The following is a 64,627-nucleotide window of genomic DNA, read 5'->3' as shown; positions in this document are numbered from 1 at the left end:
ATAATTTATCAAGATGTTCTTCAACATAAACCTTTTAATTCATATAATTTATCAAGATGTTCTTCAACATAAACCTTTTAATTCATATTATTTATCAAGATGTTCTTCAACATAAACCTTTTAATTCATATAATTTATCAAGATGTTCTTCAACCTTTTAATTCATATTATTTATCAAGATGTTCTTCAACATAAACCTTTTAATTCATATAATTTATCAAGATGTTCTTCAACATAAACCTTTTAATTCATATTATTTATCAAGATGTTCTTCAACATAAACCTTTTAATTCATATTATTTATCAAGATGTTCTTCAACATAAACCTTTTAATTAATATTATTTATCAAGATGTTCTTCAACATAAACCTTTTAATTCATATTATTTATCAAGATTTTCTTCAACATAAACCTTTTAATTCATATAATTTATCAAGATGTTCTTCAACATAAACCTTTTAATTCATATAATTTATCAAGATGTTCTTCAACATAAACCTTTTAATTCATATAATTTATCAAGATGTTCTTCAACATAAACCTTTTAATTCATATTATTTATCAAGATGTTCTTCAACATAAACCTTTTAATTCATATTATTTATCAAGATGTTCTTCAACATAAACCTTTTAATTCATATAATTTATCAAGATGTTCTTCAACATAAACCTTTTATTTAATATAATTTATCAAGATGTTCTTCAACATAAACCTTTTAATTCATATTATTTATCAAGATGTTCTTCAACATAAACCTTTTAATTCATATAATTTATCAAGATGTTCTTCAACATAAACCTTTTAATTAATATAATTTATCAAGATGTTCTTCAACCTTTTAATTAATATTATTTATCAAGATGTTCTTCAACATAAACCTTTTAATTCATATTATTTATCAAGATGTTCTTCAACATAAACCTTTTAATTCATATTATTTATCAAGATGTTCTTCAACCTTTTAATTAATATTATTTATCAAGATGTTCTTCAACATAAACCTTTTAATTAATATTATTTATCAAGATGTTCTTCAACATAAACCTTTTAATTCATATAATTTATCAAGATGTTCTTCAACATAAACCTTTTAATTCATATAATTTATCAAGATGTTCTTCAACATAAACCTTTTAATTCATATTATTTATCAAGATGTTCTTCAACATAAACCTTTTAATTCATATTATTTATCAAGATGTTCTTCAACATAAACCTTTTAATTAATATAATTTATCAAGATGTTCTTCAACCTTTTAATTAATATTATTTATCAAGATGTTCTTCAACATAAACCTTTTAATTCATATAATTTATCAAGATGTTCTTCAACATAAACCTTTTAATTCATATAATTTATCAAGATGTTCTTCAACATAAACCTTTTAATTCATATAATTTATCAAGATGTTCTTCAACATAAACCTTTTAATTCATATAATTTATCAAGATGTTCTTCAACATAAACCTTTTATTTAATATAATTTATCAAGATGTTCTTCAACATAAACCTTTTATTTAATATAATTTATCAAGATGTTCTTCAACATAAACCTTTTAATTCATATTATTTATCAAGATGTTCTTCAACATAAACCTTTTAATTCATATTATTTATCAAGATGTTCTTCAACATAAACCTTTTAATTCATATTATTTATCAAGATGTTCTTCAACATAAACCTTTTAATTCATATTATTTATCAAGATGTTCTTCAACATAAACCTTTTAATTCATATAATTTATCAAGATGTTCTTCAACATAAACCTTTTAATTAATATAATTTATCAAGATGTTCTTCAACATAAACCTTTTAATTAATATAATTTATCAAGATGTTCTTCAACATCAACCTTTTAATTCATATAATTTATCAAGATGTTCTTCAACATAAACCTTTTAATTAATATAATTTATCAAGATGTTCTTCAACCTTTCAATTCATATAATTTATCAAGATGTTCTTCAACATAAACCTTTTAATTCATATTATTTATCAAGATGTTCTTCAACATAAACCTTTTAATTCATATAATTTATCAAGATGTTCTTCAACATAAACCTTTAAATTCATATAATTTATCAAGATGTTCTTCAACATAAACCTTTTAATTCATATTATTTATCAAGATGTTCTTCAACATAAACCTTTTAATTCATATAATTTATCAAGATGTTCTTCAACATAAACCTTTTAATTCATATTATTTATCAAGATGTTCTTCAACATAAACCTTTTAATTCATATAATTTATCAAGATGTTCTTCAACATAAACCTTTTAATTCATATTATTTATCAAGATGTTCTTCAACATAAACCTTTTAATTCATATAATTTATCAAGATGTTCTTCAACATAAACCTTTTAATTAATATTATTTATCAAGATGTTCTTCAACATAAACCTTTTAATTCATATTATTTATCAAGATGTTCTTCAATATAAACCTTTTAATTCATATAATTTATCAAGATGTTCTTCAACATAAACCTTTTAATTCATATTATTTATCAAGATGTTCTTCAACATAAACCTTTTAATTCATATTATTTATCAAGATGTTCTTCAACATAAACCTTTTAATTCATATAATTTATCAAGATGTTCTTCAACATAAACCTTTTAATTCATATAATTTATCAAGATGTTCTTCAACATAAACCTTTTAATTCATATAATTTATCAAGATGTTCTTCAACATAAACCTTTTAATTCATATTATTTATCAAGATGTTCTTCAACATAAACCTTTTAATTCATATAATTTATCAAGATGTTCTTCAACATCAACCTTTTAATTCATATTATTTATCAAGATGTTCTTCAACATAAACCTTTTATTTAATATAATTTATCAAGATGTTCTTCAACATAAACCTTTTAATTAATATTATTTATCAAGATGTTCTTCAACATAAACCTTTTAATTCATATTATTTATCAAGATGTTCTTCAACATAAACCTTTTAATTCATATTATTTATCAAGATGTTCTTCAACATAAACCTTTTAATTAATATAATTTATCAAGATGTTCTTCAACATAAACCTTTTAATTCATATAATTTATCAAGATGTTCTTCAACATAAACCTTTAAATTCATATAATTTATCAAGATGTTCTTCAACATAAACCTTTAAATTCATATTATTTATCAAGATGTTCTTCAACATAAACCTTTTAATTCATATAATTTATCAAGATGTTCTTCAACATAAACCTTTTAATTCATATAATTTATCAAGATGTTCTTCAACATAAACCTTTAAATTCATATAATTTATCAAGATGTTCTTCAACATAAACCTTTTAATTCATATTATTTATCAAGATGTTCTTCAACATAAACCTTTTAATTCATATAATTTATCAAGATGTTCTTCAACATAAACCTTTAAATTCATATTATTTATCAAGATGTTCTTCAACATAAACCTTTTAATTCATATTATTTATCAAGATGTTCTTCAACATAAACCTTTTAATTCATATAATTTATCAAGATGTTCTTCAACATAAACCTTTAAATTCATATAATTTATCAAGATGTTCTTCAACATAAACCTTTAAATTCATATTATTTATCAAGATGTTCTTCAACATAAACCTTTTAATTCATATAATTTATCAAGATGTTCTTCAACATAAACCTTTTAATTCATATAATTTATCAAGATGTTCTTCAACATAAACCTTTTAATTCATATAATTTATCAAGATGTTCTTCAACATAAACCTTTAAATTCATATAATTTATCAAGATGTTCTTCAACATAAACCTTTTAATTCATATTATTTATCAAGATGTTCTTCAACATAAACCTTTTAATTCATATTATTTATCAAGATGTTCTTCAACATAAACCTTTTAATTCATATTATTTATCAAGATGTTCTTCAACATAAACCTTTTAATTCATATAATTTATCAAGATGTTCTTCAACATAAACCTTTAAATTCATATTATTTATCAAGATGTTCTTCAACATAAACCTTTTAATTCATATTATTTATCAAGATGTTCTTCAACATAAAAAAGCAACATTTGGTTCGAAGCCTCGACGTTTGTTTTGAAAGTCCGGGCGGAAGTGGATCCCAGTGACGTCACCCTGGTCCCGAGGCACCGTCCCGGTTCAGCCATATTCAGACGATCACCGGCAGGTTCTCCTGCTCAGGTCCGGGTCCACCTGTGCCGTCGAGCGGAACCGTCGACGGTGAGTCCAGTCCGTAGGAGCCGGAAACAGAACCGGATCTGGAACACGTTGACATGGACGCGCTGACCCACATTCCGGTCCAGAACCAGCGGGATTAGCGTCGAGCTGGACCAGCAGGCCTGAAGGCGGAGAGTCGTGTTCGCACCTGCAGCTCCAGGACCGGCTGAGCCAGCAGGACCGGAAGCGGATCTCGTGTTGGACTCGGGTTGTGGGTTCGGATCCCGGGGCAGGATGTCCGCCCAGGTTCGGCTGAAGCGCCTGGACGAGCTTCTGTTGCAGCAGAAGAACCGCGTGAGCGTCGAGACCCTCCTGGACCTCCTGATCTGCGTCCACAGCGACTTGAACAACTCGTCCCTGAAGAGGGAGAAGAACGTCTCGGACTTCCTGAACTGGGGTAAGATCTTCGTCACGTGACTCACTGGTCCGACACCCCGGAAGTAAAACAAGAGTCGGAGCCTTGTTTATGTTGGTCACGTGACCAGGAGCGTCAGACACGTGCCTGTGGAACCTTCAGGAGGTTCTCGGTCCAGACTCAACATCTGACTCTTGTGTCCACAGTCGGTCCGTTTACGTCGGTCCTGAAGAACCTGCGTCTGCACAGAGATGACTTTGAGATGTTGAAGGTCATCGGACGAGGAGCTTTTGGAGAGGTGAGCAAACATCTGAGCTGCTGAGCTTCATCTTCATCATCTTCATCATTGTCAACTTCATCTTCTTCATCATCTTCATCATCTTCATCATCATCATCGTCATCATCATATTCATCATCATCTTCATCATCATTATCGTCATCATCATATTCATCATCATCTTCATCATCATCATTATCAACTTCATCTTCATCGTCTTCATCTTCATCTTCATCATCTTCATCATCTTCATCTTCATCTTCATCGTCTTCATCTTCATCATCATCATCTTCATCTTCATCATCATCTTCATCATCATTATCGTCATCATCATATTCTTCATCATCTTCATCATCATTATCGTCATCATCATATTCATCATCATCTTCATCATCATCATTATCAACTTCATCTTCTTCATCATCTTCATCATCTTCATCATCATCTTCTTCATCATCTTCATCATCATCATCATCATCTTCATCTTCTTCTTCATCATTATCAACTTCATCTTCTTCATCATCTTCATCATCTTCATCATCATCTTCTTCATCATCATTATCATCATCATCTTCTTCATCTTCATCTTCTTCATCATCATTATCACCTTCATCATCTTCATCATCATTATCATCTTCATCATCTTCATCTTCTTCATCTTCATCTTCTTCACCTTCACCTTCATCATCATCATCATCATCTTTATCATCATCATCATCATCTTCATCTTCTTCATCATCATTATCATCTTCATCATCTTCATCTTCTTCATCTTCATCATCTTCATCTTCATCATCTTCATCATCATCATTATCATCTTCATCATCTTTATCATCATCATCATCATCTTCATCTTCTTCATCATCTTCATCACCTTTATCATCCTCATCTTCTTCTTCTTCTTCTTCTTCTTCTTCTTCTTCTTCATCTTCTTCATCTTTATCATCATCATCTTCATCACCTTCACTATTATCACTACTGCCACCTACAGGTTGCTGTGGTGAAAATGAAACAGACGGAACAAGTTTATGCCATGAAGATCCTCAACAAATGGGAGATGTTGAAGCGAGCAGAGGTGACGCCACACTCGTCTTTCTCACTCTGTGTCTGTTATCGTCTCACTCTGTGTCTTATCGTCTCACTCTGTGTCTGTTATCGTCTCACTCTGTGTCTGTTATCGTCTCACTCTGTGTCTGTTATCGTCTCACTCTGTGTCTGTTATCGTCTCACTCTGTGTCTGTTATCGTCTCACTCTGTGTCTGTTATCGTCTCACTCTGTGTCTGTTATCGTCTCACTCTGTGTCTGTTATCGTCTCACTCTGTGTCTGTTGTCGTCTCACTCTGTGTCTGTTGTCGTCTCACTCTGTGTCTGTTATCGTCTCACTCTGTGTCTGTTATCGTCTCACTCTCTGTCTGTTATCGTCTCACTCTGTGTCTGTTATCGTCTCACTCTGTGTCTGTTATCGTCTCACTCTGTGTCTGTTATCGTCTCACTCTGTGTCTGTTATTGTCTCACTCTGTGTCTGTTGTCGTCTCACTCTGTGTCTGTTGTCGTCTCACTCTGTCTGTTATCGTCTCACTCTGTGTCTTATCGTCTCACTCTGTGTCTTATCGTCTCACTCTGTGTCTTATCGTCTCACTCTGTGTCTGTTATCGTCTCACTCTGTGTCTGTTATCGTCTCACTCTGTGTCTGTTATCGTCTCACTCTGTGTCTTATCGTCTCACTCTGTGTCTTATCGTCTCACTCTGTGTCTGTTATCGTCTCACTCTGTGTCTGTTATCGTCTCACTCTGTGTCTGTTATCGTCTCACTCTGTGTCTGTTATCGTCTCACTCTGTGTCTGTTATCGTCTCACTCTGTGTCTTATCGTCTCACTCTGTGTCTGTTATTGTCTCACTCTGTGTCTGTTATCGTCTCACTCTGTCTGTTATCGTCTCACTCTGTGTCTTATCGTCTCACTTTGTCTGTTATTGTCTCACTCTGTGTCTTATCGTCTCACTCTGTGTCTTATCGTCTCACTCTGTGTCTGTTATTGTCTCACTCTGTGTCTGTTATCGTCTCACTCTGTCTGTTATCGTCTCACTCTCTAGGTGTCACTGTGAATCTCACCCTTATTTGTTCAGGCTTTTCCCTGATCTTCTGATGTCTTTTAAGTATATATTTTATTGAGTATTATTTTGATTGTTAATTTGAGACCCTGGTCTAGAAAAGCTCTATAAATGCAAAAGACTTGTGTGTGTCAGTGCTTGTGTTTGTCAGTGCTTGTGTGTGTGTCGATGCTTGTGTGTGTGTCGGTGCTTGTGTGTGTCAGTGCTTGTGTGTGTCAGTGCTTGTGTGCGTCAGTGCTTGTGTGTGTCAGTGCTTGTGTGTGTGTCAGTGCTTGTGTGTGTGTCAGTGCTTGTGTGTGTCAGTGCTTGTGTGTGTGTCAGTGCTTGTGTGTGTCAGTGCTTGTGTGTGTGTCGGTGCTTGTGTGCGTCAGTGCTTGTGTGTTTTAGTGCTTGTGTGTGCGTCAGTGCTTGTGTGTGCGTCAGTGCTTGTGTGTGTCAGTGCTTGTGTGTGCGTCAGTGCTTGTGTGTGTGTCAGTGCTTGTGTGCGTCAGTGCTTGTGTGTGTGTCGGTGCTTGTGTGTGTGTCGGTGCTTGTGTGCGTCAGTGCTTGTGTGTGCGTCGGTGCTAGTGTGTGTGCGTCGGTGCTTGTGTGTGTGCGTCGGTGCTTGTGTGTGCGTCGGTGCTTGTGTGTGTGCGTCGGTGCTTGTGTGTGTGCGGCGGTGCTTGTGTGTGTGCGTCGGTGCTTGTGTGTGTGCATCGGTGCTTGTGTGTGTGTGTCGGTGCTTGTGTGTGCGTCGGTGCTTGTGTGTGCGTCAGTGCTTGTGTGTGTGTGTTAGTGCTTGTGTGTGCGTCGGTGCCTGTGTGTGTGCGTCGGTGCTTGTGTGTGTGCGTCGGTGCTTGTGTGTGTGCGTCGGTGCTTGTGTGTGCGCGTCGGTGCTTGAGTGTGTGCGTCGGTGCTTGTGTGTGTGCGTCGGTGCTTGTGTGTGTGCGTCGGTGCTTGTGTGTGTGCGTCGGTGCTTGTGTGTGTGCGTCGGTGCTTGTGTGTGTGCGTCGGTGCTTGTGTGTGTGCGTCGGTGCTTGAGTGTGTAACGTGAGCGGTCAGGATCCTAAGGTTGTGTTGCTGCAGACGGCGTGCTTCCGTGAGGAACGTGACGTGCTGGTGAACGGAGACTCTCAGTGGATGACGACGTTACACTACGCCTTCCAGGACGACAACTACCTGGTGAGCGACGCTGACACACACCTGACACACACCTGTACAGAGACCAAGGGTCACACCAGTGTTGTGCTGCAGTACCTGGTGATGGACTACTACGTTGGGGGAGACCTGTTGACGCTGCTCAGTAGATTTGAAGACCGACTCCCGGAAGAAATGTCCAAATTCTACGTGGCTGAGATGGTTCTGGCGATCCACTCGGTCCACCAGCATCACTACGTCCACAGGTACCGTTCTAGGAGCTCCTGCTCAGCTCCAGTTTCATGGTCTCCTGCTTTTCCAGAGACATCAAGCCTGACAACGTCCTGCTGGATCTCAACGGTCACGTCCGACTCGCTGATTTTGGGTCCTGTCTGCGCCTGATGGAGGACGGCACGGTACCGTCCGTCACTCAAACATGGTCCACGTTGACCATTGACGTCTCATCTGGTTCTCCACAGGTCCAGTCTTCAGTCGCTGTTGGGACGCCAGACTACATCTCCCCAGAGATCCTTCAGGCGATGGAGGATGGATTTGGACACTACGGTCCAGAGTGCGACTGGTGGTCTCTGGGGGTCTGTGTCTACGAGATGTTGTTTGGAGAGACGCCGTTTTATGCCGAGTCCTTGGTGGAGACGTACGGGAAGATCATGAACCACGAGGTCCGTCTTCTTTCTTCTCCTCATCTCTGTGGCATCTCAGGTGCTCTTCTGTCTCCAGGAGCGACTTCAGTTCCCGTCTCACGTCAGCGACGTCTCTGAAGAAGCCAAAGACCTGATCCAGCGGCTGCTCTGCTCCCGGGATCAGAGGCTGGGATTGAACGGCATTCAGGACTTCAAGAAGCATTCCTTCTTCAGAGGCATCGACTGGGACAACATCCGGTCCACGCAGGCTCCCTACATCCCCGACGTGTCCTCGCCCACCGACACGTCCAACTTTGACGTTGATGAGGACATGTTGAAAAACCCGGTGAGATCACTTTGATAGACTGTGAGGATGAGACGGATGTGTTTCCATGAGAAGAGCTTTGAGGCGACAGCAGGAGGTTCAAGATTTCAAATGTCTATGTGGTGTGTGGTGTGTGTGGTGTGTGTGGTGTGTGTGGTGTGTGTGGTGTGTGTGGTGTGTGTGGTGTGTGAGCGTGTGTGAGCGTGTGTGAGCGTGTGTGGTGTGTGTGTGCGTGTGTGTGCGTGTGTGAGCGTGTGTGAGCGTGTGTGAGCGTGTGTGGTGTGTGTGTGTGAGCGTGTGTGAGCGTGTGTGTGCGTGTGTGTGCGTGCGTGTGCGTGCGTGTGCGTGTGTGCGCGTGTGTGAGCGTGTGTGAGCGTGTGTGAGCGTGTGTGAGCGTGTGTGAGCGTGTGTGAGCGTGTGTGAGCGTGTGTGAGCGTGTGTGTGCGTGTGTGTGCGTGTGTGTGCGTGCGTGTGCGTGCGTGTGCGTGCGTGTGCGTGCGTGAGCGTGTGTGAGCGTGTGTGAGCGTGTGTGAGCGTGTGTGAGCGTGTGTGTGCGTGTGTGTGCGTGCGTGTGCGTGTGTGCGCGTGCGTGCGCGTGTGTGAGCGTGTGTGCGCGTGTGTGCGCGTGTGTGCGCGTGTGTGCGCGTGTGTGCGCGTGTGTGCGCGTGTGTGCGCGTGTGTGTGCGTGTGTGTGCGTGTGCGTGTGTGCGTGTGCGTGCGCGTAAGATCAAGTACTCGGGACTGTATTGTCTGGTGACTATTATGCCAAAATGTATACAGAATTAAAAACATAAAGATGTAAGAAATGATCTTCATGATTAGAATTACAATATCAAACTAAAAAATATAGATTGAAAAAAATAAAAACAAATTAAATATTTCACTTTAGGAATTATTTGATTAAATTATTAACATGATTCATAATTAAAATATTGAAGGTTCATTTTCACTCTTTTTTAAAACATTTTTTTCATTCAGTTCTTCAAAGTCTGATGTTAACATGGATTTGAAGGGAGAAGAAGCAGAACATCATGAAGTGTTTCATGGACAGACTTGACTAGTGTCTCCACCTGCAGGAAGTGGGTCCGCCGGGTCACTCTGGGTTTACTGGGCAGAACTTCCCGTTCGTGGGCTTCACCTACACCACGGACAGCTGCTTCTCGGACCGGGCCTCCTTAAGATTGGGAACCGGGTCGGACCAGGAAGGACCATGGCAGGAGGTGGAAGATTTGAAGAAGAGGATCGGTCAACTGGAGGAGGAGAACCTGCAACTGAAGCAGCGGCTGGAAGGTAGAAGCTGGTCTGCAGGTGTGAACGCAGGTGTGAACGCAGGTGTGACGCGAGAGACTCTTGTCTTCAGGGTCTGATGGAGGCTCCCGTGGACACGAGACGAAGCAGCTGGACGAAGAGATCAAGAGGCTGCAGAAGAAGCTGGAAGAAGCCGTTTCACCTGACGGTTCAGTCTCTAAAGTCCAGAGTCTAGAGAGACACGTGAAGACCCTCAGACAGGACAAGGACAATGTCCACAAGGTGAGACTTGAAGGCTCGAGGAGGTCCTCCGTCTCACCATCTGTTGTCACTCCTGGACAGCAACTGTCGGAGACTCTGCAGCTGCTGAACTCTCAGGCTCAGGAGCTGAAGGAGGTCCAGGCTCAGAGACGATCTGCTCTGAGGGAAGCGTCTGAGGGTTCCGAGCGGATGTTGGAGCTTCGCTCGTCCAAGACTCGTCTGTCCCGTCAGTTGCGCGACAAGGAGGAGGAAGTCGACGCCCTGCTGCAGAAGATGGAGGGCTTGAGACAGGAGGTCCGCAGGACAGACAGGACCTCCAAAGAGGTGAGATGATGCTGCATGAAGGGAGACGTGAAGGTTTCAAGTTCAACTCTGTCTCAGGTGGAGGCTCAGCTGCAGGGGGTGAAGACGGAATCCTCCAAGGACAGGAAGCTGCGTGAGCACAGTGATGCCTATGCCCGGCGTCTTGAGGCGGAGCTCGAGAGCCTGAAGGTCGGAGGTCGTGCTCCTCTTGGTTTGTCATCTGACGCTGATCTTGTGACTGTCCTTGAGCAGCCCGGCATGCCAGGGGGCGGAGCAGAGTCCCAGCAGGAGTTGTCTCTGCTGAAGGCAGAGCTTGATAAGAAGGCGGTTTTCTACGAGGAAGAGCTTCTCAGGAGAGACTCGGTCAACAGAGCTGAGATCCAGTCCCTGAAGAAAGACCTGCAGGAGTTGGACACGACTCACCTGTCCAGCACTCGAGAGCTGCTGCTGCTGCGAGAAAAGATCGACCAAGACAAGAGGCTCAGGTGAGTTGTGACCCGTCACCTCCGTCATGACCTGTCACATGACCCTCACCTCCATCATGACCTGTCACATGACCCTCAGCTCCATCATGACCTGTCACATGACCCTCAGCTCCGTCATGACCTGTCACATGACCCTCAGCTCCGTCATGACCTGTCACATGACCCTCAGCTCCGTCATGACCTGTCACATGACCCTCAGCTCCATCATGACCTGTCACATGACCCTCACCTCCATCATGACCTGTCACATGACCCTCAGCTCCGTCATGACCTGTCACATGACCCTCAGCTCCATCATGACCTGTCACATGACCCTCACCTCCGTCATGACCTGTCACATGACCCTCACCTCCGTCATGACCTGTCACATGACCCTCACCTCCATCATGACCTGTCACATGACCCTCAGCTCCATCATGACCTGTCACATGACCCTCAGCTCCGTCATGACCTGTCACATGACCCTCAGCTCCGTCATGACCTGTCACATGACCCTCAGCTCCGTCATGACCTGTCACATGACCCTCAGCTCCATCATGACCTGTCACATGACCCTCACCTCCATCATGACCTGTCACATGACCCTCAGCTCCGTCATGACCTGTCACATGACCCTCAGCTCCATCATGACCTGTCACATGACCCTCACCTCCGTCATGACCTGTCACATGACCCTCACCTCCGTCATGACCTGTCACATGACCCTCACCTCCATCATGACCTGTCACATGACCCTCAGCTCCATCATGACCTGTCACATGACCCTCAGCTCCGTCATGACCTGTCACATGACCCTCACCTCCGTCATGACCTGTCACATGACCCTCACCTCCATCATGACCTGTCACATGACCCTCAGCTCCATCATGACCTGTCACATGACCCTCAGCTCCGTCATGACCTGTCACATGACCCTCACCTCCGTCATGACCTGTCACATGACCCTCACCTCCGTCATGACCTGTCACATGACCCTCACCGCCGTCATGACCTGTCACATGACCCTCACCTCCGTCATGACCTGTCACATGACCCTCACCTCCGTCATGACCTGTCACATGACCCTCAGCTCCGTCATGACCTGTCACATGACCCTCACCTCCGTCATGACCTGTCACATGACCCTCACCTCCGTCATGACCTGTCACATGACCCTCACCTCCATCATGACCTGTCACATGACCCTCAGCTCCATCATGACCTGTCACATGACCCTCAGCTCCATCATGACCTGTCACATGACCCTCACCTCCATCATGACCTGTCACATGACCCTCACCTCCATCATGACCTGTCACATGACCCTCACCTCCGTCATGACCTGTCACATGACCCTCACCTCCATCATGACCTGTCACATGACCCTCACCTCCGTCATGACCTGTCACATGACCCTCACCTCCGTCATGACCTGTCACATGACCCTCACCTCCGTCATGACCTGTCACATGACCCTCACCTCCGTCATGACCTGTCACATGACCCTCAGCTCCATCATGACCTGTCACATGACCCTCACCTCCGTCATGACCTGTCACATGACCCTCACCTCCATCATGACCTGTCACATGACCCTCAGCTCCATCATGACCTGTCACATGACCCTCACCGCCATCATGACCTGTCACATGACCCTCAGCTCCGTCATGACCTGTCACATGACCCTCACCTCCGTCATGACCTGTCACATGACCCTCACCTCCGTCATGACCTGTCACATGACCCGTCACCTCCATCATGACCTGTCACATGACCCTCACCTCCATCATGACCTGTCACATGACCCTCACCTCCATCATGACCTGTCACATGACCCTCACCGCCATCATGACCTGTCACATGACCCTCACCTCCATCATGACCTGTCACATGACCCTCACCGCCATCATGACCTGTCACATGACCCTCACCGCCATCATGACCTGTCACATGACCCTCACCTCCGTCATGACCTGTCACATGACCCTCAGCTCCGTCATGACCTGTCACATGACCCTCACCTCCGTCATGACCTGTCACATGACCCTCACCTCCATCATGACCTGTCACATGACCCTCACCTCCGTCATGACCTGTCACATTACCCTCACCGCCATCATGACCTGTCACATGACCCTCACCTCCATCATGACCTGTCACATGACCCTCACCTCCATCATGACCTGTCACATGACCCTCACCTCCATCATGACCTGTCACATGACCCTCACCTCCATCATGACCTGTCACATGACCCTCACCTCCATCATGACCTGTCACATGACCCTCACCTCCATCATGACCTGTCACATTACCCTCACCGCCATCATGACCTGTCACATGACCCTCACCTCCATCATGACCTGTCACATGACCCTCACCTCCATCATGACCTGTCACATTACCCTCACCGCCATCATGACCTGTCACATGACCCTCACCTCCGTCATGACCTGTCACATGACCCTCACCGCCGTCATGACCTGTCACATGACCCTCACCTCCATCATGACCTGTCACATGACCCTCAGCTCCGTCATGACCTGTCACATGACCCTCAGCTCCATCATGACCTGTCACATGACCCTCACCTCCGTCATGACCTGTCACATGACCCTCACCGCCATCATGACCTGTCACATGACCCTCACCTCCATCATGACCTGTCACATGACCCTCACCTCCGTCATGACCTGTCACATGACCCTCACCTCCATCATGACCTGTCACATGACCCTCAGCTCCATCATGACCTGTCACATGACCCTCAGCTCCATCATGACCTGTCACATGACCCTCACCTCCGTCATGACCTGTCACATGACCCTCACCTCCATCATGACCTGTCACATGACCCTCACCGCCATCATGACCTGTCACATGACCCTCTGTGTGTCTCTGTGCGTCTCTGTGCGTCTCTGTGTGTCTCCTTCTGTCCTGCTCAACGATGTTGTCCTGCAGGGCTGAGATGGAGGACGGTGTTGGAGATCTGAAGAAGAAACAGGATCGAGAGAAGAAGCTGCTCACAGAAGAAAACTTGAAACTAACATCTAAAGTGGAGAAGGTGAGACTGGCTCGGTGCCGGTTCCTGCTTGAGTTCTGATGGTCCAGTTCCTCCCCAGCTGTCTTCTTTTGTGGACAAGCTGACGTCTCAGAACTGTGAGCTGCAGGAAGAACTTCGGGATCTGTCGTCCAAGAAGGAAGGTGTCGCTCACTGGGAAGCTCAGATCTCTGAGATCATCCAGTGGTGAGTCATCGCACAAGCACACACGCACAAGCATACACGCACAAGCACACACGCACAAGCACACACGCACAAGCACACACGCACAAGCACACACGCACGCACACACGCACACACACACGCACAAGCATACACGCACAAGCACACACGCACAAGCACACACGCACAAGCACACACGCACGCACACACGCACACACACACGCACAAGCATACACGCACAAGCACACACGCACAAGCACACACGCACAAGCACACACGCACAAGCACACACGCACAAGCACACACGCACAAGCACACACGCACAAGCACACACGCACGCACACACGCACACACACACGCACAAGCACACACGCACAAGCACACACGCACAAGCACACACGCACAAGCACACACGCACAAGCACACACGCACAAGCATACACGCACAAGCATACACGCACAAGCACACACGCACAAGCACACACGCACAAGCACACACGCACAAGCACGCACACACGCACAAGCACACACGCACGCACGCACGCACGCACACACACACGCACAAGCATACACGCACAAGCACACACGCACAAGCACACACGCACAAGCACACACGCACAAGCACACACGCACAAGCACACACGCACAAGCACACACGCACAAGCATACACGCACAAGCACACACGCACAAGCATACACGCACAAGCACACACGCACAAGCATACACGCACAAGCATACACGCACAAGCACACAAGCACACACGCACAAGCACACACGCACAAGCACGCACGCACAAGCACGCACGCACAAGCACACACGCACAAGCACACACGCACAAGCACGCACGCACAAGCACGCACGCACAAGCACGCACACGCACAAGCACGCACAAGCATACACGCACGCACACACGCACAAGCACACACGCACAAGCACGCACGCACGCACACACGCACAAGCACACACGCACAAGCACACACGCACAAGCACGCACGCACAAGCACACACGCACAAGCACACACGCACACACGCACAAGCACACACGCACAAGCACGCACGCACAAGCACACACGCACAAGCACGCACGCACGCACACACGCACAAGCACACACGCACAAGCACACACACACGCACGCGCACTGACGTGACATGATGCCGTCTTCAGGGTCAGTGATGAGAAGGACGCCCGTGGATACCTTCAGTCTCTCACAAGCAAGATGACGGAGGAACTGGAGACCCTCAGGATGTCCAACCAGACCAGACCTGCGGTAGCTCGCTTGCACATGCAACATCCTCACTTACTGCAGGTGCACTGACCCTTGTCTGGCGTCTGGCAGGATCCTTTGTGGAAAGTCAGACGGAGTCAGAAGTTGGACATGTCGGCACGTCTGGAGCTCCAGTCGGCGCTGGACACGGAGATCAGAGCCAAACAACTGATCCTGGAGGAAGTTCGCAAACTCAAGTCTTCCAACGTGTCCCTGGAGAGGTGAGAACAATATAGAGTTCTATCTAGTGTTGAAACAGGAGCTCAGTCTGGTCCTCGTGCAGCAAACTGAGGGACAGCGAGGACAGGAGGAGACAGATGGGCGAGCAGCTGGACACACTGAAGAAGGACATGGAGGAAGACAAAGGTCACAGAAGCTGCAGTAAAACTTAGGCGAGCATCTGATGGTCTTGTTTTGACTCTCAGCAGGTCTCAAGTTCCACGACCTGGAAGACTCCATCTTTGAGTATTTCAACACCTCCCCCCTTGACCCTGACCTGTCCTTCAAGGTGTGTGTGCGCTTTTGTGTGTGTTTTTTGTGTTGCTATATTTGTTTATTTTTCAGACCAGCTACGATTTAGACTCTCAGAAGGAAGAGACGTCGTCTCCTTCAGAGCCTGAGGTCAGATTTATGACTTTATTAGCTTCAGATGGTCCTCAGTGACCTGGTTCACCTGGTTCACCTTCTGTTTACACAGGAAGTCAATCCCATCAGCCCCTCTCCTGCTGTCCAGTCATCCGTCCCAGTACAGGTGAGTCGTCTTCACCTGCTGCAGTACAGGTGAGCTGTCTTTACCTGCTGCAGTACAGGTGAGCTGTCTTTACCTGCTGCAGTACAGGTGAGCTGTCTTCACCTGCTGCAGTACAGGTGAGCTGTCATTACCTGCTGCAGTACAGGTGAGCTGTCTTCACCTGCTGCAGTACAGGTGAGCTGTCTTTACCTGCTGCAGTACAGGTGAGCTGTCTTTACCTGCTGCAGTACAGGTGAGCTGTCTTTACCTTCTGCAGTATAGGTGAGCTGTCCTTACCTGCTGCAGTACAGGTGAGCTGTCTTTACCTGCTGCAGTACAGGTGAGCTGTCTTTACCTGCTGCAGTACAGGTGAGCTGTCTTCACCTGCTGCAGTTCAGGTGAGCTGTCTTTACCTGCTGCAGTACAGGTGAGCTGTCTTCACCTGCTGCAGTACAGGTGAGCTGTCTTCACCTGCTGCAGTACAGGTGAGCTGTCTTTACCTGCTGCAGTACAGGTGAGCTGTCTTCACCTGCTGCAGTACAGGTGAGCTGTCTTCACCTGCTGCAGTACAGGTGAGCTGTCTTCACCTGCTGCAGTACAGGTGAGCTGTCTTCACCTGCTGCAGTACAGGTGAGCTGTCTTCACCTGCTGCAGTAGGGGTGAGCTGTCTTCACCTGCTGCAGTACGGGTGAGCTGTCTTCACCTGCTGCAGTACAGGTGAGCTGTCTTCACCTGCTGCAGTACAGGTGAGCTGTCTTTACCTGCTGCAGTACAGGTGAGCTGTCTTTACCTGCTGCAGTACAGGTGAGCTGTCTTTACCTGCTGCAGTACAGGTGAGCTGTCTTTACCTGCTGCAGTACAGGTGAGCTGTCTTTACCTGCTGCAGTACAGGTGAGCTGTCTTTACCTTCTGCAGTACAGGTGAGCTGTCTTTACCTGCTGCAGTACAGGTGAGCTGTCTTTACCTGCTGCAGTACAGGTGAGCTGTCTTCACCTGCTGCAGTACAGGTGAGCTGTCTTTACCTGCTGCAGTACAGGTGAGCTGTCTTTACCTGCTGCAGTACAGGTGAGCTGTCTTTACCTGCTGCAGTACAGGTGAGCTGTCTTTACCTTCTGCAGTACAGGTGAGCTGTCTTTACCTGCTGCAGTACAGGTGAGCTGTCTTTACCTGCTGCAGTACAGGTGAGCTGTCTTTACCTGCTGCAGTACAGGTGAGCTGTCTTTACCTTCTGCAGTACAGGTGAGCTGTCTTTACCTGCTGCAGTACAGGTGAGCTGTCTTTACCTGCTGCAGTACAGGTGAGCTGTCTTCACCTGCTGCAGTACAGGTGAGCTGTCTTTACCTGCTGCAGTACAGGTGAGCTGTCTTTACCTGCTACAGTACAGGTGAGCTGTCTTTACCTGCTGCAGTACAGGTGAGCTGTCTTCACCTGCTGCAGTACAGGTGAGCTGTCTTTACCTGCTGCAGTACAGGTGAGCTGTCTTCACCTGCTGCAGTACAGGTGAGCTGTCTTCACCTGCTGCAGTACAGGTGAGCTGTCTTCACCTGCTGCAGTACAGGTGAGAACTACTTAATCTGTTTCTCTTTTCCAGAATCATCAGCTGAACATGAAAAACTTTAAAAGTCCAGTTCAGTGTTTCTTCTGCAGTTCTGTGATGACTGGACTGACCCGACAAGGACTCTGCTGTGAGGGTTCGTACATGCACACACACACACATACTGTACACACACACTGTACACACATACTGTACACACACACACACACACACACACACACACTCATCAGCGTCTCTCTCTGCAGTCTGTCCGTTTGTGTGTCATGTGGGCTGTCAAGACGCCCCGCAGGTCTGTCCCATTCCAGCAGACCAGGCCAAGAGACCACTGGGTGTTGACGTCCAGAGAGGAAGAGGGACGGCCTACAAAGGCTACGTCAGGGTAAGGCCGCAGAGGAAGTGGAAACGACTGATGTAACCTTGTTCTGACCCATTATGCGGCTCCTGCAGGTCCCAAAGCCAAGCGGGGTAAAGAAGGGCTGGCAGCGGGCGTACGCCCTGGTTTCGGACTGTCGACTCTTCCTTTATGACGTCCAAGAGGGGAAGTCCATACAACCTGGGTCAGGTGCCAGTCTGGTTCTGGATCTCAGGTAGTCCCGGTACTAACACAGATGTGGATCTGTGGTCGGGTCTTAAATGACTTCTCTGTTGCAGGGACGAGGGGTTTTCAGTCAGCTCAGTTCTGGCTTCAGACGTGATTCATGCCACAAGGAAAGATGTTCCTTGTATCTTCAGGGTGAGTCCACACGGGTCCGCACGGATCCCCTAGACGGGTCTTCTTGCTACACGTTTATGTTGTTTTTCTGTGGTCAGGTGACAACATCAGCGTCCTGCTCTCCGCTCTGCTCCACGTCTCTGCTGGTTCTGGCAGAGAGTGAGATGGAGAAGAGGAAATGGGTTCGGATTTTAGAAGGTCTGCAAAACATAGTGACTCAGAACTCTCTGAAGGTCCAGACCGTGCATGTTCCACATGAAGCCTATGACTCTTCATTGCCAATCATTAAGACCACGCAGTGTGCTGCTGTACTGGGTTAGTACTGCAGCTCTCTCGGTTCTTCTCTCTGATCTGGACGGTCCAGCTTTAAGTGGTTCTGTTGCAGATCGGGAGAGGATCGCTCTGGGAACTGACGATGGGCTGTTTGTGGTGGAGGTGACCAGAGACGGTGAGACTTCTTGCATTGTCAGGTCCTGGTTCTGGTTCTGAAACGGGTGTCTTTGCAGTGATCGTGCGAGCCTCCGACGTGAAGAAAGTTCATCAAATAGTTTTGATCCCAAAAGAGAATATGGTCGTCTTACTCTGCGGCTCCCGAAACCGTCAAGTGCACCTTCAGTCCTGGGCTGGTCTTGACGGTGGAGAGTCCAGCTTTGACCTAAAGCTGACAGAGACCAAGGGCTGCCAGGTTCTGACCACAGGATTGCTCTGGCCTGGAGGCCCGGCGTGTCTCCTGGCAGCCATCAAGCGTCAGGTGAGTCCAGGCAGCAGGTTTCTGTTGATCCTGGTTTCCGAGTCTAACGAGTTTAGTCTCTTCTGCAGGTTCTGTGCCTGGAGGTCTCTCATGTAAGGCCCCACCACAAGAAGCTGTGGGAGGTCCAGGCTCCTGGCCAGGTCCAGTGGATGGGGATGATTCGGGAGCGACTCTGCATCGGCTATCCTTCCGGGTTTGCACTTTTAGCACTTCAGGGCGAGTCCTCGCCCGTCAGCCTGGTGAGCCCTGCTGACCAGTCACTGGCCTTTCTGGCCCAGCCACCTCTGGACGCCCTGCATGCCTGTGAGGTCGGGACCAGCGAAGTCCTTCTGTGCTTCAGCCTGCTCGGCGTCTACGTGGACGGACAGGGTCGGCGCTCTCGCGCTCTGGAGATGATGTGGCCAGCACCGCCACTGGCATGTTGTAAGTCCTTGTAGTGCAGGTAGGATGTTGTGGACCTGTTCTGATTGTGTTGTGGTCTACAGGCTCCAACTCCTCCCACCTCACGGTATACACAGACTACGGGGTGGATGTGTTTGATATTTACACCTGCGACTGGGTCCAGACCCTTTCCATCCACAAGGTACCTGACCTTGAGTGACCTTCTGACCGCTACTGACGTGTTGTTTTGTTTTTAGATCCGACCCTTGAATGTTGAAGGAACTTTAAATCTTCTCAGTTCAGAATCTCCTCGTCTTCTCTTCTTCAAGAACTCCTCCTCAGGTGACCTCCTTGATTCCACCTTGTTTGTTTTCGTCCAAGTTACACCTGGTTCTGTCTCTCCATAGAGGGCGCTCTCACTATTCCAGAAACCTTTGAGCAAAGCAAGAAGTTGATGGTTCGAACTCGCAGCAAAAGGAAGTTCCTCTTTAAAGTTCCAGAAGAAGAACGTCTCCTTCAGCGAAGGTGAGGCTCAACTCGGCTGACGTAGGCGACTCGGATCTGATGCTGAGATGTTTTCAGGGAGATGCTGAGGGATCCAGAGTTGAGGTCCAAGATGATCTCAAATCCAACCAACTTCAACCACGTGGCTCACATGGGTCCAGGAGATGGGATGCAGGTCCTCATGGATCTTCCTCTGGTTAGTCGCACAAGAACATCTGTGGAACACACGTGTCACTTCTACAAGACTTCAGCTTGTCTTCTGCTCCCCAGGATGACTCTGTCAAAGACAGACCACGCCCACTTTCCAGCATCTCCAGACAGAACAGAAGCAAGTCGTACATCAGTCGCAACGCATCGGGTAACGAACGCACACGCACACACACACGTGATAGACTTTTGTGTATATGCGCTAATTGTGTTGTGTTCTGGACAGATTGTGGAGGATCTTCTTCTTCTCGAGTCTCTGACCAGGAGCCGGATTTGGATCGAGAGGTTAGAATTAAGTTCACTGAAGCTTCTATGTGTAGAAGACACACAACAGTTCAAGTGACGACACGAGGACACACAACAGTTCAAGTGACGACATGAGGACACACAACAGTTCATGAGGACACACAACAGTTCATGAGGACACACAACAATTCAAGTGACGACATGAGGACACACAACAGTTCATGAGGACACACAACAGTTCATGAGGACACACAACAATTCAAGTGACGACATGAGGACACACAACAGTTCATGAGGACACACAACAGTTCAAGTGACAACATGAGGACACACAACAGTTCATGAGGACACACAACAGTTCAAGTGACGACATGAGGAAACACAACAGTTCAAGTGACGACATGAGGACACACAACAGTTCATGAGGACACACAACAGTTCAAGTGACGACATGAGGACACACAACAGTTCATGAGGACACACAACAGTTCAAGTGACGACATGAGGACACACAACAGTTCATGAGGACACACAACAGTTCAAGTGACGACATAAGGACAGACAACAGTTCAAGTGACGACATGAGGACACACAACAGTTCAAGTGACGACATGAGGACACACAACAGTTCAAGTGACGACATGAGGACACACAACAGTTCATGAGGACACACAACATCATCAGACCTAAATAACACTTCATTAATGCTCTAATCCAGGGAAAGTAGTCGAGCTACGATCGGCAGATGAACGTGTGATGTGTTTTTCAGCCGGACTCGAACTCCAACCCGAGCAGCCCCCCCAGTCCCAGCTCCACCCACTGGAGTCAGCTGACCCTGCAGAGTGACCCCTGAGGACCCTGAAGAGTGACCCCGGATGACTCTGATTTTATTCCAGGGATTTTATGTGTGAAGCTCCTCCCTGTTTTTTTTACGCTGCCTTGCTCGTGAGACTCTGGATCAGGGACCAGCTTGCTAGCGCCCCTGCTGGCCGGTGTCAGTATCACAGCCCAAATGTATTGGTTAAAAATAGGTGATGGTGACCTTTGACCCCCCCACAGACTCTTATAAAGTTGAGTGTAAATCAAAGTGAGCAACACGTGACGACTTCATCATTTTTATCTTCATCACAATCTTCTTTATCTTTATCTTCATCTTCATCATCTTCTTCTTTATCTTCATCACCATCTTGATCATCTAGTTCTTCCATCGAAGTTGCTTCAACAAAAAAGAAATAAACGTGTTTGTCATCACTTCCTGTGAATGTGTCATGAACCTCACAGCGACATGTTAATGTGTTTTATTTGGTGTGTTTGTGTAACAGTAGCGTCGTCTCGACGACATTAAGGGGTTTAACACGAGGACGAGGTCTTCATCTGAGCCTTCAGAGGACGAGGTCTTCATCTGAGCCTTCAGAGGACGAGGTCTTCATCTGAACCTTCAGAGGACGAGGTCTTCATCTGAACCTTCAGAGGACGAGGTCTTCATCTGAGCCTTCAGAGGACGAGGTCTTCATCTGAGCCTTCAGAGGACGAGGTCTTCATCTGAACCTTCAGAGGACGAGGTCTTCATCTGAACCTTCAGAGGACGAGGTCTTCATCTGAACCTTCAGAGGACGAGGTCTTCATCTGAACCTTCAGAGGACGAGGTCTTCATCTGAGCCTTCAGAGGACGAGGTCTTCATCTGAGCCTTCAGAGGACGAGGTCTTCATCTGAACCTTCAGAGGACGAGGTCTTCATCTGAACCTTCAGAGGACGAGGTCTTCATCTGAGCCTTCAGAGGACGAGGTCTTCATCTGAGCCTTCAGAGGACGAGGTCTTCATCTGAGCCTTCAGAGGACGAGGTCTTCATCTGAACCTTCAGAGGACGAGGTCTTCATCTGAGCCTTCAGAGGACGAGGTCTTCATCTGAGCCTTCAGAGGACGAGGTCTTCATCTGAGCCTTCAGAGGACGAGGTCTTCATCTGAACCTTCAGAGGACGAGGTCTTCATCTGAACCTTCAGAGGACGAGGTCTTCATCTGAACCTTCAGAGGACGAGGTCTTCATCTGAGCCTTCAGAGGACGAGGTCTTCATCTGAACCTTCAGAGGACGAGGTCTTCATCTGAGCCTTCAGAGGACGAGGTCTTCATCTGAACCTTCAGAGGACGAGGTCTTCATCTGAACCTTCAGAGGACGAGGTCTTCATCTGAGCCTTCAGAGGACGAGGTCTTCATCTGAACCTTCAGAGGACGAGGTCTTCATCTGAACCTTCAGAGGACGAGGTCTTCATCTGAGCCTCTCTGCTTCTTGAATGTGACTCTCGGCTGAAGTTCTAACCAGAGCTTCTAACACCAGCCTCTCCCTGTTTGTACCCAGTATGTCATGCTAGTGTGTTTTGAAGTGTGGTGTTTCAGGGAGGTGAAGCAGGTGAGATGAGGTCAGGTGAAGCAGGTGAAGTCAGGTGATGAAGGTGAAGCAGGTGAAGTCAGGTGATGAAGGTGAGGGCAGGTGAGGTCAGGTGATGAAGGTGAGGGCAGGTGAGGTCAGGTGATGAAGGTGAGGTCAGGTGATGAAGGTGAGGGCAGGTGAGGTCAGGTGATGAAGGTGAGGGCAGGTGAGGTCAGGTGACGAAGGTGAAGTCAGGTGACGAAGGTGAAGTCAGGTGATGAAGGTGAGGGCAGGTGAGACAGGTGAGATGAGGTCAGGTGAAGCAGGTGAAGTCAGGTGAGGTCAGGTGAAGCAGGTGAGGTCAGGTGAAGCAGGTGAAGCAGGTGAAGTCAGGTGATGAAGGTGAGGGCAGGTGAGGTCAGGTGAAGCAGGTGAGGTCAGGTGAGGTCAGGTGACGAAGGTGAAGCAGGTGAGGTCAGGTGACGAAGGTGAAGCAGGTGAGGTCAGGTGACGAAGGTGAAGCAGGTGAAGTCAGGTGACGAAGGTGAAGCAGGTGAGGTCAGGTGAAGCAGGTGAAGTCAGGTGACGAAGGTGAAGCAGGTGAGGTCAGGTGATGAAGGTGAGGGCAGGTGAGGTCAGGTGACGAAGGTGAAGCAGGTGAGACACGGTTTGACAACAAAGTAACAGGTTTGTTTGAAGGACGTTTTAATCTCAATCGTATGAAATATTTCATTGTATTTTTCTTAATCTTCTCTCTTTAACTATATTTTGGCCTTAAATTAAATATTCTTTGTTTTTCTCGCTTATCTTGAATTTCTCGAACTCCTGTGTCGTTCTCAGTATTATCTTGATCTTTTTTGAGTATTGTTTTGATTGTTTAAGCGCTTTGTGACCCTGGTCTGGAAAAGCGCTATATAAATAAATATTACTTACTTATGTTGAGATATTAAATAACCAGTGGTCGATGAATAAGGGGGTCTGATCAACCCTGGCGAGGGGGTCTGTTGCGAGACCCGAAACACCCTATGAACCCAGGATACAACACTGATCATGTGTCTAAGTCGCACCAAGAGTGTTTGATATAACAAGTGCGTCACCAACCATGAACCTCACGTCAAAACAGGGGCACCACAGGGCACCGTTCGGTCCCCCTTCCTCTTCATACTTTACACACAGCTCTGCACCACAGTATTAGTATTGTAGTATTAGTATTGTAGTACTAGTATTGTATTATTAGTATCGTATTAGTATTGTAGTACTAGTATCGTAGTATTAGTATTGTAGTATTAGTATTGTAGTACTAGTATCGTAGTATTAGTATTGTAGTACTAGCATTGTAGCATTAGTATTGTAGTACTAGTATCGTAGTATTAGTATTGTAGTACTAGTATCGTATTATTTTTGTAGTACTAGCATCGTAGTACTAGTATTGTATTATTAGTATCGTAGTATTAGCATTGTAGTACTAGTATCGTAGTATTAGTATTGTAGTATTAGTATTGTAGTATTAGTATTGTAGTACTAGTATTGTATTATTAGTATTGTAGTATTAGTATTGTAGTACTAGTATCGTAGTATTAGTATTGTAGTATTAGTATTGTAGTACTAGTATCGTAGTATTAGTATTGTAGTACTAGCATTGTAGCATTAGTATTGTAGTACTAGTATCGTAGTATTAGTATTGTAGTACTAGTATCGTATTATTTTTGTAGTACTAGTATTGTAGTATTGTAGCACTAGTATTGTAGTATTAGTATTGTAGCACTAGCATTGTAGTATTAGTATTGTAGTACTAGTATTGTATTATTAGTATTGTAGTATTAGTATTGTAGTACTAGTATCGTAGTATTAGTATTGTAGTATTAGTATTGTAGTACTAGTATCGTAGTATTAGTATTGTAGTACTAGCATTGTAGCATTAGTATTGTAGTATTAGTATTGTAGCACTAGCATTGTAGTATTAGTATTGTAGTACTAGTATCGTATTATTTTTGTAGTACTAGTATCGTAGTACTAGTATTGTATTATTAGTATTGTGATGATACTGTTGTGTGTGAAGGAAGTTCTGATGGTAACATGTCAATGATCAGTCAGCCAATGGATGGTAACCATGGCAACAGTTGGGTCAACATGTGGCGACATCGATGACGTCATCAGTGATGTCATACATCAGGGTCAAAGTGTGTCGACTCACTGGGTTGTTGAGAAGCTCGTCGATCCTCCGTTCCTCCTCCGACCCGATCTCCACTTTGCCTCGATACCCCAGCAGCTGCTGCCGGTCCTTGAGGTCCTTCAGGGTCTGCAGAGGAGGTTCTGGTTCAAAGGGCCTGGATCTTGAAGGTCAACGGTTCAAATCTCACCGCGATGACGATCTCGTGACATCGATGCTTTTGGGCCAAACTGACCCGAAGATCCGAGTCTTCCACGAGCGCCACGTACTGCTGCAGCATCTGCAACCATCCAGGGTCACGTGATCCGGGGGTCACGGGGATCCAGGGTCACGCGCTCACCTGTGCAGGTGCGCCGTTCTTGTGCAGGACGTCGACGACGCGCTGGAAGCTGATGGGACATCTCCTGCGGGTGAAGCCGAACAAGCGTCGCCCGGACAACATGGCGTCCACCTCGCTCCACATCTTCTGGCGAGAGCGAGCGGCGAGCGCCGTCACCAGGTGCTGCTTCTCCGACAGACGGAAGGAGCGCCGCAGGTGGGCGGGGCTACAGAAGCTGCCCTGGAGAGCAAGAGCCAGAGATGAACCTGCAACCATCTCAACGTTCCTTCAGCAATGTTCTTCAGAGGATGGAGGTCAAGTGTTCTTCAGAGGATAGAGGTCAAGAGGTCAGGTGTTCTTCAGAGGATGGAGGTCAAGAGGTCAGGTGTTCTTCAGAGGATGGAGGTCAAGAGGTCAAGTGTTCTTCAGAGGATGGAGGTCAAGAGGTCAGGTGTTCTTCAGAGGATGGAGGTCAAGAGGTCAGGTGTTCTTCAGAGGATGGAGGTCAAGAGGTCAAGTGTTCTTCAGAGGATGGAGGTCAAGAGGTCAAGTGTTCTTCAGAGGATGGAGGTCAAGAGGTCAGGTGTTCTTCAGAGGATGGAGGTCAAGAGGCCAAGTGTTCTTCAGAGGATGGAGGTCAAGAGGCCAAGTGTTCTTCAGAGGATGGAGGTCAAGAGGTCAGGTGTTCTTCAGAGGATGGAGGTCAAGAGGTCAAGTGTTCTTCAGAGGATGGAGGTCAAGAGGTCAGGTGTTCTTCAGAGGATGGAGGTCAAGAGGTCAGGTGTTCTTCAGAGGATAGAGGTCAAGAGGTCAAGTGTTCTTCAGAGGATGGAGGTCAAGAGGTCAGGTGTTCTTCAGAGGATGGAGGTCAAGAAGTCAGGTGTTCTTCAGAGGATAGAGGTCAAGTGTTCTTCAGAGGATGGAGGTCAAGAGGTCAGGTGTTCTTCAGAGGATGGAGGTCAAGAGGTCAAGGGTTCTTCAGAGGATGGAGGTCAAGAGGTCAAGGGTTCTTCAGAGGATGGAGGTCAAGAGGTCAGGTGTTCTTCAGAGGATAGAGGTCAAGAGGTCAGGTGTTCTTCAGAGGATAGAGGTCAAGAGGTCAAGTGTTCTTCAGAGGATGGAGGTCAAGAGGTCAAGTGTTCTTCAGAGGATAGAGGTCAAGTGTTCTTCAGAGGATAGAGGTCAAGAGGTCAAGTGTTCTTCAGAGGATAGAGGTCAAGTGTTCTTCAGAGGATGGAGGTCAAGAGGTCAGGTGTTCTTCAGAGGATAGAGGTCAAGTGTTCTTCAGAGGATGGAGGTCAAGAGGTCAGGTGTTCTTCAGAGGATGGAGGTCAAGAGGTCAAGTGTTCTTCACAGGATGGAGGTCAAGAGGTCAAGTGTTCTTCAGAGGATGGAGGTCAAGAGGTCAGGTGTTCTTCAGAGGATGGAGGTCAAGAGGTCAGGTGTTCTTCAGAGGATGGAGGTCAAGAGGTCAGGTGTTCTTCAGAGGATGGGGGTCAAGAGGTCAGGTGTTCTTCAGAGGATGGAGGTCAAGAGGTCAGGTGTTCTTCAGAGGATGGAGGTCAAGAGGTCAGGTGTTCTTCAGAGGATGGAGGTCAAGAGGCCAGGTGTTCTTCAGAGGATGGAGGTCAAGAGGTCAAGTGTTCTTCAGAGGATGGAGGTCAAGAGGTCAGGTGTTCTTCAGAGGATGGAGGTCAAGAGGTCAAGTGTTCTTCAGAGGATGGAGGTCAAGAGGTCAAGTGTTCTTCAGAGGATGGAGGTCAAGAGGTCAGGTGTTCTTCAGAGGATGGAGGTCAAGTGTTCTTCAGAGGATAGAGGTCAAGTGTTCTTCAGAGGATGGAGGTCAAGAGGTCAGGTGTTCTTCAGAGGATGGAGGTCAAGAGGTCAGGTGTTCTTCAGAGGATAGAGGTGAAGAGGTCAGGTGTTCTTCAGAGGATGGAGGTCAAGAGGTCAGGTGTTCTTCAGAGGATGGAGGTCAAGAGGTCAAGTGTTCTTCAGAGGATGGAGGTCAAGAGGTCAGGTGTTCTTCAGAGGATGGAGGTCAAGAGGTCAGGTGTTCTTCAGAGGATGGAGGTCAAGAGGTCAGGTGTTCTTCAGAGGATGGAGGTCAAGAGGTCAGGTGTTCTTCAGAGGATGGAGGTCAAGAGGTCAGGTGTTCTTCAGAGGATGGAGGTCAAGAGGTCAGGTGTTCTTCAGAGGATGGAGGTCAAGAGGTCAGGTGTTCTTCAGAGGATGGAGGTCAAGAGGTCAGGTGTTCTTCAGAGGATGGAGGTCAAGAGGTCAGGTGTTCTTCAGAGGATGGAGGTCAAGAGGTCAGGTGTTCTTCAGAGGATAGAGGTCAAGTGTTCTTCAGAGGATGGAGGTCAAGAGGTCAGGTGTTCTTCAGAGGATGGAGGTCAAGAGGTCAGGTGTTCTTCAGAGGATGGAGGTCAAGAGGTCAGGTGTTCTTCAGAGGATGGAGGTCAAGAGGTCAGGTGTTCTTCAGAGGATAGAGGTCAAGAGGTCAAGTGTTCTTCAGAGGATGGAGGTCAAGAGGTCAAGTGTTCTTCAGAGGATAGAGGTCAAGTGTTCTTCAGAGGATAGAGGTCAAGAGGTCAAGTGTTCTTCAGAGGATAGAGGTCAAGTGTTCTTCAGAGGATGGAGGTCAAGAGGTCAGGTGTTCTTCAGAGGATAGAGGTCAAGTGTTCTTCAGAGGATGGAGGTCAAGAGGTCAGGTGTTCTTCAGAGGATGGAGGTCAAGAGGTCAAGTGTTCTTCACAGGATGGAGGTCAAGAGGTCAAGTGTTCTTCAGAGGATGGAGGTCAAGAGGTCAGGTGTTCTTCAGAGGATGGAGGTCAAGAGGTCAAGTGTTCTTCAGAGGATGGAGGTCAAGAGGTCAAGTGTTCTTCAGAGGATGGAGGTCAAGAGGTCAGGTGTTCTTCAGAGGATGGAGGTCAAGAGGTCAGGTGTTCTTCAGAGGATGGAGGTCAAGAGGTCAGGTGTTCTTCAGAGGATGGAGGTCAAGAGGTCAGGTGTTCTTCAGAGGATAGAGGTCAAGTGTTCTTCAGAGGATGGAGGTCAAGAGGTCAGGTGTTCTTCAGAGGATGGAGGTCAAGAGGTCAGGTGTTCTTCAGAGGATGGAGGTCAAGAGGTCAGGTGTTCTTCAGAGGATGGAGGTCAAGAGGTCAGGTGTTCTTCAGAGGATAGAGGTCAAGAGGTCAAGTGTTCTTCAGAGGATGGAGGTCAAGAGGTCAAGTGTTCTTCAGAGGATAGAGGTCAAGTGTTCTTCAGAGGATAGAGGTCAAGAGGTCAAGTGTTCTTCAGAGGATAGAGGTCAAGTGTTCTTCAGAGGATGGAGGTCAAGAGGTCAGGTGTTCTTCAGAGGATAGAGGTCAAGTGTTCTTCAGAGGATGGAGGTCAAGAGGTCAGGTGTTCTTCAGAGGATGGAGGTCAAGAGGTCAGGTGTTCTTCAGAGGATGGAGGTCAAGAGGTCAAGTGTTCTTCAGAGGATGGAGGTCAAGAGGTCAAGTGTTCTTCAGAGGATGGAGGTCAAGAGGTCAGGTGTTCTTCAGAGGATGGAGGTCAAGAGGCCAAGTGTTCTTCAGAGGATGGAGGTCAAGAGGCCAAGTGTTCTTCAGAGGATGGAGGTCAAGAGGTCAGGTGTTCTTCAGAGGATGGAGGTCAAGAGGTCAAGTGTTCTTCAGAGGATGGAGGTCAAGAGGTCAGGTGTTCTTCAGAGGATGGAGGTCAAGAGGTCAGGTGTTCTTCAGAGGATAGAGGTCAAGAGGTCAAGTGTTCTTCAGAGGATGGAGGTCAAGAGGTCAGGTGTTCTTCAGAGGATGGAGGTCAAGAAGTCAGGTGTTCTTCAGAGGATAGAGGTCAAGTGTTCTTCAGAGGATGGAGGTCAAGAGGTCAGGTGTTCTTCAGAGGATGGAGGTCAAGAGGTCAAGGGTTCTTCAGAGGATGGAGGTCAAGAGGTCAAGGGTTCTTCAGAGGATGGAGGTCAAGAGGTCAGGTGTTCTTCAGAGGATAGAGGTGAAGAACACTTGACCTCCATCCTCTGAAGAACATTTGACCTCTTGACCTCCAGGGTTAGAACGTTGTTGAGAAGAATATCAAGATTATTTCTGCGATCATTTCCTTTTTTTTATGCATTTTTTTAATTGAATACAATGAATGATTAACTTTACATTAAAATGTATTTTTCTTTGATTCTCAAGATAAAGTTATTAAGTAACTTTTATGATAAAGTCAAACCTTAACATAAATAAGTTTGATTTGTTTGTAAACAAACATATTCACAGCAAATATTCGAAAATAGTGTAAAAACTGCTAAAAGTGTAAATATTTATATTTATGAGTCAATAACAAATCAATAATATATCTTTGTTCTTCTTACTGAAGATTCTTGTGTTTAAGTTCATGTAGTACACAATATTATACTTATACAATAATATATTTACACATAATATATTTATACAATAATATATTTACACAATAATATATTTACACAATAATATATTTACACAATAATATATTTACACAATAATATATTTATACAATAATATATTTATACAATAATATATTTACACAATAATATATTTATACAATAATATATTTACACAATAATATATTTATACAATAATATATTTACACAATATTATATTTACACAATAATATATTTACACAATAATATATTTACACAATAATATATTTACACAATAATATATTTACACAATAATATATTTACACAATAATATATTTATACAATAATATATTTACACAATAATATATTTACACAATAATATATTTACACAATAATATATTTACACAATAATATATTTATACAATAATATATTTATACAATAATATATTTACACAATAATATATTTATACAATAATATATTTATACAATAATATATTTACACACCAATATATTTATACAATAATATATTTATACAATAATATATTTACACAATAATATATTTACACAATAATATATTTACACAATATTATATTTACACAATAATATATTTATACAATAATATATTTACACAATAATATATTTATACACTAATATATTTATACAATTATATATTTACACAATAATATATTTACACAATAATATATTTACACAATAATATATTTATACAATTATATATTTACACAATAATATATTTATACAATAATATATTTATACAATAATATATTTACACAATAATATATTTACACAATAATATATTTATACAATAATATATTTATACAATAATATATTTATACACTAATATATTTATACAATTATATATTTACACAATAATATATTTACACAATAATATATTTACACAATAATATATTTATACAATTATATATTTACACAATAATATATTTATACAATAATATATTTATACAATAATATATTTATACAATAATATATTTATACAATAATATATTTACACAATAATATATTTACACAATAATATATTTATACAATAATATATTTATACAATAATATATTTATACAATAATATATTTACACAATAATATATTTACACAATAATATATTTATACAATAATATATTTACACAATAATATATTTACACAATAATATATTTATACAATAATATATTTACACAATAATATATTTACACAATAATATATTTATACAATAATATATTTACACAATAATATATTTACACAATAATATATTTATACAATAATATATTTACACAATAATATATTTACACAATAATATATTTATACAATAATATATTTACACAATAATATATTTATACAATAATATATTTACACAATAATATATTTACACAATAATATATTTACACAATAATATATTTATACAATAATATATTTACACAATAATATATTTACACAATAATATATTTATACAATAATATATTTACACAATAATATATTTATACAATAATATATTTATACAATAATATATATTATACAATAATATATTTACACAATATTATATTTACACAATAATATATTTATACAATAATATATTTACACAATAATATATTTATACAATAATATATTTACACAATAATATATATTATACAATAATATATTTATACAATAATATATTTACACAATAATATATATTATACAATAATATATTTATACAATAATATATTTACACAATATTATATTTATACAATAATATATGTATACACTAATATATTTACACAATAATATATTTACACAATAATATATTTATACAATAATATATTTACACAATAATATATTTACACAATAATATATTTATACAATAATATATTTACACAATATTATATTTACACAATATTATATTTACACAATAATATATTTATACAATAATATATTTACACAATAATATATTTACACAATTATATATTTATACAATAATATATATTATACAATAATATATTTACACAATAATATATTTACACAATAATATATTTACACAATAATATATTTATACAATAATATATTTACACAATAATATATTTATACAATAATATATTTACACAATAATATATTTACACAATAATATATTTACACAATAATATATTTTCACAATAATATATTTACACAATAATATATTTATACAATAATATATTTACACAATAATATATTTACACAATTATATAATTACACAATTATATATTTACACAATTATATAATTACACAATTATATATTTACACACTAATATATTTACACAATTATATATTTACACACTAATATATTTATACAATTATATATTTACACAATAATATATTTACACACTAAGATATTTAGACAATAATATATTTACACAATAATGTATTTATACACTAATATATTTATACAATTATATATTTACACAATAATATATTTACACAATAATATATCTACACAATAATATATTTATACAAAAATATATTTAAACCTAGTGTGTGGAGGTCAAGGGTCACCGAGGTTAATAAACCTATTTTGAGTTCAATGAATAACAGACAACAGTAACACACCTCAGGTTGTGTGTAGTAGACAACAGTAACACACCTCAGGTTGTGTGTAGTAGACAACAGTAACACACCTCAGGTTATGTGTAGTAGACAACAGTAACACACCTCAGGTTATGTGTAGTAGACAACAGTAACACACCTCAGGTTGTGTGTAGTAGACAACAGTAACACACCTCAGGTTATGTGTAGTAGACAACAGTAACACACCTCAGGTTATGTGTAGTAGACAACAGTAACACACCTCAGGTTGTGTGTAGTAGACAACAGTAACACACCTCAGGTTGTGTGTAGTAGACAACAGTAACACACCTCAGGTTGTGTGTAGTAGACAACAGTAACACACCTCAGGTTGTGTGTAGTAGACAACAGTAACACACCTCAGGTTGTGTGTAGTAGACAACAGTAACACACCTCAGGTTGTGTGTAGTAGACAACAGTAACACACCTCAGGTTGTGTGTAGTAGACAACAGTAACACACCTCAGGTTGTGTGTAGTAGACAACAGTAACACACAACAGGTTGTGTGTAGTAGACAACAGTAACACACCTCAGGTTGTGTGTAGTAGACAACAGTAACACACCTCAGGTTGTGTGTAGTAGACAACAGTAACACACCTCAGGTTGTGTGTAGTAGACAACAGTAACACACCTCAGGTTGTGTGTAGTAGACAACAGTAACACACCTCAGGTTGTGTGTAGTAGACAACAGTAACACACCTCAGGTTGTGTGTAGTGGTAGAAGCAACAGTAACACACCTCAGGTTGTGTGTAGTAGACAACAGTAACATACCTCAGGTTGTGTGTAGTAGACAACAGTAACATACCTCAGGTTGTGTGTAGTAGACAACAGTAACACACCTCAGGTTGTGTGTAGTAGACAACAATAACACACCTCAGGTTGTGTGTAGTAGACAACAGTAACACACCTCAGGTTGTGTGTAGTAAACAACAGTAACACACCTCAGGTTGTGTGTAGTAAACAACAGTAACACACCTCAGGTTGTGTGTAGTAAAAAACAGTAACACACCTCAGGTTGTGTGTAGTAGACAACAGTAACACACCTCAGGTTGTGTGTAGTAGACAACAGTAACACACCTCAGGTTGTGTGTAGTGGTAGAAGCAACAGTAACACACCTCAGGTTGTGTGTAGTGGTAGAAGCAACAGTAACACACCTCAGGTTGTGTGTAGTAGACAACAGTAACACACTTCCGGGTGTGTGTAGTAGACAACAGTAACACACCTCAGGTTGTGTGTAGTAGACAACAGTAACACACCTCCGGGTGTGTGTAGTAGACAACAGTAACACACCTCAGGTTGTGTGTAGTAGACAACAGTAACACACCTCAGGTTGTGTTTAGTAGACAACAGTAACACACCTCAGGTTGTGTGTAGTGGTAGAAGCAACAGTAACACACCTCAGGTTGTGTGTAGTAGACAACAGTAACACACCTCAGGTTGTGTGTAGTAGACAACAGTAACACACCTCAGGTTGTGTGTAGTAGACAACAGTAACACACCTCAGGTTGTGTGTAGTAGACAACAGTAACACACCTCAGGTTGTGTGTAGTAGACAACAGTAACACACCTCAGGTTGTGTTTAGTAGACAACAGTAACACACCTCAGGTTGTGTGTAGTAGACAACAGTAACATACCTCAGGTTGTGTGTAGTAGACAACAGTAACACACCTCAGGTTGTGTGTAGTAGACAACAATAACACACCTCAGGTTGTGTGTAGTAGACAACAGTAACACACCTCAGGTTGTGTGTAGTAAACAACAGTAACACACCTCAGGTTGTGTGTAGTAAACAACAGTAACACACCTCAGGTTGTGTGTAGTAAAAAACAGTAACACACCTCAGGTTGTGTGTAGTAGACAACAGTAACACACCTCAGGTTGTGTGTAGTGGTAGAAGCAACAGTAACACACCTCAGGTTGTGTGTAGTGGTAGAAGCAACAGTAACACACCTCAGGTTGTGTGTAGTAGACAACAGTTACACACCTCAGGTTGTGTGTAGTGGTAGAAGCAACAGTAACACACCTCAGGTTGTGTGTAGTAGACAACAGTAACACACCTCAGGTTGTGTGTAGTGGTAGAAGCAACAGTAACACACCTCAGGTTGTGTGTAGTAGACAACAGTAACACACCTCAGGTTGTGTGTAGTGGTAGAAGCAACAGTAACACACCTCAGGTTGTGTGTAGTAGACAACAGTAACACACCTCAGGTTGTGTGTAGTAGACAACAGTAACACACCTCAGGTTGTGTGTAGTAGACAACAGTAACACACCTCAGGTTGTGTGTAGTGGTAGAAGCAACAGTAACACACCTCAGGTTGTGTGTAGTAGACAACAGTAACACACCTCAGGTTGTGTGTAGTGGTAGAAGCAACAGTAACACACCTCAGGTTGTGTGTAGTAGACAACAGTAACACACCTCAGGTTGTGTGTAGTGGTAGAAGCAACAGTAACACACCTCAGGTTGTGTGTAGTAGACAACAGTAACACACCTCAGGTTGTGTGTAGTAGACAACAGTAACACACCTCAGGTTGTGTGTAGTGGTAGAAGCAACAGTAACACACCTCAGGTTGTGTGTAGTAGACAACAGTAACACACCTCAGGTTGTGTGTAGTGGTAGAAGCAACAGTAACACACCTCAGGTTGTGTGTAGTAGACAACAGTAACACACCTCAGGTTGTGTGTAGTGGTAGAAGCAACAGTAACACACCTCAGGTTGTGTGTAGTAGACAACAGTAACACACCTCAGGTTGTGTGTAGTAGACAACAGTAACACACCTCAGGTTGTGTGTAGTGGTAGAAGCAACAGTAACACACCTCAGGTTGTGTGTAGTAGACAACAGTAACACACCTCAGGTTGTGTGTAGTGGTAGAAGCAACAGTAACACACCTCAGGTTGTGTGTAGTAGACAACAGTAACACACCTCAGGTTGTGTGTAGTGGTAGAAGCAACAGTAACACACCTCAGGTTGTGTGTAGTAGACAACAGTAACACACCTCAGGTTGTGTGTAGTAGACAACAGTAACACACCTCAGGTTGTGTGTAGTGGTAGAAGCAACAGTAACACACCTCAGGTTGTGTGTAGTAGACAACAGTAACACACCTCAGGTTGTGTGTAGTGGTAGAAGCAACAGTAACACACCTCAGGTTGTGTGTAGTAGACAACAGTAACACACCTCAGGTTGTGTGTAGTGGTAGAAGCAACAGTAACACACCTCAGGTTGTGTGTAGTAGACAACAGTAACACACCTCAGGTTGTGTGTAGTAGACAACAGTAACACACCTCAGGTTGTGTGTAGTGGTAGAAGCAACAGTAACACACCTCAGGTTGTGTGTAGTAGACAACAGTAACACACCTCAGGTTGTGTGTAGTGGTAGAAGCAACAGTAACACACCTCAGGTTGTGTGTAGTAGACAACAGTAACACACCTCAGGTTGTGTGTAGTGGTAGAAGCAACAGTAACACACCTCAGGTTGTGTGTAGTAGACAACAGTAACACACCTCAGGTTGTGTGTAGTAGACAACAGTAACACACCTCAGGTTGTGTGTAGTGGTAGAAGCAACAGTAACACACCTCAGGTTGTGTGTAGTAGACAACAGTAACACACCTCAGGTTGTGTGTAGTGGTAGAAGCAACAGTAACACACCTCAGGTTGTGTGTAGTAGACAACAGTAACACACCTCAGGTTGTGTGTAGTGGTAGAAGCAACAGTAACACACCTCAGGTTGTGTGTAGTAGACAACAGTAACACACCTCAGGTTGTGTGTAGTAGACAACAGTAACACACCTCAGGTTGTGTGTAGTGGTAGAAGCAACAGTAGTACAAGGTTGTTATCAGTGGTAAGTTGACGATGGCAGATTTTCGCGGAAATTTGCGAAATATGTCGATTCTTCCGCTTCGCTCTGCTTCTCCGTCGGACGCCTGTGAGAAGAGGAAGTTCATGTTAAACTGACCAATCATCTTGCACCTGACCTGTCTGACCTCGATGACCATCTGCAGGTCCAGCAGGTCCACCTGGTCCTGGACGTGAGCCGCGTCCTCTGAACTGAACCCGAGACTGAACCAGAGACAAGACGGCGTCAAAATTTGCCAGCAGGACCTGCCGGATCATCTCACCTCACGCAGTCCTTCAGGAAGTCCCGCCGTTTTTTCTCGTCCGTCAACAGCAAGTGTTTCCTGTACTGGAGCATCTGAAAGGTAACAGGAAGTGACATCAGCAGGTATGGATTGACTCTCACAGGTGTTTGTGTGACTCACAGCTGCTTCTTCGTTGCGTCGTAGTCGTCTGGACCAAAGATGGAATGGTGAGTTGGAAGGTCTGGTGCTGTGACAGACTTGTTACCTGAGCAGGTGCAGCAGCAGCATCTGGTCCTGGCTCTCTGTCACGTGACTTAGGAAGTGTCGGAGCGCCGTCTGTCTGGACTCCAACTCTCTGAGCAGAACATCTGTCGAAATGGTTAGGGTTAACAGGCAGGAGGTCCATGTGAGATGATAAAGTCACTGACCCGAGTCCAGAGTCCTCTTGAGGTAGATCAACACCTGCAAGAGAAGAGCAGCAGCTGAAGATGTTGCCGAGCAAAGACATGTGACGCTTGTGACGCTTGTGACTGACGGCTGTGATGACATTTCCGTCGTGACGATCGGTCGCGACATCCAGCAGCGCCAGTTTCTCCTGCAGCGTCCGGAAGCGCTCCAGGTAGACGGGCTGTGACGACACGTTGAAGAACAAGCAGAGGCTACTCCGAGTACTTTCCTTACCTTCCCTTGATGCATCCTATGGACGGTTTCCTCTGGCGTCCAATCACACGCAGACTCCTGCTCAAACGGTCACATGTCAGTCATAAATCTACAGGAGGAGACGATGGAGTCTCACATTGATCAAGAACTAGCTGTGAATATAGTTCAAGGTCGTCTTCCACTACTATTAGAACCAAGTGTTGAATGATCCTCCTGCACTTATGAACTCGGATGAAAACATTTGTTCTGAACCAAACCTGTCTAGAGATGATTGTGTATCTTTAAAAGAATCAACACAGACACACATTAATGTGCACCTCTGGTGGAGGAGGTACAGCATCACCTCTGCTGGAGGAGGTACAGCATCACCTCTGCTGGAGGAGGTACAGCATCACCTCTGCTGGAGGAGGTACAGCATCACCTCTGATGGAGGAGGTACAGCATCACCTCTGCTGGAGGAGGTACAGCATCACCTCTGATGGAGGAGGTACAGCATCACCTCTGATGGAGGAGGTACAGCATCACCTCTGCTGGAGGAGGTACAGCATCACCTCTGATGGAGGAGGTACAGCATCACCTCTGCTGGAGGAGGTACAGCATCACCTCTGGTGGAGGAGGTACAGCATCTCCTCTGGTGGAGGAGGTACAGCATCACCTCTGCTGGAGGAGGTACAGCATCACCTCTGATGGAGGAGGTACAGCATCACCTCTGGTGGAGGAGGTACAGCATCACCTCTGCTGGAGGAGGTACAGCATCACCTCCTCTACTAGACTACAATCTTCAACTCTTTTGAAAGTATCTTAGACCTCGTTCATACTAGGCTATCATAACCGGTTTAACAGACTAGAGGTGCTTAACCAGTTGAACTAACTAGTATGATCGCAAATCAACTTTTTTTGTTGATGGTTTTAACCAGTTGAGCAAAAACCACCTCAGGGGTAGGTTTGGTAAGAGTTTCACTGGGTTTTCCTCCAGAGCTGCTGCTGGATCCAGGATCTCCACCAAGTGTCCTTGACCTCCACACACATCTAGGTCTGACGTGAGGGACATATTACCTTGTACTCCATTTTGGACTTCCTCAGTTCTGGTCCAAATGTTTTCACAGGACCTGGAGACACAAATGTAGGCTTATTGGGCACATCAACATCATCATCGTCATCCTCATCTTCATCTTCATCATTATCTTCATCAACATCCTCATCTTCATCATTATCTTCATCATCATTATCATCCTCATCTTCATCAACATCCTCATCTTCATCATTATCTTCATCATCATTATCATCCTCATCTTCATCAACATCCTCATCGTCATCCTCATCTTCATCTTCATCATTATCTTCATCAACATCCTCATCTTCATCATTATCTTCATCATCATTATCATCCTCATCTTCATCATCATTATCATCCTCATCTTCATCATCTTTATCATATTCATCATCATCTTCATCATTATCTTCATCATCATCATCCTCTTCATCATCCTCTTCATCTTCATCAACATCCTCATCTTCATCATTATCTTCATCATCATTATCATCCTCATCTTCATCATCATTATCATCCTCATGCGTCATGCGTATGATCATCTTTATCATATTCATCATCATCTTCATCATTATCTTCATCATCATCATCCTCTTCATCATCCTCATCATCATCCTCTTCATCTTCATCATCTTCATCATCATCCTCTTCATCTTCATCATCATCATCCTCATCTTCATCATCATCCTCATCTTCATCCTCATCCTCATCATCATCTTCATCCTCATCCTCATCCTCATCTTCATCATCTTCTTCATCCTCATCTTCATCTTCATCATCATCATCAACATCTTCTTACTGTCACTCTGCAGGCTCCTGGTTCTTCCTAGGATGAGAAGAGATGTTACTCAGCAGGTAAACATGATGTCATCATAGCCGCCTCACCTTTGAACAGTGAACTGAGGGAGTACCCCGAGTAACTCTTGTGTATAGTAGGAGCACGAGTGTTGATCTTGGGCAGGTCTGTGAACTCTGCTGTCTCCTGGACGGACCAGGAGATACCTGAGGAGAGGAAGAACGTCACCTGAAGCTCAACCCCAGTCCACGTAGACTTACTTCCAACTGGTTCTCCAGCCCAGCTGACCTTCTCCACCTCCTCGTCCTCGTCCACCAGCTGACGAAGACTGTTCACTGTCCGCCGAGACTCCTGCAGCTGCAGTGACGTCACAAGAATCAACTGGCGTGTCATACTATGTGTGACGTCATTCGCGTCAAGTTCAGCGACACGTTAGATGTTTGTGATGGAGGCTCGTGACCGACAACAGTGTCCCAGCTACCTCGGGTCTGCTCGCTTTAGAAGCCGGAAGTCAAGATAACGTACTCATCGGTGAAAACTTACACTGCTGACGTCATCGTCTTCATCGTCGAACGTAAAGGCTTTGAATTTGGAACTGTTCCAATATTCATCTTCCTCGTTTCTCTTCATCTTCCTCTGCTAGCTTGCTATGCTAGCTTGCTATGCTAGCTTGCTATGCTAGCTTGCTATGCTAGCTTGCTATGCTAGCTTGCTATGCTAACACTGCCGTGTGACGCAGTCCAGTCGCATTAAGATTATTACTGACGAGAAAACTTCGATTTGCGTCGTTTGGTTATTACTTCTTAATATATTATAACCTGCAGAAGTTTTCAAGAGAGAGACGAAGGTTTACGGTGTGCTATGTCGTGACGTCAGGCTCCCTCTCGCGCGTTGGCTGCTGGGAATTGTAGTTGTCAGAGAATACATCCGCTTTGACGCCCTTTAAGTTTCTTCAGATGGAAACCTTTGGTTCAGAATAAAATTCTCTTTAAGTCTGTAAGGTTGTCTGACGTATACAACGTTCCGCGCGCCGCTTGACACAAACGTCACATCCGTTCATTGCCAAAATAAATACCAGACACTTGAATAGAAACATAAATAAAAATGTAGTATTTTAACCTCGACGACGCCTGTGTCGTGCAAACATGTATTTGTGAGTTTCTGATAGAGTGGAAAACTGGTCACACATTAACCATGACGTCACGATGCCTCGCCCTTCTACGAAAAACCTTTTGCGCACAAAAGTAATGTGACCGGAAGTTGTTAAAATCAAACAGATAAAACAGTGAAGAATTTCACGAATTCTAAATATATTAATATGAACGATGTTTCCACCTTCCTGCATGAATGACGCAGTTACAGCAACATCTTTATTTCGCGCGTCAACACGACTGCAGCTCTGCCGCTCTTATTGTGAAAGGACCTTACAGGATGCTCCTGGCGCCTGTCAAAATCTGGACGTATTTTCGTGTCAAAACAAACACGAGCAGAAGCTTCGAGAAGGTCAGTTGAATTCTTGCATCTCGAGTCACGCGCTGACATTTATACACTTGACGTCATCAACCGTCGTGATGTCATCGATTCAGCTCAGAGGCGAATATGTGACGAATTCTCGTCTACAAGGGTGTCGCCATTTGCATGGATTTCAACTCGCGACCCTTAAACAGCATCTCTCCTCATTCAAGTCCTTGCTTTCCATCCATCCATCTGTCATCCATACTTTCATCCATCCATCCATCCATCATACGTCATCTATCATCCATACTTTCATCCATCCATCCATCCATCCATCATACGTCATCTATCATCCATACTTTCATCCATCCATCAATACTTTCCTCCATCCATCCATCTGTCATCCATACTTTCATCCATTCATCCATCCATCCATCAATACTTTCCTCCATCCATCCATCTGTCATCCATACTTTCATCCATCCATCCATCCATCCATCATACGTCATCTATCATCCATACTTTCATCCATCCATCCATCCATCCATCATACGTCATCTATCATCCATACTTTCATCCATCCATCCATCCATCCATCCATCCATCATACGTCATCTATCATCCATACTTTCATCCATCCATCAATACTTTCCTCCATCCATCCATCTGTCATCCATACTTTCATCCATTCATCCATCCATCCATCAATACTTTCCTCCATCCATCCATCTGTCATCCATACTTTCATCCATTCATCCATCCATCCATCAATACTTTCCTCCATCCATCCATCTGTCATCCATACTTTCATCCATCCATCCATCCATCCATCATACGTCATCTATCATCCATACTTTCATCCATCCATCCATCCATCCATCATACGTCATCTATCATCCATACTTTCATCCATCCATCCATCCATCCATCATACGTCATCTATCATCCATACTTTCATCCATCCATCAATACTTTCCTCCATCCATCCATCTGTCATCCATACTTTCATCCATTCATCCATCCATCCATCAATACTTTCCTCCATCCATCCATCTGTCATCCATCCATCCATCCATCTATCACACATACACACACAGAGAAGATTCGACCCCTGAAGAAGCAGCTCAAAGGGAAAGAAGAAGACGCTTTTGGAGAGTAAAATAATGAAGTCTACCCATCTATTAATAAAGTCTACCTATCTATCTGATTCTTAGTGTTATTAATTATATACAAATAATTGTTGTTATCATTATATATATAATAATGTTTTAGTTTTTCAAACATTTACATTTTCTGAGTTTAAAAAATGCATTTTTTTCTACTTGATATTTCAATTCCAAAAAAGATTTTCCTATTTTCACATATTTTATTGCGTAGGGTTTTAATTCAATATAAAATGTTGGTATAATAGTGACACCAGACGATAGTACCGAGCTACTGGCTCGTGGGCGTCTATGTTGTGTGTCGCATGATTGGCTGAAAGCTCGGTCAACTTCAAGTCCAAAGTGGATCTGGTCGGTCCTAAAACACTTTTGTTAGTCATTTCCATCTCCTCCTCTGACCACTGGGGACATGATTTGATGCGACACAGGAAGTAGAATGGAATGGAAACATCCTGAAGATAAGAATCATATCATCATATAAAGTGTTTTTTGAAAGAGACGGGTCTGTCTTCTCACAGGTCCAGCAGGAGCCAGGATGTTCTACGGTTCAGTCGTCACGCTGGTTCTGGTTCTGGTGGGTCCAGTTTTCTGCCAGTCCACGTTAGGCCACCCGGTCCAGGACATGATCCAGAGAAACAATGATTTTGCTTCCAAACTGTTCCGAGCTCTCGCCGCACGTACCGACGAAAACCTGCTGTTGTGTCCGATCCCACTGTTCTCCGGTCTGTCGGCCCTTATGAGCGCGTCTCCTGGACCGGCTCAAGAGCAGATGCTGCAGGCTCTGGGTCTGACTGGACTGGAACCTCACACTGTCCCAGGTAGGTCCTCTTCTAACCAACCGGCCTTTGGAGACAAAATGACGTTTGCGTTACTCAGATCTGTTCCAGAGTTTGAGCGCCACCATGCTGCCGGCGGACAGACCCGCAGCATTGAAGCAAGGCATGGCAGTCTTTCCCGCAGTCGACGTTAACATTCCCGACTCTGTTGCCGACCTGGTTAGATCCAAGTATGGTGGGACCCTGCAGAACTTCCCCTCCACCTCCCCAGACGAGGCTGTGGACACCATCAACCGCTGGGCTCAAGGACACGTTGGAGATCAGGTTCAGATGCTGGACACTTTGAAGAACTCTGACAGTCAACTGCTGTTGGTTACGGCCGCCTCCTACCAGAGTACGTCCTGCTGCCTGTCAATCAAGTGTGTTTGTGTGCATGTATGTGTGTATATTTGTGTGTGTATAAATATGTGTGTGGGTTTATATACAGTGACATGCGGTGAGGTTCATTGTTGGTGAGGCACTGACTCCTTTAGTGTCAGTTTTATAGTATATAAAGTATATAAACACAAAAGAGTAACTTATTGAATTGACTGGTTATTTCATATCTCAACAACATTTGCTGATATTGCATCAAGCGCTTTGTGACCCTGGTCTAGACAGGCGCTTTACAAATAACCTTTACTTTACTTACATTCTTCAGACTCACACTTACACACACACGTATACACACACACACTTACACACACACACTTACACACACATGCATGTCTTGGGTGAAGACAATAGGATTTTATTAGACTTATGTCCTCCAAGCCAATATCAATTGTATCAACACAGTTTGTGGAGGCACTGCCTCACCTGCCAACCCTGACCACACGTACCTGTTTATATATTTGTTTGTATATGTATGTGTTTGTCTATATGCAGCTGGGAGGGTGGATGGGGGGGTAGACAGATGGAGGGAGGTGAGGGAGGAAACGCCATTTCTTTAGTTGTTTCTTGAGTATACCAGGGAGCACAACTTCTTCTGTTTACTTTTGCGTTAGCGGTGCAATGAAGTTAGGCGTGTTATGAGTCTGTAATAACAATTTTATCAATGTCATGTGACTATGGTAGAGGTTCCCGACACACTGAGTCTAGGACTTTTACTGAGCGCTGAGGGAATTGCTTCGTAAAATGTGGCTCTGACGCTTTCAGACATATTTTGAGATCCTGCTCTGTAGTGCTGCTCAGTTATTCATTGATGGTCAGAAAGAAGAGAATTCTGAGGAGAGACAATAACATTTTTAATTTCAAGTCCGTATGACTAGGACAAGATCTAATGTGTGCTTGAAACAGTGAGTCGGTTTATGAAAATACTGAGAGAAATAACTCTAGTATAGAATTGAACGTATTATTCAAGCTATCGTGAACCACATGGATGTTAAAGTCACAAACTGTCATCCCTTGATCTGACTGAAGCACCAGCTGGTCCAGATCTCAGGAAACTGAGACAAGAATTCAGAATATGGTCCGGGGGATGATAGAGTCCAGAGCAGTGATCTCAAGGTCGTATGAGACTAAGATACTTTCAAAAGAGTTGAAGATTGTGGTCTAGCAGAGGAGGTGATGCTGTACCTCCTCCATCAGAGGTGATGCTGTACCTCCTCCATCAGAGGTGATGCTGTACCTCCTCCAGCAGAGGTGATGCTGTACCTCCTCCACCAGAGGTGATGCTGTACCTCCTCCACCAGAGGTGATGCTGTACCTCCTCCAGCAGAGGTGATGCTGTACCTCCTCCACCAGAGGTGATGCTGTACCTCCTCCACCAGAGGTGATGCTGTACCTCCTCCAGCAGAGGTGATGCTGTACCTCCTCCAGCAGAGGTGATGCTGTACCTCCTCCAGCAGAGGTGATGCTGTACCTCCTCCAGCAGAGGTGATGCTGTACCTCCTCCAGCAGAGGTGATGCTGTACCTCCTCCACCAGAGGTGATGCTGTACCTCCTCCAGCAGAGGTGATGCTGTACCTCCTCCAGCAGAGGTGATGCTGTACCTCCTCCACCAGAGGTGATGCTGTACCTCCTCCATCAGAGGTGATGCTGTACCTCCTCCAGCAGAGGTGATGCTGTACCTCCTCCAGCAGAGGTGATGCTGTACCTCCTCCACCAGAGGTGCACATTAATGTGTGTCTGTGTTGATTCATTTAAAGATACACAATCATCTCTAGACAGGTTTGGTTCAGAACAAATGTTTTCATCCGAGTTCATAAGTGCAGGAGGATCATTCAACACTTGGTTCTAATAGTAGTGGAAGACGACCTTGAACTATATTCACAGCTACTGCATTAGTTCTTGATCAAAGACTCTGTGTGGTTCAAGGTGCTGTGAGACGAGTGTGAGACTCAGTTCTGCTCTGAGTTGTTGATCCAGGACTAATAAAACTGTCCACATTGCTATGAATGAGAGTCGCTCCATCAAAGTGACGATGCAGTCGCTCATCATCAGACCAGGTTTTCCCCAGAAAGTCCAGTTGTTTACAAAGCCAACAGCGTCTGCGGCACCGCCTCGATAACCAGTGATATATTGACAAATAGACTAAACATATCATCACTATGTGTGTTTTTGTGTGTGTGTGTGTGTGTGTGTGTATCTGCCCACGTGTCTTCCAGCAAGCTTCTCTCCAGCGTTCAACTCCAGTCTGACTCTGGACGAGCGCTTCTATGTGGACAAGTATCATGTGACCTCGGTCCCCATGATGCTGGCGGCTGGCAAGTTCTTCCTGGCCTACGATCGCACACTTCGAGTCGGCGTTCTTCAGCTGCAGATGACGGACGGGTCGGCCATGTTGGTGCTTCTGCCTGATGAGGGTGTCGACGTGACGTCTGTGGAGGAAGAAGTGACTTCAGAGAAGATCCAGAGCTGGACACGTGCGCTCAAGAAAACGTGAGTCTCTGTGTGTAAATATCTACACACCTGTGTGTTTACATGTTTATATATGTGCACATGTGTGTGTGTCTACATGTTAATATATGTGCACACGTGTGTGTGTCTACATGTTAATATATGTGCACAAGTGTGTGTGTATCTACATGTTAATATATGTGCACATGTGTGTGTGTGTCTACATGTTAATATATGTGCACACGTGTGTGTGTGTCTACATGTTAATATATGTGCACAAGTGTGTGTCTACATGTTAATATATGCGCACATGTGTGTGTGTGTCTACATGCTAATATATGTGCACACGTGTGTGTGTCTACATGTTAATATATGTGCACACGTGTGTGTGTCTACATGTTAATACATGTGCACAAGTGTGTGTGTATCTACATGTTAATATATGTGCACATGTGTGTGTGTGTCTACATGTTAATATATGTGCACACGTGTGTGTGTGTCTACATGTTAATATATGTGCACAAGTGTGTGTCTACATGTTAATATATGTGCACACGTGTGTGTGTGTCTACATGTTAATATATGTGCACAAGTGTGTGTCTACATGTTAATATATGTGCACATGTGTGTGTGTGTCTACATGCTAATATATGTGCACACGTGTGTGTGTCTACATGTTAATATATGTGCACACGTGTGTGTCTACATGTTAATATATGTGCACAAGTGTGTGTGTATCTACATGTTAATATATGTGCACATGTGTGTGTGTCTACATGTTAATATATGTGCACACGTGAGTGTGTCTACATGTTAATATATGTGCACACGTGTGTGTGTCTACATGTTAATATATGTGCACAAGTGTGTGTGTATCTACATGTTAATATATGTGCACACGTGTGTGTGTCTACATGTTAATATATGTGCACAAGTGTGTGTGTATCTACATGTTAATATATGTGCACATGTGTGTGTGTCTACATGTTAATATATATGTGCACACGTATGATCTGCTCAGGAAACTCGAGGTTCAACTTCCACGACTGCTGCTGCAACAATCCTACTCCCTCCGCCAAACACTGAAGACATTTGGAATCACAAGGCTGTTTCCTGAAGAGAACGACATTGTTGCTACAAAGGTAAGTGTGTACTTGTGTTTGTATATTTGAGTGTGTATGTATATATATATACAGTATATATATATGTGAATGTGTATATATTATGTCTGTAAGTGCATTTCTAAGTTTTCATTCAGTTTACAAACTCATCACTTTCATTTTGTCTTTAAATTTTCCGCTTTACAAAAAACTAATATTGGTCAACAGAAGTCAAAAGTTAAAAGCCAAGGAAAAGAAAACCCTTTTTTAAGCACTTTTCACACCAAGTTTTAACTATACGTCTAGTTTCACACCAGCCACGTGTGTGTATGGATAATATAATAAAGTCTATAGTGCCTTTCTAGACCAGGGTCACAAAGCGCTTTGATAGCCATTCACACACACAATCACACACTGATGGGAGTAGGCTGCAACGCATGGCGCCAGCTCTGCCATCAGGAGCAATCAGGGTAAAGTGTGTTGCTCAGGGACACAACAAACTCGTCTGGAGCTGGGATTGAACCTGCAACCTCTCAGACTGCAACCACTGTACCATCCGAGCTATGACGCCCCCATGTGTGTGTGTGCGGAACATACAGTCGCCTCACAGCAAGAAGGTTGCTGGTTCACTTCCAGGTTTGGAGGGAGTCAACTCATGACCTTTCTGTGTGGAGTTTGTATGTTCTCCCCGTGTTGCGTAGGTTTAGTCCAGGTAGGTATGTGTGTGTGTGTGAATGTTGTGTGTCTTTGTGTGTGTGACACAAACTCTTGTCTTTCATCCTCTGCTTCGTGTCTCTGCTAGGTTCTCTCAGCAGCAGTTCTGTCGGCAGATGAACGCAGTCAAGTCGCTCCAGTGTTTGTCAACTTCCAAACTCCGCCTCCTCGCCTGACCGTCAACCGACCTTTTGTTTTCATCGTATACGAGCAGAACACTGCCGGTGTATTGCTCATGGGTCGAGTCGTCGACCCCACACAGAAATGATCGTCGGGTCACATGACTGTGACTCAACCAATCATGTCGCTCATTTCTTAAATCTTTCACATTGAGTTGTGTTGACACCGAGTGCTCACGTGTGTATTCATGTTGTGTAAACATCTGCTAGTGTTATTACACTAAAATCAGTGAATAATAAAATAAAAACGCTTCTAACATGAGTCTACAAAGGGTGTACATTGTTTGTAAAAATGACACAAGGCATGTTACACAACCTGAACTCTGGAAAAATGTTTTATCTTTCAATGTGAAGAGAAACTTAAAGTCACAAAATGGAATTAAAACTGTTGTGAGTCTGACTCTTACTTCAGAACAAGCTCTTGGGGTCACAACAGGTAAGAAAACACTGAACACCTTTAGCTGATGAACAATAGTTAGGTTGACGTCTTCAAAATAGTTATTTCACTTATCAAAAGTTGAGAGATTTCAAGTAAGAAGTTAAATAAAAAGGACACAAAGTACAAAAAAGCAGATCTGGATCCGTTTTCCTTTTCTCCAAAATCTGTCAAGTGTCTTGAGATAGCTTTGGGAGGATGACACACAAAAAGTAAATGTTTTACTCTCTGGAATAACAAGATGTCAACGTTCGAAAGTTGACCTTTAAGATGATTTATCAATAAACCTGTACATCTGCTCTCTGTTCACGAACACGTGTGAAAATCGTTGTTTTAGCTCAAATATATGCTGTTAATTTAGGTTCTAGTGTTTCATAATATTTGACTGTATTTAAACGACAGAAAAGTCGATGACATTGAAGAGAAGTTAAAAGTCACCTTAATGGTGTCCAGCTGGTGTCCGGCCAGCAGAAGGAAAGTTCCACCGACTCCTCCGGCCAGGAAGTTCTTGAGAGGAGATACTGGTTCGTCTCCAATCCTGGGCCTGCATGGTCTCTGTGGTCACTGTGGTCCGTCTCACGAGCGACAGACGCGTCTGTCAACGACCGGAAGCTGTCGCTCAAAGGTTAGGGTTGGATTAGGGTGATTGGGGGGTTTTGTAACCGGGCATGGGTCCCGGTTACGGGCACGGGCCAGTGCGGACGGAGTCCAACCCACGTCTGTTGAGAAAAAGGAGAGAGAGAGAGAAAAAAAGGAGAGAGGAAGGTATGGGCAGGAATCGAACCCGGGTCCTAGGAAGTATGGGGCAGGTGATTAGCACAGTGAGCCACAGAATTCCTGTGGAATCGTAGAGTCAAGAGGCGAAATGGAAAAACACAATTAAAAAAATATATAAATATATGCGGGGAAAAGGGGAAAGTGTTTTTTTTGGGGGGTAAGGTTGGTAAGGTTTTGGGTTAAGGGTTGGGGTTAGGGTAGGGGGGCTTGTGGTTAGGGGGGTGAGGGTTGGGTTTAGGGTAAGGGGGGTTAGGGTTAGGTTTAGGGTAGAAGAGGTTAGGGTTTTTAGGGTAATGGGGCTTGGGGTTAGGGTTAGGGTTAGGGTTAGGGTTTAGGGTTAGGGTTAGGGTTAGGGTTAGGGGTTAGGGTTAGGGTTTAGGGTTAGGGTTAGGGGTTAGGGTTAGGGTTTAGGGTTAGGGTTAGGGTTAGGGTTAGGGGATGATGGAGTGGCGGGTTCTTCCCATTGATAAGGAGCGTCTCTACCCGGAAGAACTCGCCAGAGTATTGCGTTTCCAGACCAGGTTGGCTGTCCTTTCGATCTCGCTCCTCGCCTTTGAATCACAACTGGATAATCCTTTGGATACTCCTGACGTTGTCAGCACTTTTATTTACTCAAGTGAGTCCTTTTGTCTTTTTGTTTTAGTTGCTGTTGGGACCCCGATCTCCAGAAGTGCCCTGCCTTCGCCCCGAGTGCCTGTTTTGTTTTTTTGTTCCTATTACGGACCGCTCTGGATCTATATAAGACTTTTTTTTCTGAATTTTTCCTCCGTGGATTATTTAGAAGATAGCTGGGAAGGGCGACAGGTCTTGATACCTTCACTTAAACTTAGCGTTACATTTACCGATGTCAATAAAATGAAAAGAGACTTTAATAAACCACAACATGTACCTCTGCTCCTTCCAGCTGGACACTCAACATCCTTATCCTTCAACAGTGGACACTGTGACGTCACTCCTTCAACATCCTTATCCTTGAGAGAAAAGATCATTTAATATCAGATGATTTTTGAGAATCTATCAGTGATAGTTTCGTAGATTCTTCCGCGTCTGACCGTTATAAACCTCCTTGTAGGTGGACAACGCATGCGCAAATGCGTGGTTGATTTCCAACCTCGTGTACTGTACTGACACTAATAGAATGTTTTTCCATCATATTTGTCCATCATGATGAGTGCCATGGATCATACATGAACACACATGTTTAATGATAAATATTTGTTACCAGAGAACAATTGTTTCAACTGTAATGAAGCATACATGTTTGATATTTACCAATTAGTGTTAAATATTAGCTATATTGATGTTTGAGACAAAATGGGGACCCTTGAAATAAAAAGAAAGACCCACACTGTTAAGTCTTTCTGTAGGTTTGTTTATTGGACATAATAAATCGTTTTAGCAACACTAGAGGGCAGCAGAGAGTACAAGTTGCTTTGCGTGCAGGTGGAGAGACAGGACGAGCTAATGAGATCACCTGTGCAGGTGAAGCTTCTGTCTACAGAGCATGACTACAGCCAAGGTAATGTTAAACTCTTCTGTTAAATTGTTCTCATTTGGAGAGAATATCTAAGGATTATGGACATAAACTTGCAGTGTGACTGCAGTTCACACTTTTAATGATGTCGTCATTAAGTAGAAAAATGATTAATGACATACATGACCTTAATAATTAAGTCAGATCTACTGTATGTCCATGTGTTGTAAATCTAAAACGTACCGAGAAAGTAGAATTCTAGTGTTTCTGATCCCATCATGCAGGGAATAGCAGGTTTGATATAAATGTACATGAATTGATTCATTAAAGATATTATTACATTTGTCTCTTTTAACATTAAGACTTCATCACAAAGTATCATTTCTGGAGATGATTTGACTTCAATGTTGACAACAGTTTATACTGAGTGGATCTAGTATAACACTGACAGACCCGGCTGCAGAAAAACATTTAAGGGGGGGGCATTACATTTTTTCAGGGGGGCAAACTTTTCAACCTAAAAACGTATTGGCTTCAGGCTGAACAATGGCTCTGGGACGACTCGCACAGTACAGAGAAATAATTCTCCCATTACTAAAAAGTGACGGTTGATCCCAAAATCTAAAAAAACAACTAACAACCAACAAGAAAGTTTAGTGCTGTGTCCATGTATTAAACTAAAGCACCACAGCTTCACTTCTACTAAAACATAAGCACTGAAGTCAACCTGAACACTGGATTGAACATCAAATAAGTTTTCATCTCATTGAACAAAATCATGGTAGGTGTGATGTGTGATCTGTTTGATACTTGATGAAGCCCAGTTGCTGCACATTGGCGCACGCATTGACGCACATTCTTCTTCTGAGAGTTGTAACACAGCGTCTCTTAACTGTTGAGCATGGTCCCGTCGTCTCGCACCAACGTCCATCTCCTCACTTTCGCTCTTCACTTTCCCGTACATACCGGCGACGTTCGTTAGCAAAGTTCGTTGCTAATAACCGTTAGCTTCGCCTCAGGAGCAGGTCCGAAAAAGTCGCTTCTGACACCAATGTAACTGTTATAGACTGACTTAAGGTTGCCCTCATTGCACCCCGGAACCTTTGTGCCTTTATCTGTGTTCTCTACGGGCGGGTTTGGGGGTTGCACCGCCTACGGAATGTATGGAATGCTGGACTGTTGTACGACGATCTCTTCACAAGTAAAGTTCTCTAACTGAGCTCCAAGTGTGCGTGCATCATTACCCTCGGGTTACCACACTTTTGGCGACGAGGATTAAAACATATACGACGGAGTGTCGTGAAGTTAGGGTCGGAGAAGAAGTTCCGTGTAGCATCTAGCGTGTAGCATGGCTACGGTCGGCACGCTCAGTGAGTTCGTCGAGCAGGATGGTGACTGGATCGAATATGTCGAGAGACTAGAGCACTTTTTCCTTGCGAATTTCATTGAGAAGGAGGAACGTCAAAGATCGATTCTCCTCAGTGTGTGCGGTGCCAAGACGTACAAGTTGATACGCAACTTAGCAACCCCACGGAAGCCAGGTGACTTATCATTCAAGGAATTGGTGACGCTGGTGCAGGAGCATCACAACCCCAAACCGTCAGTGATTGTTCAGCGCTTCAAGTTCCACACACATTCACGCAAAGAGGGAGTTTCGGTTGCTGCATTCATCGCGGAGCTGAGACAACTGTCGGAATATTGCGAGTTTGGACCGGTGCTTGACGACATGCTACGGGACAGGTTGGTCTGTGGTATCAATAATGACAGCATTCAACGCCGATTGCTAGGTGAATGTACACTAACTTTCAAGAAGGCGTTGGAGATCACTCATGCTATGGAAACAGCAGCTAATAACTCAAAAGACATTCAAGCAGCTAATGCCGTTGTGCCACAGAGCACTGTTCACCGTCTGTTTAAAGAGGGCAGAGGAAAGCCGATGAAGTCATGCGAATGTTACCGGTGTGGGGGAGCGCATCTCGCTAATGACTGTGGTTTTAGAGATGCTGTTTGCCATAACTGCCAGAAAAAGGGGCATATAGCCAAGAAGTGCAGAGGTGCTAAAAAGCAATGGAAAAAGGAGTGGGAAGAGTCAAAACCCCAAAGGAAAACGCACCATTTGCAAAGAGAAGGACCTGAGGAGCAGTGTTCATTCAACATGTTCAGTATGGACCTCAGGGAACCCCGGGCAGCCCCGATCTGCGCAACGCTGCAAATAAATGGAAAAAAAATGACGATGGAGGTGGACACGGGGGCCTCAGTTTCAGTGATAAGTCATACCACCTACTGCAGGTTGCGGGGCTCTGGAAAGGCGCCCGCTTTAAGAAAGACGAACATCAAACTGAGACAATACACTGGTGAGTGCATTCCTCTACTTGGAGTTATAGAAGTAGACGTTATGTATGAAGGCCAGTCAGCTAAAGGGGAGCTGATAGTGGTAGAGGGGGAGGGACCGAGTCTGCTTGGGCGGGACCTCCTAAAGAGAATTCGCTTCAATTGGGGGGAAATCATGCACATGAGGGTGGTTGGGGACATCCTATCAAAGTATGCAGATGTTTTTAAGGATGAGCTTGGCACCCTCCAAGGCACAACAGTGAAGTTGACCGTGGACCCCAACGCAAAGCCACGTTTTTGTAAACCACGCACAGTGCCATACGCTATGAAGGCTAAGGTGGAAGCGGAGCTGGACAGGCTGCAGCGGTCAGGTGTCATTGAACCGGTGGAGTTCTCTGACTGGGCAGCCCCAATTGTGCCGGTGCTGAAAGAAGATGGTGGGGTGCGGGTATGTGGTGATTACAAAATGACAATCAACCAAGCCTCACAACTGGATACTTATCCCCTGCCACGAGTGGAGGATTTATTCGCCACACTGGCAGGAGGACAAACATTTACCAAACTGGACATGAGTCACGCATACCAACAACTGCTGCTGGACGAGGATTCTAAACAATATGTGACCATCAACACCCACAAGGGCCTGTTCAAGTACAATCGCTTGGTGTACGGCGTTGCGTCCAGCCCAGCCATTTTTCAGCGCACCATGGACAACCTCCTGCAGAACATTCCCCATGTTGCTGTCTACCTAGACGACATCTTGGTGACGGGTAAGACCGAAGGGGAGCATCTGAAAAACCTCGACCAGGTGCTGCAGAGAATGAAGGAGGCCGGGCTGCGGTTGAAGCGAAGTAAATGCGTTTTCCAAGCTCCGAGTGTCACCTACCTGGGTCATAGGATTTCAGCTCAGGGGCTTTCCCCCATGACAGAGAAGGTGAGGGCGATTAAGGAGGCTCCTAGCCCAAAGAATGTGGCAGAACTCCGGTCGTTCTTGGGCTTAGTGAACTATTATGGGAAGTTTTTGCCTGAACTCTCCACTGTGCTTGCCCCACTCTATCAGCTCCTGCACAAAGACTGTTCCTGGACTTGGCAGCAGGATAAAGAGACAGCGTTCCAACAGGTAAAAGAACTATTGCACTCTGCAACGCTGCTCGTGCACTTTGACCCAGACAAGGAAGTTGTTTTGTCCTGTGATGCATCAGCCTACGGCGTGGGGGCAGTCCTTTCGCATCGTATGGAGGACGGAGGGGAGAAGCCTATTGGGTACGTGTCTCGTACCCTCACATCAGCAGAACGGGGTTACTCGCAGCTAGAGAAGGAGGGGCTAGCTGTAGTTTTTGCTGTGAAACGGTTCCACCAGTACCTTTATGGTCGCCCATTCACCATTTTCACAGACCACAAGCCCTTGCTGGGCCTGTTTGGTGAGACTAAAGGTATTTCACCCATGGCGTCAGCAAGATTGCAGCGCTGGGCATTAACTTTGTCAGCGTACCAGTATCGTATTGTGTATAAAGCAGGAAGTGAAAATGCAAATGCAGACGCGTTCAGCCGTCTTCCCCTCCCAGAGTCACCGAGCCAAGCTAACCTCCTTCCAGAGACTGTGTTTTTGTTAGACAGGCTGTCTGACTCCCCGGTGTCCGCAAAGCAGATCAAACAGTGGACGGGAAGAGACCCGGCGCTGTCACAAGTAAAGCAATGGCTGCTGCAGGGCTGGCCGGTAACAGTTGAGCAGGAGGAGCTCAAGCCCTATGTCCAGCGACAGCTGGAGCTCAGTGTGCTGGATGGCTGTATCCTCTGGGGCTCCAGAGTGATTATTCCACCTGCAGGACGTGCTCAGGTAATGGAAGTGCTGCATGAAGCTCACCCCGGGGTGTCAAGAATGAAGAGCCTCGCCAGGTCGTTTGTATGGTGGCCAGGGATGGACGCTGCGTTGGAGAAAAAGGTCAAGGCATGTTCACAGTGTCAAAGTAACCAGAAGATGCCCGCACCTGCGCCTCTCCACCCCTGGGAATGGCCGGCCCGTCCGTGGTCGAGGCTTCACCTGGATTTTGCTGGTCCGTTTATGGGTCACATGTTCCTTGTGCTAGTGGACGCTCATTCAAAGTGGATGGAAGCACACCTCATGTCAAAGATCACAGCCCCAGTTACCACTGACACGCTCAGAAGCATCTTTGCCACCCACGGGCTACCGGATACAGTGGTCAGTGACAACGGGCCCACTTTCACCAGTGAGGTGTTCAAAGAGTTTGTGGAGAAGAATGGAATCCGACATATCCGGTCTGCGCCGTACCACCCTGCTTCCAACGGCTTAGCAGAACGTGCTGTGGAGACGCTGAAAGATGGACTGAGGAAAATGTCGGGGAACACGCTAGGGACTAAGCTGGCACGTTTCTTGTTCCAGTATCGGATTACTCCACACACAACGCATTTGTTTTATGTGTGCGCGCGCGCATTTGTTTTATTCATTTTATAGGTTTGTTTGTTCGCACACGCACACACTGACACATGCGCACACACATCGTGTGTGACATGCACACAAATGCATAACCACACACGCATTGACGCACATTGACACGCGCGCACGCATTGACGCACATTGACACGCACGCGCGCATTGACGCACATAGACACACACGCACGCATTGACGCACATTGACATGCACGCGCGCATTGACGCACATTGACACGCGCGCAAGCATTGAAGCACATTGACACACGCGCGCGCATTGACGCACATTGACACTCGCAAGCATTGACGCACGCACACGCATTGACACGCACGGGCGCATTGACGCACATTGACACGCACGCGCGCATTGACGCACATTGACACGCGCGCAAGCATTGACGCACATTGACACGCGCGCGCATATTGACACACGCACACGCATTGACACGCACGGGCGCATTGACGCACATTGACACGCACGCGCGCATTGACGCACATTGACACGCGCGCAAGCATTGACGCACATTGACACACGCGCGCGCATTGACACACATTGACCAGCACGCGCGCATTGACGCACATTGACACGCGCAAGCATTGACGCACATTGACACACACGCGCGCATTGACGCACATTGACACACGCGCACACATTGACGCACATTGACACACACACGCACTAACTCTCGCCTTAAGAAGTGACACTTGTCAGGGTGCAGCTTCAAACCCGCAGCAGCCACTCTGCTCAGCACTAGTCGTAGGGAGTGTGTGTGCGTGCGCGTTTGTTTTATGTGTGCGTGCGTGTGTTGTGTGCGTGTGCATTTGTTTTATCGGTGCGCGCGCATTTGTTTTGTGTGCTCTTGTGCATTTGTTTTGTGTGTGCGTGCGCGCATTTGTTTTATGTGTGCGTGCGCACATTTGTTTTATGTGACATGCGCGCATTTGTTTTATGTGTGCATGCGCGCATTTGTTTTATGTGTGCATGTGCGCATTTGTTTTATGTGTGCGTGCGCGCATTTGTTTTATGTGTGCGTGCGCGCATTTGTTTTATGTGTGCGTGCGCGCATTTGTTTAAATGTGTGCGTGCGCGCATTTGTTTCATGTGACATGCACACATAAAACACACGCACACATAAAACACGCACTAACTCTCGCCTTAAGAAGTGACACTTGTCAGGGTGCAGCTTCAAACCCGCAGCAGCCACCCTGCTCAGCACAAGTCGTAGGGAGTGTGTGTGCGTGCGCGTTTGTTTTATGTGTGCGTGCGTGTGTTGTGTGCGTGTGCATTTGTTTTATCGGTGCGCGCGCATTTGTTTTGTGTGCTCTTGTGCATTTGTTTTGTGTGTGCGTGTGCATTTGTTTTATGTGTGCGTGCGCGCATTTGTTTTATGTGACATGCGCGCATTTGTTTTATGTGTGCATGCGCGCATTTGTTTTATGTGTGCGTGCGCGCGTTTGTTTTATGTGTGCGTGCGCGCATTTGTTTTATGTGTGCGTGCGCGCATTTGTTTTATGTGTGCGTGCGCGCATTTGTTTAAATGTGTGCGTGCGCGCATTTGTTTTATGTGTGCATGCGCGCATTTGTTTTATGTGTGCATGCGCGCATTTGTTATGTGTGCGTGCGCGCATTTGTTTCATGTGACATGCACACATAAAACACACGCACGCACGCACACATAAAACAAACGCGGACGCACACAAAACACACGCATGCACACACAGACATGCACTGACACATGCACACACACGGTGACATGCACACATAAAACACACACACGCACGCACACGCAGACACACACTGACACCTGCGCACACACACCAATGACATGCACACAAACGCATAACTACACATCACAAACAAACCTATAAAATCCGCGTTTGTTTTATGTGTGCGTGCGTGCGTGTGTTTTATGTTTGCATGTCACCGTGTGTGTGTGTGTTTGTCAGTGCATGTCTGTGTATGCATGCGTGTGTTTTATGTGTGCGTGCGCGTTTGTTTAATGTGGGTGTGCGCATTTGTTTAATGTGTGCGTGTGTTGTGTGCGTGTGCATTTGTTTTATCTGTGCACGCGCATTTGTTTTGTGTGCTCTTGCGCATTTGTTTTGTGTGCGTGTGCGCATTTCTTTAATGTGTCTGTGCGCGCATTTGTTTTATGTGTGCGTGCGCGCATTTGTTTTGTGTGCGTGCGCGCATTTTTTTTATGTGACATGCGCGCATTTGTTTTATGTGTGCGTGCGCCGTGCATGTCTGTGTATTCATCCGTGTGTTTTGTGTGCGCGCGCGCATTTGTTTTATGTGTGCGCGCGCGCATTTGTTTTATTCATTTTATAGGTTTGTTTGTGATGTGTAGTTATGCGTTTGTGTGCATGTCATTGGTGTGTGTGCGCATGTGTCAGTGTGTGTGTGCGTGCGTGTGTGTGTTTTATGTGTGCATGTCACCGTGTGTGTGCGTGTGTCAGTGAAACACCAAGGCAATGAAGAGATGGGCAACGCGTCAAATGTAACCCGGGTCGTTTGAATCCGACGTCGGGGGGTGCTCTGTATAATACTGGGTGACCCGTGCGTGTCAATGTGCGTCAATGCGTGCGCGCGTGTCAATGTGCGTCAATGCGCCCGTGCGTGGCAATGTGCGTCAATGCGTGCGCGCGTGTCAATGTGCGTCAATACGTGTGTGTCAATGTGCGTCAATACGTGTGTGTGTGTCAATGTGCGTCAATGCGTGCGGGTGTGTCAATGCGTATAGACGTGTGTTTATATGTGTGTACATATATGTGTGTATGTGTATAGACGTGTGTGTGTATATATGTGTGTGTATGTGTATAGACGTGTGTGTATATATATGTGTGTATGTGTATAGACGTGTGTGTGTGTATATATGTGTGTGTATGTGTATAGACGTGTGTATATATATGTGTGTATGTGTATAGACGTGTGTGTGTATATGTGTGTATGTGTATAGACGTGTGTGTGTGTGTGTGTATATATATATACGTGTGTGTGTTTATATATGTGTGTATGTGTATAGACGTGTGTGTGTGTATATGTGTATAGACGTGTGTGTATATATATGTGTGTATATGTGTGTATGTGTATAGACGTGTGTGTGTGTATATGTGTGTATGTGTATAGACGTGTGTGTATATATATGTGTGTATATGTGTGTATGTGTATAGACGTGTGTGTATATATATGTGTGTATGTGTATAGACGTGTGTGTGTATATGTATATGTGTGTATGTGTATAGACGTGTGTGTGTGTGTGTGTGTATATACTGTATATATATTGTAACGATCCTGTTTGTTCTGTTCATTAATGTTGCGGGCACTTTAAGAAGGTGAGTCTGTGCGCATGCGCAGTTGTTGTTAGAGAGAGTTCGCGTTCAACTAGTGGTGTGAAGAACGAGCGGCGTTGGTTGTGGCCGAAACAATAACCTCTCTGTGAGTACAGCGAACAAAGAAACAATATCTGTGCAAGACAACCGTCTGGTCATGTGTGGAGGACCAAACGTTACATTGGTGTCAGAAGCGACTTTTTCGGACCTGCTCCTGAGGCGAAGCTAACGGTTATTAGCAACGAACTTTGCTAACGAACGTCGCCGGTATGTACGGGAAAGTGAAGAGCGAAAGTGAGGAGATGGACGTTGGTGCGAGACGATGGGACCATGCTCAACAGTTAAGAGACGCTGTGTTACAACTCTCAGAAGAAGAATGTGCGTCAATGCGTGCGCCAATGTGCAGCAACTGGGCTTCATCAAGTATAAAACAGATCACACATCACACCTACCATGATTTTGTTCAATGAGATGAAAACTTATTTGATGTTCAATCCAGTGTTCAGGTTGACTTCAGTGCTTATGTTTTAGTAGAAGTGAAGCTGTGGTGCTTTAGTTTAATACATGGACACAGCACTAAACTTTCTTGTTGGTTGTTAGTTGTTTTTTTAGATTTTGGGATCAACCGTCACTTTTTAGTAATGGGAGAATTATTTCTCTGTACTGTGCGAGTCGTCCCAGAGCCATTGTTCAGCCTGAAGCCAATACGTTTTTAGGTTGAAAAGTTTGCCCCCCTGAAAAAATGTAATGCCCCCCCTTAAATGTTTTTCTGCAGCCGGGTCTGTCAGTGTTATACTAGATCCACTCAGTATAAACTGTTGTCAACATTGAAGTCAAATCATCTCCAGAAATGATACTTTGTGATGAAGTCTTAATGTTAAAAGAGACAAATGTAATAATATCTTTAATGAATCAATTCATGTACATTTATATCAAACCTGCTATTCCCTGCATGATGGGATCAGAAACACTAGAATTCTACTTTCTCGGTACGTTTTAGATTTACAACACATGGACATACAGTAGATCTGACTTAATTATTAAAGTCATGTATGTCATTAATCATTTTTCTACTTAATGACGACATCATTAAAAGTGTGAACTGCAGTCACACTACAAGTTTATGTCCATAATCCTTAGATATTCTCTCCAAATGAGAACAATTTAACAGAAGAGTTTAACATTACCTTGGCTGTAGTCATGCTCTGTAGACAGAAGCTTCACCTGCACAGGTGATCTCATTAGCTCGTCCTGTCTCTCCACCTGCACGCAAAGCAACTTGTACTCTCTGCTGCCCTCTAGTGTTGCTAAAACGATTTATTATGTCCAATAAACAAACCTACAGAAAGACTTAACAGTGTGGGTCTTTCTTTTTATTTCAAGGGTCCCCATTTTGTCTCAAACATCAATATAGCTAATATTTAACACTAATTGGTAAATATCAAACATGTATGCTTCATTACAGTTGAAACAATTGTTCTCTGGTAACAAATATTTATCATTAAACATGTGTGTTCATGTATGATCCATGGCACTCATCATGATGGACAAATATGATGGAAAAACATTCTATTAGTGTCAGTACAGTACACGAGGTTGGAAATCAACGACGCATTTGCGCATGCGTTGTCCACCTACAAGGAGGTTTATAACGGTCAGACGCGGAAGAATCTACGAAACTATCACTGATAGATTCTCAAAAATCATCTGATATTAAATGATCTTTTCTCTCAAGGATAAGGATGTTGAAGGAGTGACGTCACAGTGTCCACTGTTGAAGGATAAGGATGTTGAGTGTCCAGCTGGAAGGAGCAGAGGTACATGTTGTGGTTTATTAAAGTCTCTTTTCATTTTATTGACATCGGTAAATGTAACGCTAAGTTTAAGTGAAGGTATCAAGACCTGTCGCCCTTCCCAGCTATCTTCTAAATAATCCACGGAGGAAAAATTCAGAAAAAAAAGTCTTATATAGATCCAGAGCGGTCCGTAATAGGAACAAAAAAACAAAACAGGCACTCGGGGCGAAGGCAGGGCACTTCTGGAGATCGGGGTCCCAACAGCAACTAAAACAAAAAGACAAAAGGACTCACTTGAGTAAATAAAAGTGCTGACAACGTCAGGAGTATCCAAAGGATTATCCAGTTGTGATTCAAAGGCGAGGAGCGAGATCGAAAGGACAGCCAACCTGGTCTGGAAACGCAATACTCTGGCGAGTTCTTCCGGGTAGAGACGCTCCTTATCAATGGGAAGAACCCGCCACTCCATCATCCCCAGCCGCGCACCTGCCAGCGTCTGTCACTCAAAACACAGGACACATGAAAACGGAAAACCACCTTCAAAATAAAACAAAAGAACATAAGCATGACACTTGTATGTTGATTCTATCAAATGTATTCTGCCTATTTTAAATGTTGACCTTTTTTCTTATAAGAGTAACTGTCAGGAGTCTTGATGTAAAACGTCACTCAAATTTGTCATTTATTTATTTCTCTCACAGGATTCAGAGTCAATGTTCATTGCACAGAATTTCCATCTCCGTCCTGCACTGTCTGTGATGATGGAACTTACATGGACAAATTGAACCGAGAGAAACATGGTTTCAAGTGTCTCGTCTGTACTGAAGGTAAAGTTTGTTCTTCACTAGAATGATGAGTTGGTCAGTATGTAGATGTGATGTAGAATTTGTTATTGACTAACAGGACTGAGAGAGATCAGATCCTGTACCTTCACAGCAAACACCAAGTGTGAACCTCTGGAGGGTTTTTTCTGTGTGGACGGCTCAGTGGACACATGTGTGGCAGCACAGCAACACTCCACATGTGAACCAGGACAGTTCATCATCAGAGCAGGCGAGTTTCACATCCAACATGTGAAATGCAAGAGTGCAGAAACTATAAGACACACACAATGTTCTTCACAGGAACGTCCTCCACAGACACTGAGTGTGGAACCTGCAGTGAAGGAACATTTTCAAATGGAACGTTCACGTCATGTCAGGATCACAAACAGTGAGTGAAGCTTCACAAATGTTTGCTCCAGATGTTTTCTTCTAAACTGTCTCCACTTGTCTTTGTAGATGTTCAACATATCTACGAGAAGGAACTATTTCTTCTGACTCTGTATGTTGAGAAGGTTTGACACCAGGAGAAGTGGCTGGAATTATTGTTGCTGTGATCGTTCTACTGATCACATGTTCTGTAGTTTATTGGTATAAAAAAAGAAAAAGAGGTAAAAAACAATAGCATTCATAAAAATCACATTATTATATTGATTTGTGTTTATCTGGAGTCATTTCCTTGAATTATTTTTCTCCTTAACCAGATGGAAAAGAGTTCAAGAGAAGAAGGAAGGTATGTAAGAATGTTTTTTAGTCATTTATCAAAGTGATTTAATGTTTAAATGTAATGTTGATTAATTTTGCAAATGTCATCACTTGTACAATTAAAATGAATGTCAATTTTGGTTTAATATCTTCAGCACTGCAGTATTTGTGCATCAGAGAAACGATCATTATTTCTTATTAGGAGGTGGCAGTGGGAATGAATGAATGTATGGATTCAACGGAGCATCCGTGATAATTTCAATTAGTTTGAGCTTTTTTTTTAATCTAAACTGACTTATTTTTTTCTTGTCTTAGATCAATTTATTCATCTGAGAATAAGTCCGATGAAGTGGAACATGTTCCACTGATGGTAGAACCCGGGGAAGACCCAGAACACACTGAAGAAGCATGTTCCTCCACTGGGCTGGAAACACAGGGGGGTCCTCCAGAAAGAGCTGGACGATGTAACTGGGGAGAAGAAAGTATGGACCTCTCTGCTGAAGCTGCTGCCCCCGTGACAAGAATCCAGATAAACAGACCAGAGATAGCAGACGTTGAATATGAACTAATTGGACACGAGGATATTAAAGTAGATTGTTCAGTCATTCAATAGAATGTTTGAGTTTTATACAACATGAAAAATGTGTTGATAAATGATGTGTTCAGTGAACATAACATATTTCTGGCTGTTTTCATTTGCCTGTGTGTGTAGCTTAGTCTGTGATATAGAAAACAGTTTCTGTCAAAGCTTTCATTAATCTCATAAATGGCTGATCAGTTAAACATCAGCCAGGTTTGAGGATGTACTTCACTCCACAGCCGTCAGTGTTGCTTGTTCTTTCACTGCCCTTTTTGTGAGGTCACCAAATTCAGACCAGCACAGATGGACAAAACCCAACAGCACATACAAAGCCACTTGAGAAAGGCAATCATCATGGAGGTGTGTACAGTATATGTTTAGTTAGTTCCTCGTATATTGCATCATAAAAGTCTAACCGTTTACATTTTTATGTTTGACAGACTATCCGATACACAGATGTGGGCTGCAGACCAGAACCTCACGTCCATTGTCATGTGCGTGTCAATGTGTGTCAATGCGCGCGCGTGTGTCAATGTGCGTCAATGCTTGCGCGCGTGTCAATGTGCGTCAATGCTTGCGTGCGTGTCAATGCGTGTGCATGTGTCAATATGCGCGCGCGTGTCAATGTGCGTCAATGCTTGCGCGCGTGTCAATGTGCGTCAATGCGCGCGTGCGTGTCAATGTGCGTCAATGCGCCCGTGCGTGTCAATGCGTGTGCGTGCGTCAATATGCGCGCGAGTGTCAATGTGCGTCAATGCTTGCGCGCGTGTCAATGTGCGTCAATGCGCGCGTGTGTCAATGTGCGTCAATGCTTGCGCGTGTCAACACACAACACACGCACGCACACATTAAACAAATGCGCACACCCACATTAAACAAACGCGCACGCACACATAAAACACACGCATGCATACACAGACATGCACTGACAAACGCACACACACACGGTGACATGCAAACATAAAACACACGCACGCACGCACACATAAAACAAACACGGATTTTATAGGTTTGTTTGTGATGTATAGTTATGCGTTTGTGTGCATGTCATTGGTGTGTGTGCGCATGTGTCAGTGTGTGTCTGCGTGTGCGTGCGTGTGTGTGTTTTATGTGTGCATGTCACCGTGTGTGTGCGTGTGTCAGTGCATGTCTGTGTGTGCATGCGTGTGTTTTGTGTGCTTCTGCGTTTGTTTTATGTGTGCGTGCGTGCGTGTGTTTTATGTGTGCATGTCACATGAAACAAATGCGCGCACGCACACATAAAACAAATGCGCGCATGCACACATAAAACAAATGCGCGCATGCACACATAAAACAAATGCGCGCACGCACACAAAAAACAAATGCGCGCACGCACACATAAAACAAATGCGCGCACGCACACATAAAACAAATGCGCGCATGCACACAAAACAAATGCGCCCATGCACACATAAAACAAATGCGCGCACGCACACATAAAACAAATGCGCGCACGCACACACAAAACAAATGCGCGCACGCACACACAAAACAAATGCACAAGAGCACACAAAACAAATGCGCGCGCACCGATAAAACAAATGCACACGCACACAACACACGCACGCACACATAAAACAAACGCGCACGCACACACACTCCCTACGACTAGTGCTGAGCAGAGTGGCTGCTGCGGGTTTGAAGCTGCACCCTGACAAGTGTCACTTCTTAAGGCGAGAGTTAGTGCGTGTGTGTGTCAATGTGCGTCAATGCGTGCGCGTGTGTCAATGTGCGTCAATGCGCGCGCGTGTGTCAATGTGCGTCAATGCTTGCGCGCGTGTCAATGTGTGTCAATGCGCGCGCGTGTGTCAATGTGCGTCAATGCTTGCGCGCGTGTCAATGTGCGTCAATGCGCGCGTGCGTGTCAATGCGTGTGCGTTTGTCAATATGCGCGCGCGTGTCAATGTGCGTCAATGCTTGCGCGCGTGTCAATGTGCGTCAATGCGCCCGTGCGTGTCAATGCGTGTGCGTGCGTCAATGCTTGCGAGTGTCAATGTGCGTCAATGCGCGCGCGTGTGTCAATGTGCGTCAATGCTTGCGCGCGTGTCAATGTGCGTCAATGCGCGCGTGCATGTCAATGTGCGTCAATGCGCGCGTGTGTGTCAATGTGCGTCAATGCTTGCGCGCGTGTCAATGTGCGTCAATGCGCGCGTGCATGTCAATGTGCGTCAATGCGTGCGTGTGTGTCTATGTGCGTCAATGCGCGCGTGCGTGTCAATGTGCGTCAATGCGCGCGCGCGTGTCAATGTGCGTCCATGCGTGTGTGGTTATGCGTTTGTGTGCATGTCACACAC

General features: G+C 44.4%; 4 protein-coding genes and 1 long non-coding RNA gene across 7 annotated transcripts; 4 read left to right on the top strand and 1 right to left on the bottom strand.

Moving 5' to 3' along the window:
- Positions 1 to 4,050: 4,050 nt before the first annotated feature.
- Positions 4,051 to 22,142, top strand: cdc42bpb (CDC42 binding protein kinase beta (DMPK-like)). The gene is given in 36 exon segments (XM_087806553.1): positions 4,051 to 4,615; positions 4,780 to 4,871; positions 5,842 to 5,925; positions 8,025 to 8,120; positions 8,193 to 8,341; positions 8,398 to 8,491; positions 8,555 to 8,755; positions 8,814 to 9,062; positions 10,118 to 10,331; positions 10,402 to 10,571; positions 10,632 to 10,874; positions 10,932 to 11,042; positions 11,106 to 11,338; positions 14,279 to 14,381; positions 14,440 to 14,564; positions 15,706 to 15,808; positions 15,878 to 16,026; positions 16,089 to 16,171; positions 16,231 to 16,313; positions 16,370 to 16,456; positions 16,458 to 16,556; positions 18,127 to 18,226; positions 18,336 to 18,469; positions 18,538 to 18,677; positions 18,742 to 18,823; positions 18,901 to 19,117; positions 19,188 to 19,250; positions 19,309 to 19,553; positions 19,622 to 19,976; positions 20,039 to 20,136; positions 20,192 to 20,276; positions 20,342 to 20,459; positions 20,517 to 20,634; positions 20,709 to 20,796; positions 20,872 to 20,930; positions 21,661 to 22,142. Coding segments are annotated over 36 exon segments (4,917 nt in total). The 5' UTR covers positions 4,051 to 4,452; the 3' UTR covers positions 21,745 to 22,142.
- vipas39 (VPS33B interacting protein, apical-basolateral polarity regulator, spe-39 homolog) lies at positions 21,991 to 40,630 on the bottom strand. The gene is made up of 17 exons (XM_087806554.1): positions 39,887 to 40,630; positions 39,604 to 39,700; positions 39,433 to 39,549; positions 39,347 to 39,373; positions 38,553 to 38,605; positions 37,518 to 37,574; positions 37,372 to 37,464; positions 37,265 to 37,298; positions 37,102 to 37,204; positions 37,017 to 37,044; positions 36,876 to 36,949; positions 36,741 to 36,816; positions 36,546 to 36,680; positions 25,770 to 25,988; positions 25,620 to 25,709; positions 25,454 to 25,558; positions 21,991 to 22,107 (listed from the first exon to the last, which is right to left on the bottom strand). The coding sequence occupies exons 1-17, from the start codon at positions 39,971 to 39,973 to the stop codon at positions 22,087 to 22,089; spliced, it is 1,416 nt and encodes a 471-aa protein (XP_087662680.1). The 5' UTR covers positions 39,974 to 40,630; the 3' UTR covers positions 21,991 to 22,086.
- LOC148066865 (protein Z-dependent protease inhibitor-like) lies at positions 39,796 to 47,872 on the top strand. Of its 3 annotated transcripts, none has more exons than XM_087806555.1 (6): positions 39,796 to 39,917; positions 42,480 to 42,779; positions 42,838 to 43,131; positions 45,386 to 45,659; positions 46,639 to 46,759; positions 47,520 to 47,872. In XM_087806555.1, exons 2-6 carry the CDS (start codon positions 42,497 to 42,499, stop codon positions 47,697 to 47,699), a joined length of 1,152 nt encoding a protein of 383 aa, XP_087662681.1. In that variant the 5' UTR covers positions 39,796 to 39,917; positions 42,480 to 42,496; the 3' UTR covers positions 47,700 to 47,872. The 3 variants fall into 3 exon arrangements, with proteins under 3 accessions (XP_087662681.1, XP_087662682.1, XP_087662684.1); XM_087806556.1 differs by having other exon boundaries at positions 39,830 to 39,874; XM_087806558.1 differs by lacking the exon at positions 39,796 to 39,917 and adding an exon at positions 40,726 to 40,846.
- A 3,773-nt stretch (positions 47,873 to 51,645) lies between these two features.
- Positions 51,646 to 53,806, top strand: LOC148066864 (uncharacterized). The gene is made up of 2 exons (XM_087806313.1): positions 51,646 to 52,651; positions 53,689 to 53,806. Exons 1-2 carry the CDS (start codon positions 51,646 to 51,648, stop codon positions 53,727 to 53,729), a joined length of 1,047 nt encoding a protein of 348 aa, XP_087662439.1. The 3' UTR covers positions 53,730 to 53,806.
- Positions 53,807 to 58,380: 4,574 nt separating this feature from the next.
- On the top strand, positions 58,381 to 61,250 carry LOC148066863 (uncharacterized). The gene is made up of 4 exons (XR_015713226.1): positions 58,381 to 58,516; positions 60,146 to 60,227; positions 60,908 to 61,033; positions 61,110 to 61,250. It is a non-coding gene; the product is annotated as an uncharacterized LOC148066863 (long non-coding RNA).
- The last annotated feature ends 3,377 nt before the right edge of the window (positions 61,251 to 64,627 follow it).

Source organism: Callionymus lyra, chromosome 13 (assembly GCF_982586985.1).
Source record: "Callionymus lyra chromosome 13, fCalLyr1.hap1.1, whole genome shotgun sequence".
NCBI classification, from domain to species: Eukaryota; Metazoa; Chordata; class Actinopteri; order Syngnathiformes; family Callionymidae; genus Callionymus; species Callionymus lyra.
This window is presented reverse-complemented; position numbering and strand designations above follow the sequence as displayed.

What these genes read in the sequence shown, in the direction of transcription:
- LOC148066865 (XM_087806555.1), top strand. Translation starts at nt 42,497, where the DNA reads ATGTTCTACGGTTCAGTCGTCACGCTGGTTCTGGTTCTGGTGGGTCCA. An exon ending in ACACGTGCGCTCAAGAAAAC is followed by an intron (nt 45,660 to 46,638) that starts GTGAGTCTCTGT and finishes TGATCTGCTCAG; the next exon opens with GAAACTCGAGGTTCAACTTC. An exon ending in ACGACATTGTTGCTACAAAG is followed by an intron (nt 46,760 to 47,519) that starts GTAAGTGTGTAC and finishes TGTCTCTGCTAG; the next exon opens with GTTCTCTCAGCAGCAGTTCT.
- vipas39 (XM_087806554.1), bottom strand. Translation starts at nt 39,973, where the DNA reads ATGAAGAGAAACGAGGAAGATGAATATTGGAACAGTTCCAAATTCAAA. An exon ending in GACGCAACGAAGAAGCAGCT is followed by an intron (nt 36,950 to 37,016) that starts GTGAGTCACACA and finishes GTTACCTTTCAG; the next exon opens with ATGCTCCAGTACAGGAAACA. An exon ending in TTCCTGAAGGACTGCGTGAG is followed by an intron (nt 36,817 to 36,875) that starts GTGAGATGATCC and finishes TCTCTGGTTCAG; the next exon opens with TCTCGGGTTCAGTTCAGAGG.
- LOC148066864 (XM_087806313.1), top strand. Translation starts at nt 51,646, where the DNA reads ATGGCTACGGTCGGCACGCTCAGTGAGTTCGTCGAGCAGGATGGTGAC. An exon ending in CAAACTGAGACAATACACTG is followed by an intron (nt 52,652 to 53,688) that starts GTGAGTGCATTC and finishes CCACTCTATCAG; the next exon opens with CTCCTGCACAAAGACTGTTC.